Source organism: Talpa occidentalis, unplaced genomic scaffold (assembly GCF_014898055.3).
Source record: "Talpa occidentalis isolate TD23 unplaced genomic scaffold, MPIMG_talOcc4v2.1 talOcc4.7, whole genome shotgun sequence".
NCBI lineage: Eukaryota > Metazoa > Chordata > Mammalia > Eulipotyphla > Talpidae > Talpa > Talpa occidentalis.
The window spans coordinates 43,845,864-43,917,952 of record NW_023605083.1 but is presented as its reverse complement, the minus strand read 5'-3'; the positions used below and the strand labels follow the sequence as shown (position 1 = coordinate 43,917,952).

At 39.7% G+C, this 72,089-nt stretch overlaps 1 protein-coding gene and 1 long non-coding RNA gene across 3 annotated transcripts; both read left to right on the top strand.

Annotated features, from left to right (window-relative positions):
* Positions 1-11,788: 11,788 nt before the first annotated feature.
* LOC119232125 (uncharacterized) lies at positions 11,789-50,704 on the top strand. Its single transcript, XR_005122006.2, has 6 exons — positions 11,789-11,811; positions 12,060-12,241; positions 33,982-34,078; positions 42,342-42,392; positions 46,132-46,217; positions 49,102-50,704. It is a non-coding gene; the product is annotated as an uncharacterized LOC119232125 (long non-coding RNA).
* Positions 50,705-56,237: 5,533 nt separating this feature from the next.
* LOC119232079 (MAP/microtubule affinity-regulating kinase 3-like) lies at positions 56,238-60,255 on the top strand. 2 transcript variants are annotated; one of them, XM_054688964.1, is made up of 5 exons: positions 56,238-58,449; positions 58,646-58,751; positions 58,966-59,031; positions 59,109-59,225; positions 59,411-60,255. In XM_054688964.1, the coding sequence occupies exon 1, from the start codon at positions 56,592-56,594 to the stop codon at positions 58,230-58,232; it is 1,641 nt and encodes a 546-aa protein (XP_054544939.1). In that variant the 5' UTR covers positions 56,238-56,591; the 3' UTR covers positions 58,233-58,449; positions 58,646-58,751; positions 58,966-59,031; positions 59,109-59,225; positions 59,411-60,255. The 2 variants fall into 2 exon arrangements, with proteins under 2 accessions (XP_054544939.1, XP_054544940.1); XM_054688965.1 differs by lacking the exon at positions 58,646-58,751.
* The last annotated feature ends 11,834 nt before the right edge of the window (positions 60,256-72,089 follow it).

Genomic DNA, 72,089 nt, shown 5'->3' with positions numbered 1-72,089 from the left:
AAAATAAAACAAACACAAAAGTGAATGAGCTACCATCTTTTTTATATCAGAAAATAATAATCAAGTATTCATGTTCATATGCTCACGTTCAGTATCGTACAATTATGAAATACTTGAAAATATTTTGAAATCTCACGGGTTATGTCTTAAAATTATTTTTTTTACCCAAAGTCACCAAGTGATCTTTGCCCTCCCCTAGCTACAATAACAGTCTCCCTTCAACACCTTTTAACACATTACTGCTTCTGAACCCTTTCCTCTTAACAAAAACACTATCGAAATTTAGCATTAACTTTCATATTTCCTGCTTCCTTGCCCACACATAAATTAATTGGAAGTATTCTCTTTGTCCCCCTGGAATGGACTAACAATATTTGATGTTCTTATTTGTTTGCTTATTCAAGTCTTTCCCCCCCTCAGATTACCAAATAACCTACTTTGTACAAAACCAAAGAATGCAGAACTGTAAAAATTAGAATGTGATCATGCCTTAGAGTCTCACCATATTAATCATATTGGTGACTACTATTCCAAAAGTCTAAAAAAATATATTTTATGAGCATACAGTAGTGTTTTTATTTATTTTTAAATATGTATATATATGTTATTCTAATACCATCCTTCTTTGATAACTTTAGCTTTGTACTATAATTTTAAGTTGGGAAGTATCATACCTCCATTCATTTTTTTCTAAGAATTGCTTTGGTTATTTGGGATCTTTTGTGGCTCCAAATAAATTTCGGTAATGTTTACTCTATTTCTTTGAGGAATGTCAAAGGAATTTTGATAGTGCTTGCACTAAACCTGTATATTTCTTTGGGTAAGATTATCATTTTGACAAAGAACTTGTATAAAACTTGGTTAGCAGCTGTAGAGAACTGTTGGCTGGATAAGCTCAATATGACTCCATTTTATGTTGGTGGCATTGAACAGGGTACATAAATACAATGACAGGAAGAAAGCCACAGAATATAAGATTTATACAAAACAGGGGTCAACAAACTTTTTTAAAAAGGGACTAGACAAAAAAGATAAACACATGCAATTTACAGCAACATGGATGGAGCTGGAAGGGATCATGCTCAGCGAAATAAGCCAGAAAGAAAAATAAAAATACCAGATGGTCTCACTCATAGCAGGAATCTAGAAAACTTAAATAAGGGACCAGGAAAAAGAATAACTATAAGAAAAAAAAAATCAAAATCAATAAACAACTATGAACCAGAGACACTCTATGGGGAGTGGGGGGTGGGGAAAGGAGGGATTGGGGTCAAAATAAAGGGGTTGTAATTGTATGGGGAATATAAAAATAAAATGTAAATAAAAAATTTACAATTAAAAAAATAAGAAAATGGATAAACTGTTATCTTCATACAATGGAATATTACTCAGTAATAAAAATGAATCAGCTACTGAAAAAAAAAAAGGGACTAGACAGTAAATATTTTAGGTTTTGTGTACCAGTCATATCAGTTACAACTGCTTCACCCTGCTATTACGGTGCTAATAGTCATTGGCAATAACTAATTGAATGGCTATGGTATGTTCCAATAAAACTATAGAATTGGTGGGTCACATTTGCTTCATGGGCCATAATTTGTCAGTCCTAATATAAATCATTGATTTTCCTGCTGTGTTAGTCCATTTAGAGCCTTCTTTGATTGGGCATGCAGGAGTTACCCTCTCTCTGGTCTCCTGTCTTTTCTTCCTCCCTTTAATTCCTCAGACTCTTTTGCTTTGTGACCAGGGCCCTCAGCTCTAACTTAGAAAGGCAGATTCAGATCTACAGTAGATAGCTGTAAAAATTCTTAAGATTTTTCAGAGTGAACCATTCAAAGACAAGTAGATTCTATTGCTAATACTGTTTCTCCAAGCATAATTTACATATTTACTATCTGGCCAGCCTGTTTTATGCTACCTTTGAACTCAGAACTCTTATGTCAGTACCAAGTTGCTCCATGTGCTAGCCATTCATAGTGGCATGCACCCCCTCACTCTCATCCCTGGCAACCTCTAATGTACTCTCCATCTCTATAGCTCATGATTCTTTTTTCACCGTTGCTTCCATATTACTTAACCAGCACACAAACATCTGAGTTCCAAGCACACAAACATTTAACAAGTATTTCCTAAATGAAGGAATGGAAACAATGTCAAATGTCCCTTTTTGCAGTTGAAAACTTAAAAAAAAAAAGTTTCATATTCATTAACAAAATTCTGATTGTCTGAAAATCATGGTTAAGGTTATAATTAAACTATTCATGCTACCATTTAAAAAAATAATGTTTCCTGTGGGTATAAATGAAGTCCACAGAATAGTGAACAACATGCCAGTGAGAGGTCAGACCGACCCCCTTGGAGTACTGGTTAATTGTGTTGCACAGGAAGTGTTAATCTGGCACTTCACAATGGGTGATTTTTTAGTTCATGCGCTAATCAGGGGGTGACTATGACCAAAGGAGTTTAAGATACCCCACCCTTTCCTGTATCACACCAGAGATGACTGGAACAGGTCTCTGAAGACTGTGAACAGACTAAATCTGAAAGTCATAGCCATTCACTGTCATTTCTGGAGTCAAACTTTTAAGGGATCCTCAGAAATAGAGGACACCTTGGGCAGGTTATAAGTGAAAGCAACTCTATAAGTCATATCCTATACAGACAACAACAACTATACAGAGAACCATTAGTTGAACCTAATAACTCAAGGGAAAAGTGGGTGAGGCCAGTGGCCCTCGAATTGGGACACACAAAGATTTTGCATGGACTGTGGAGGCATAGATTAATCTATTCAATTTTAGGCCTTCAAAACTTCTATATATACTCTTTCCTAAAATTTGAGTTGCCAAAATTAAGTCTGCATTCATAATAGCTCTTCTTACAATTGATAAAACAAATGCATTTCTTTGCAACCACCCACAGTCTTTCCTAGTACATGGAAACATGTACTAGTGCCAACTGAGGGAGGAGGCTGTATTAGCCATCATTTAAGTCAGCATTACCTCATGGGAGTTCCTATCATATATATATTGCCCTGGGGAGCTGTGATGAGGTCCAGGTCTGCCAATCTCAGTCTGATAGGAACTCTGCGGGAAGAGTGCCAAGTTCAGGTGACAGGGCTGCTTTGGGCAGCAGAGCTTCCGCAGGTGGTAGATACATGCTTCCAGCAGCACAGTAGCATAGTTGATGGTGACCAATCCTATGCCCAGCTTTTGAGACCAATAGGGCCACTCTGGTCAGGTGAGGGATAAATCCATGATGTCATCTGAAAACAGGAGGAAAGCCTGGAGCAGTTTCATGCACCAGCCCACAGTCAGGGTCCACAATAGACTATCAGTGTCTGCTTCCTCAGCTCCAGCAGCTCCTGGAATACTCTAAGCACATCAAACCCCAATGGCTCTTGCCTCCCAATGGGTTGACCAGCACCTCCATGAGCACATCTCCTGTCTCTGGTACCCCAGCTCATTCCCTGTCAGCACCTTGACAAGCTCAGAGAAGTACTGGATGAAATCCTATTTTTCTTGTTCATAAATGTTCAATTTCTTGTCTCTTCATTCTGAGAGGAGTAATGTAGTCTGTTCTAGGTGGCAATATTGGGTTTTTTAAATGTAACTGGAAAAATTCCCAGTACTACCCCAAAATTCAAGACACAGTGGGAAAAACTTGGATGAAATTTTCATGAGAATTCTTTAAAATTCAATGTTATTGAATAGTAGTTATTATCAAAAATGTAATTTGAAGGGCCTCCCTGGTGGCGCAAGAGGTTAAGATGCAATCTATGAAGCTATCAGCAGCCACTGCAGCATGAGTTCTATCCCTGCCCAGGGAGCTACCCACATGGCGCAGCAGACCTTTCCTGACTGACCAGCTGCTCCCCTCAGCAGTGTATTTCAGTAGATCCGCCTGTTCTGCTCCTCACTCTGGTGAATCCTCTCACTATCCCCCACCTCTGACCTGTACCCCAGTTCTTATATGCATAACTAAATAAATCTTTTAAAAAATGTGGTTTGAAATGCTATTTTAGATATAGCAAATATTTTATCCCATAGATTTTTCTGATTAGAAAAAAATTATTCTTATTTATTCCTAAAAGCCAAACAACAAATATATGTACTGAATTCCATGCTTTTTAAAAAAATGATACTTCTTTCTTCATAATGACATAATTTTAGCAACATATTACTTTCTTTGTAGGTAGAAAATGAGTAATGAAATATCGGCTTATCTTAAAAACTTACAGTAGAATGATATATTAATTATATTAGACATATAATAATTTAATTCTAAATAATTTTAGTAACATTTTGCAAAATGTGGTCTATTACTTTATGTGTTTTTAAAAAAAAATTCCCTGAAGTACATAACAAGTACTATATGGCTGACGTGTAGAAAATAAGAGTCAGCCTTCCTAAGTTATATGGCAGAAGATCCCATATCCTGAATAGGCAAAATCTAGAGCTATAGGGTGTTAATAGAATATTTAAAGCTCCTGATTAAATAAAAATATTTTCTCAAAAAAAAAAAACCCAAATGCAAGAATGTATGAGGTTCATAATTTTTTTTTAGCATTTCTTTCTAAAGCTCAACAAAATGCCTTCAAATTGAAGAGTAACAAGTATAATTAATTAATAATTAATAATTTTCTGAGTTTGACAAAAGACTAAATTTCTTGAAATACAGAAAGTGAATGATTCAAATGTCTCATTTTTTATTCAAATCTGACAGTTTCCAATTTTTTACATTAAAACAAATCAAAGTATGCTCCAATTACATTGTCAACTGATATATGGTTTAAAAAAAAAACTGTTGATGAGGAGTATATGTGAATTTTGATTATAACATAAAGAATTTTTAAAAAACAAATGCCTTTAAAAGACAAAATAATGTCCATGTCATATATGATATGAATATGGCTTCTCAGTGCTTACATTTATAGAAGTAAAAATTGATAGAATCAATGGTGACCCTTATTTCACTTTGGTAATAAGTTATTTTCATCCATAAACAACTGAGCTAATTGAGAAAGAAAAACAAATTTATCTCATTAGAGAGTACTTGGACTACAGTTTAATTCTTATATTTTTGCTGTTCATTAAAATTTTTTAAATATATTGTTTAAATCATGTATTTACAAGTAATAATTGTACTGACAACTCAGTCCAGAAAAAGTTCGATCACATTAAGACTTGCGATCACAGGAAATTAAACCAATTTTAAATTGATGATTAATGAAGACTTTCAACCTTTCTACCCCCACCCACCCAAATGTTTATTAAAGTAAAGTATCTGTTCAGGGGTTTATAGCTTCAAAACTCTACAAATGTACTTTTTCACGCCCTACCTACCACCAGTGCCCTAACAATTCTCATATGAAACTGTGAAGGAAGTAATGAAATTTGAAAAACCCAGAGGAAATAAAAGAATGATTAAAATTTCAGATTCTTAAAGTAAAATTAGTTGATGGATTTTTATTTTAAAGGATGATGGTAGTATGGAATCATTAATGATTTAGGATCTATAAGATGAGTGTTGGAGTTATGAAAGGAGGCACAAGTCTGGCCTGGGGAGGGGAGCAGGGATCATGAAGAAGCAGTAGGACTGTCTGAGATATTTCTGGATGCACAGAAAAGTGGACAGTGGATGCAGTAGCTTCTTTCTTCCTGCCTCTGTCTTCTATTATTAAATCTAGCCCAAAGCTAGCTTAGCAAGGGTGTTTGGGGAATACAGTTTGCAGGAGAAGGGTATCAAATAGATCAAGAGCCATTAAGCAAATTATTACACAAGCTGAAAAGTTTGGAGCTATCTGATGAAAGCCAAACCTCTCACTATGGAAAATTAAGAATTACTTTCTTTTATATGTGCCACTCATGTATTTTTCTTTTTCCCCTTTCTCCAACATAGTTATATCATAATTAGGGTCATAGCAAGAATTACTGCTGATATTGCTAAGTTTAGTAAATGTTTTACATCAGGTAGTATACTGTGATTGTGTTCTTTCCTGAACACATTTTTATTTTCTGTGTACCTAATAAAAAAAATTCAAAAATACACAATAATGAACTTCCTGGTACCCACAGTCCAGCTGCATAATCATGATCTCATGATTGCTCTAATTTTATCTGTGTTCCATTTCACATCACATTTGGGGGGAAGTTACCAGAAATTGTCCCTTGTCTGATCATTGAACCCTTCTTTGATGGCTATTTTTTTTTCTTATTTCTCATTAATACATTCTCAAACCTCTCCCAGTTGTTCAAAGCCCTTCTCATGATAGTCAACTGTATTGATTATTGTATCAATTTCATCTTGAAAAAGGCACCCCTGGGTCTACCACACCTGCTCCCAAACTGTGCAAGTTTTTCTCTCTGGCACACATCTCTTCCGGGACCTTTATATTCTCCTTGCCAGTGCTCTCTGAATCTCAAGCTTTCCCTTTGTTTGTTTGTATGTTTGTATTTGATTTTCCTGTGCACAATTTGGCAAGGGGAGTGGTGTAGTGTTAAATACTATGGCATCCCCTTGGGACATAGAAAAATGTTTGATTCACTTAGAGTTGAAATTCAGACATAAGTAGATCTTCCAGATGCTGTGAGAGAAGATTAATGAGTGCCAGATTACAGACTGTTCCAGAGTCAGCAATAGGGTGTGAGTTGAGGAGGGTACTGGCTCAAGGTGTGCTGGTGTTACATTTGAACCAAGCAGATTCTGCATGCAGGGGTACATGCCTATCTAGGACAAGAAAAGGATGCAAAATGAAACAACTAGAAATTCAACACAAGGCTGCTCAAGTAACTGTACTGAAAGATAATCCTCCTCCTGTCTAAACAGTAGGACAGTAGGCAATAAGTACTTTCCCCATCAGCTAGACATGTGAGTACCAGAGGTCAAAAGAGGATCAGGGAGTCCACATGAGCAGCCTCATAGTTTTGACAGCAGAGAGAATTGTGGCAGGTAGCATTTGGACATGGAGATTCACAGCCAGTCAGTTGCAGGGTTCCAGCTGGCAACAGTAGGGAGAATGAATGTTGCAAGGGCACTGGAATAAAGGTTAGGTCAGTGATTCCTCATAAGTATCCCCTGGACAGTCCAGGAAGCACTCCAAGCCAATTGATTAGAGAGCAGATTGGAGGGATGGCAAGAGCTCGGCTGGAACGTAAGGACAGCAGAGGTACGGGCAGTAAGAGAAATTACATGTGAACTCAACACGCCCTCTTTTGGGACACTCTGCTGAACAAAAGGAGAGGAGGTGGTGCTCTGGGTAATTACCTCTTGGAAAAAAGGTTATAATCCAAGAGGACCTAGGGGTAAATTGTTACTACGGTCTTAACCTATGGTTCATAAGCTTATAAGAGCTAGGGTTATACGCACGTATCTGGGAAACAACATGCAGTGTGCCAAATGCTTCAAGAGAAATGTAATATTTATGACTCATTGTGGAACTCTTAATCACTTGCTGACTGGCTTTCCTATTTATAACAAATACAATTGTACACTTCCTTCAGAATGTGAAAGGAAAATGCCATGCCCACACATACACAGAAATGCCGTGTTAAAAGACTGGAGGGCAATAGGGTAGAAGAGTGTTTTAAAAAATTGCAAATGACCACAGTGGCGCACATTCTAAAGTGTGCTGTCTGTCTGCAGGGCTGCTCTCACCTCTGTTGTTCTGGGAGTAGTGACCCTTTGGCAAATTAAGTTATTGGACAAGATAATAGCCTTGCATTTATATTGCAACTTATTGGTAAAGATTTAAAATACGTGTCTGTGGTTGTAGAACTGTGAATGCATTTTCAAGATATCTTTGTGGGGAACACAGCTTCCCAGTTTTTTGTTGAATGAATGAATCCAAAACAACTTGCCCATTTGGATGGTTTTCACAGCTCACAGATGGTTGCTGTCAGTGCAACCTGGAGTTGGGGAGGTGGGGGAGGGTTATTGTACACTCCTTAGAGAGAGAGAATTGGTTCAGACTTTTGGTAAAGGAGGGTTCAGTGTTACCCAAAGCAACAAGCAGATGAATTTAGCAGGATACCAGGTCAAAGAGCTCAACTTCAAGAGGACTAAGACCAGATCCAGGGGGAGGTACAAAATTGGGATCATCAGAAGAGAGTTGGGGGAAAGAGTCAGTCAGGGAGTGAGGGACAAGTATAAAGAGGTGACAGGAAGAGGCACAATATGATAGAATGGGTCTTTGTGAGTTACTTGGAGTCTGTGTTATATGTAGTGGGACTTTCTGGGGACATGGGTTTGTGCAGGGAAGAGACATGGCCTCCTGAGAAAATCTACTAGCTTGGGAGAGTGTCCTGCAGCGGACACACAATTGTGTAATCAGGAAGACTGCTGAGCAGGCCATTGTGGGGTCCACATAATAGAAAATAATGGATTCAACTTGGATAGTAACAATGCAGAGAGAGAAGTAGAATTGATGTTTTGGAGTTAGAGCCAAAATGACTTGATGGGTTGGATATAGGAGGTGACAGAAAGGGAGAAATAAAATATCTTCTGGGTTTGTAGTTTAAGCAATTCAATCATTTGTGGTGCCATATACTGAGATGAAGAAAACCAGGGGAAGAACTAGTTTGAAAGGGTTAGAAATCAATGATTTTGTTTTAGAAATACTAAGTTGAAAATACTGATTTCATAGTTTTTAATTTTGATCTCAGTGAATTAAGTGGCAATTCACAGGCGAAGACTGTTAAATTTTTAGTGGAAAAAGTGGTTGGTGAGATTGAAAGAAAAGTCTTAAATCTCAAAGAGAATAGGGTACCCTCCATTCTAATATGTCCTGAGGCTCCCATAGGGGAAGCTGAAAAAGCAACTCCCAGAATTTTCTCTAACTCATTGTGGCTTTCTCAGAACCATTGTATTCAGGAAAAGAAATATGCTTACACCATATTGTATATTCCTTTCCTGGAAAAAAATCAATCAAAGCTGTGTTTGGCTTGCTGGCTTGCTGTATATAGAAATGAGAATTCTCAAGTAATATGAAAGATTAATGCTCATCTGCATTGGCAGAAGGGCATCCCGAATATTCACTTTACAAGATAGTTTAGTAATAGTTTCCACAGGCTTTGTGAGATGGATGATTTCTTAATCTCTTGTATATATAGCCTTTCCAAGTGGATGATAGTCTTTTTCCTCTACCTCATATGGATTTTTCCCCTTAAAAGGCATATTCAGACCAGCATTGTCAAACTTGAAGATTCTGAAGAACTGTGAAGTTCTTCTTAGGCAGAAGAATGATATGGACCATAGAAAAAAAGACTTTTTATTCATTGAATGGCAAATATTTTATCTTTGTCTTTTTAAATTTAGCAAATTTTCATTTTATAGTTTAAATTTATTCTGGAATTATTTCATTTATGATTGCAGATAGCAATTTAACATACAGGTGCTAGATATTTTAAGAGCCCTTTTTTATTTTTTAGATTTTAGTAATGGGTTAAAATCAATAAAGACTAAGAGAAGAATGTGAATATTTATGCCAATCCCAGGAACTTTCCAATTCATTGCAAGAATGTGGACATAATTGAGTTATAATGGGCATGTAATATTGTGTTAGCTTTAGGTATACAAAATAATGATGTTAATGTGTACATATTGTAAAACACCACATAACTTCAGCTAACATCTATCATCACACATACTTTTCTTGTGATGAAAACTTTCAACATCTACCCTTTTAGAACCAAGTTTATATTTGTTTACTAATCACAGATTTTAGTGAGCTTTCTTTGTCAAACAGCATATTTTTCTTTTCTTCATTTTTTGTTATAGTCCAGGGAGGCTCTTCCAGTACCAAGCTCTGGATTTTTTTTTCCATAAAATTCATAAAAGTATGGCTGTGAATCTCCTGTAATCTGCTTCCTCTGTTCTCTTCTTCCATTTTTATCTGGGACTTCTATTTCATTTATCTCTATTATTTCCATGGGGCATAGTTTGACTCTAAATTTCTTTTTTGCAGCAGAGAGCCTGGTCTTCCCAGCATTTATTCCTGAATGGGATCACATTGTTTCCAACACAAAAAGAGAGCTGCTGATCTGCATGTCAGCAGCAAAGGCTCTGTCTTGGAAGGGAACTTGAGGCTCCAGACTGCTCCAGACCTTTCTCATGGCAGCGTTTTATACTTTAAGTTGGGGCCTGAGAACTCCTTCCTTATTCAGTTCCTTTTATTTGATTGGCTAGCTGAAATTTCCAATTAGTATGTTATGATTTTAAGGTTCTTCTTTTTTCAGAATTGTTAAGAGACCAGTAGCTTTCCATTTTCTCCCAGCAGATGCACTTGCAGATGTTGAGTCTTATAGCTGTATTGGTTTCTTTTGATAAATTTGGGTATATCACGTTACCAAGTTTTGTTTCCCATGAGTCTTTGAATTGTTATCTTAGCATATTTTTTCCATTTTTCTGAGAAGTTTCGAGGAAATTAAAAAGCAGTGCTACTATCACTGTCACCTCTTTAAAAAAGAGATAAATTCACACACAGAATTCTGAATTTAATGAATTCATTCCTCAAACTTACACAATTTGGAAATCTTCTGCTATCTTTTCTCATCTGTGTCACTAGCTAAATCTGTTGACCTTCTTTTGCTAAACTCAAAACTATATCAATATTATATTTAAAGGTTAGTTTGGAAAAAGAATAGCTAACATAAGTCCCATCTGGTTTTACTATTGTTAGGGGGAAAGGATGCACTGAACAAACTCCATACAGGTTTTGTGGACTCCACCCCTAAGACACTGGGAACTACAAATCCCATGATCACCAAAGGGAAGGTTGCAAGGACCTGAGGGCAGAGTTAAACAACTAGGCTCTCAGTTTGAGTATTTAACTTCCCATGTGGCCGGGGGTCGCCCTCCTGGCTAAGCAGTGTGGTGGTTTTTTGCCAACTAGGCTGGTCATTGGGATTCCAGGTCAGCGGAACACTAGGACGCATTTACGAACTTATCTCCCTCTTTTCTCCCTGAGTTACTCATTTCCCCATTTCCCTTCCCTTGTAAAGAAACCTTTTATCAACCTTTTGTGTGTGTCTGCAGTTTAGCTTTAGTAAGTCCCCTTTAAGCGCGCGGGTGAGGACCCACGGTCAGGCAACCCCATTTTATATAGGGATTTGCCCTGTAACACTATCTCCGGGGCTATATTTTTTTCCCTTAGAATTTAAATCAGCTTAGGGACCTCCCAGGTGGCTCAGTGGGTTGAGTACAGCGTTTTGAAGCTGTCCACATCCTCTGCTGTGCAGGTTTAATTCCCGGCCGGCCAGGGAGATACACACATGGCTCAGCAGACCTCTCCTGCCTTGCCCGCTGCTCCCCTCAGCAGTGTATTTCAGTCGATCTGCCTGTTCTGCTCCCCTCTGTGTCTCTGGTGAATTCTTCCACCCTCCCATGTCTCTGGCCTGTACCCCTGTACTTGTATAAATAAATAAATCTTTAAAAAAAGAAGTTCAAAGAATTTAAATTGGCTTAAACGAGAAATCAATTGGAAAATTTCAGTTTATGAATAATTTGTTTTTCTATAGTTTTTACTAAAATACAACTATTGAATTATGTGGTGGTTATGGAGCATTCCTCTTTTTGCATTTTGTAAGGACAGTCTGGTAAACTGATTAAATTGCTCTTCACAGCAATTCTTTTCTGTGCACTAAGTTATATTGGGAAACAGGTTTTAACACAGACTAGTCATAATAGTAGCAATATTAGTTTTGTGATAATATTAATAAAAACAAATAAGTATCATTATTCAGCACTTATCTTTCTGGGCAGGCTTGGGCAGACTTGAATTCTAAAATGACTCGAAGACTCCTGACACCTATGGTATACCCCTACCCTTGACCGTGATGCTACCTGTGAATATGAAGGGATTTGGTTCCCATGATTAAGTTACATAACATGGCAAAGATTAAGGGATTTTGTGGATGAAATTAATGTCTCAAATCAGTTGAGTTGAAGTTAAACAAAAGGGAGATTATCCTGGATAAACCTGACTTAATCAGTTGAAAGTACTTAGAAGGGGATTGAACACTTCTTGAACAGAAAGAGACTTGTTTTCTGGTTTTGAAAAGGTAAACTGCCACCTTGCAGAAAGCCATGTGGCTGTGAGCTGAGGGAGCCCTTCACCGGATGAGAACAGCCCAGGCCCAACGACAGTTAACGGCAGTTAATTCCTCTCACAAACAGAAGGAAATCAGAAAACCTTTCCTCAGCTGAGCCACAATCGGACTTCTGATTTCAGCCTTGCGACACTGTAAGCATTGCCTAGATGTTGAATCACACCGAGAACTGTAACAGGGTGGTCCTCAGGGAAAGGGGAGGTTCTAGGTGCCCTGGCCCACCCAAGGAAGGGTGCAGCTGAGTAGGGAGGAGGAGAAGCTGGAGAGGTGACTGGGGAAGGAAAGATGGAGAGCCAGAAGGGGACCTAGGGGAGGCCCGTGGAGCAGAGTGACACGTGAAAAAGCTGTGCTTGCTTCTCGGCCTTGGACTTGTACAGGGGCTTGGGGGACATGAAAGCAGATGTTTAAAATAGACGTGGGTGAGAGGCCTGTGGGAAGGTTAACAATGGCAGCTTTTATCTTGATTTTGCTCCTTTCCTTCCAGACTTGCTTGTCCCCTTCTGCCCCTTTCCTATGGGTCCCACCAGCAGGTGCCTTAGATTTGTAGCATCTTTCAGGACTCAGTGGTTCTGATTTGGGCTAACCTGTTTGGCTGGGCATTTACCCACAAGGATGGGTAACTATGAGTGTTTCATGGGAATACTATCATATCTATTCTTTCCCTTCTCGTCTTTATTGCACACTAGTTGTATGAAAGTTACTTTCCATTAAAGGTCTTATGCACTAAAGTATGTTTTGTCTTGATGCAGCAGATGGCATAATCTATCTAAAGTGGGCAGGTTTGGGGGTTTTGGGGTGTCCATCTCCCTGCCAGGAACAGAAGTATAAAAAGTATGAGATAACATGTGTATTTTCAATGACATGTTTGTGGTAATTTATTATATGCAGCAACAGAAAATCAACACATATTTGTGCTATGCTTTTTCTTGTTCATCACCTGTTAAAATATTACAAACCCAAAATGATTATTATATCTCATATTTTCAGGTGGTTAAGGAATTTAGCCAGTATCACACAGGTAGGAACAGATCTGGGGTTTATATTCAGATGTGTCTTATTCTATTTGGTTAGCCTTTACATTGTAATACTTTCACTAATTTTCTTTGGAAATTTGCAACAGTATGCACTAGAAGAATGCACTAGAAGAATTCATAGAATACTGGTGTTTAAGTTGCTTTTAGCAGGATATCAAATTTGAAGGGCAGCCTCAGAAGTGGAGTAGAATTGTCATTTTTTTTCTGTATCAATTGAGATAATCAAGTGATTTTTGTATTTTATTAATATTGTGTATTACATGGATTTTTGTATGTTAAACAAACCATTTATACTAGGAATAAATGCCTCATGTTCCTGATGTATTATCATCCTTTTTATATATTGATGGATTTGGTTTGTTAGTATTTTGCTGAGGAGATCTGCTTCTATATTGGTCTATAGTTTTCTTGATTTGTTTGTCAGTATTGGTGTCAGAGTATTAGTGGGCAAAATGAAGGGCACCCTGAGATCCCCAAACTTTGCACTTTCTAAATGGGTTCTGCCATTCACCGCATAAAGACAAAAACATTCTCTATCGTGTAAGACCATCAATAGACAAGAACTTTAATAGAATTAGTGTGCAATTAGTAACAGAAGAAAGAATATAGAAGAATACAGTTTCCAAATGAAGCACCCAAAGTTACCCATTCACTCATAGGTAAATACCCAGCCAAACAGGGTTGGCCCAAAGCAGGGGCTACTGAGACGCAAAAGTTTCCCATAAACCTAAGACTCCTTCTAGTGGGGAATCACAGGAAAGGGGCAGAAGGGGCCAGGAAAGTCAGGAAGAAAAAGCAAAATCAAAATGTAAGTCAAGACAAAAGCTGCCATTTTCAGTTTCCCCACAGATCTCTCACCCACCTCTCTTTCTAGCGTCTCCTTCCATGTTCCCCTAGTCCCTGGTACAAGTCCAAGGCTGAGAAGCAAGCAGGCTTCTTCACACGTCTCTGTTCTACATTCCTCCTCCAGGTCTTCTCCAAGTTCTGAGTCTCTTCTTCCCAAGTCCTTTTAATGTATATACCATATTTTGTTTATCCATCTGTTGACAGACACAGGGATTATATCCAGCATTTGGTTACCATAAGTAATGCTGCAATGAATATTGCCCAACAAATATTTGAGTCACTATCTTCAATTTCTTTGGCTATATACATGGAATTTCTTAGTCATATGATAATTCTGTCTAGTTTTTTGAGGTACTGTTTTAGTTCTCTTTTTTTTCTTTAAGCACCATATATAAGTGAAATCATATGGTGTTTGTCTTCCTCCATCTGATACATTTCACTTAGCATAACGCCCTCAAGGTCCATCCATGTTGTTGCAAATGGCAGGATTTCCTTCTTTGTCATGGTTGAATAAATACAGGAGAGAAAATCAGCAATGCAAAAGTTGGTCTTTGAAAAGATAAACAAAATTAACTTTTACTTAGCCTTACCAAACAAAAAATAGCCAATGACACATTCCATCAGAAACCTCAGTAGAGGAGAGTCAATAATGTAATTCTAGTCTAAGAACCCACTGTCCAGAAATAGCTAATGTTTCAATTCAAGCTGGAAAGCAGGAAAAGGATCAGTGTCCCAGCAAAGGCAGTCAAGCAGGAGGAGCTCATATTCTCTATACATTTGCTCTCTAATCTTTATTATTTCCTTCTTTCTGGTTAATTTTAGTTTCCTCTTTCTTCTTTCTTAGAAAGTGATTGATTGAATAACTTAAAAAAAAAATCTGGGCATTTACTGCTACAAATTTCCCACTAAATGCAACTTTAATAGTGTCCTATAAATTTTGCTGAGTTTGTGAGGAAGCCAAATTTGCAACCCCAAAATACGTCTTTTTGGCAAAAGTTTGATTTCACAGAGGGGCTCTGAAGGCTGGGTGGAAATTACTATTGATGTTTATATCTAAATTTCTCTTTGCAAGGGTCTGTTTCCAGAAGACTAATTCTTTTATCTCCTTCTCTGGAGAAGGCAGAAGTACCTTTGTTTTCCCTAGTAAACACCCTAAACTGTTTTTTCCTCTCCCCCCCAAACACAACCTCCTTTGTCCTAGCTAATCTGTTTAAGATGGCAACTTAAATCACCTGGACAAGTTATTCAGACAAGCTGGAACTCTCCATTGCATACAGGAGTTAAACATGTTATTAAAACTTCTATATGGTATTTTTCTCTTATCAATCTGTTGATGCTTATTTTCTTATTTCTCTGCTTAGGAGAATGCAGAGGGCTATGCGATAATTTCCTTTGTGCCCTCTTAAGTTTTAGTTTTCATTTATCCCTAATTTTTTATTCATCTTAAATTTTCTAATTTCCCTTGTTATCCCTTTTTTTTTTTGTTTCTCAGACTGGAAAATCCTATTTACCACTACCAATTGACCCATACATTAATATTTAAGTTGCTGATACTTTTTTAAGGGGTAGGAAAGTGGGTTCAAATCTTCTGTTGAGTCCCTTAAGTGACCTTCAGAATTTCTACTTAGTTCTCTTTCTAAATTTATATCTAATTTATATCCATTTATTGATATTTTCTATTTGATGAGATATCATTCTCATACTTTAGGGTTATTTTGTGGGTTTTTTTTTTTTTTTTGGTAGTTTTCTTTGATCGTATGAACATATTTAAGATCACTAACTTAATGACTTTACTACTAAGTCCAATTTCTGGACCTCCTTAGGGATAGTTTCTATTGACTGCTCTTTCCCCATGAATGCACCATGCTTTTGTAGTTATTAGTATGTCTCAATTTTTTGTTGAAACTGGTTGTCTTAATATAATGAAATAATTCTGGATATTAGATTCTCCTACCTCTCCTCAAGATTTGTAGTCATCGTGCTGTTGCTGTTTGTTTAGTGACTTCTCTGAAATAGTTCTTTGACACCTATATTCTTTTTCCTCTGTGGCCACGTGAACTATCTCATTGTGTTATTAATCTTTGGACAGGCATTTTCTCATATTCCTATACCAATAAGTCTACCAGCCATTGTTGGCCTCATCAGCATGTAACAGAGTAGTCCCCAGGAAAAGGCAAGGTTCCAGGTTCCCTGCCCAACCCAAGGAAGGGTGGAGCTGAGTAGAGAGGTAGAGGAAGCTGGAGAGGAGACTGGGAAAGAAAGGCAGAAGTATGGAGAGCCAGAAGGAGATCCGGGGGAGGCACATGGAGCAGAGAGGCATGTGAAGAAGCTGCACTTGCTTTTTTGGTCCTGGACTGGTTGAAACAGATGTGGGTGAGAGACCCATGGGGAGGTTAACAATGGCAGCTTTTATCTTGATTTTGCTCTTTTCCTTCTAGACTTGTCTGGCTGTTTCTGTCCCTTTTCTATAGCTCCCCATAGGAAGGTGCCTTAGACTTGCAGAAGGTTTTTGGGCCTCAGTAGCCCTGCTTTAGGCCAACCCTGTTTGGGCATTTACCCACAAGGGGATGGGTAACTTCAGGTGCTTGATTTGAAAACCATATTCTTTGTTTATGTGTTGTTGCACACTAAATGTATAAAGTTCTTTTCCATCAAATATCTTAAATGTTTTGTCTTGATGTGGTGGATGGCAAGAACTTATTTGGAGCAGGCAGGTTTGGGGATTTTGGGGTACCCCTCTCCCTTCCCTGTAACAAGGACACGTGTGTGTGCACGCACACATGAATGTGCTAGGACACGCCTTTAATGGTCAGGCAGCTTACTATTCTGCTCTATCCTTCATGTACTGCTTGAGAATTTAAAGATCAGCCATACATGAATGGTAAAGGCCTTTTAAGGTGCTTCCTAAGTATGCACACTTACTGGGTTTGCATACAACCCTGTACATATGTGGTTTTCTAGATTCCTAAGACTATGTAGAGTTCATTTTTTTAAAAAGATTTATTTTATTTATATAAGAGCTGGGTTACAGACCAGACGCGTGAGAGGGTGAGAGGATTCACCAGAGACAGAGCGGGGAACGAACAGGCAGACTGACAAAGCATACTGCCGAGGCGAGCAGCGGATGAGGGGGAAAGGTCTGCTGTGCCATGTGGGATTCTCGCCAGCCGGCCGGGATCAAACCCATGCTACAGAGGCTGCGAACAGCCTCACAGTGCGGCACTCAACTGCCTGTGCCACCAGAGAGGCCCTGTAGAGTTTTTTTCAACATTTATTTATGCATATAAGAACTGGGGTGTAAGCCAGAAGTGAGAGAGGGGGAAGGGGGTGAGAGGATTCACCAGAGAGAGTGGGGAGCAGAACAGGCAAATGTACTGAAATACACTGCTGAGGGGAGCGGTGGGCAAGACAGGAGAGGTCTGCTGTGCCATGTGTATTGCTCCCTGGCTGGCCAAGGATCAAACTCTTGCTGCAGTGGCTGGTGATAGCTTGATAAGTGCTATCTTTAACCCCTTTGCCACCAGGGAGGCCCAGAAAATGTAGAGTTTTTTAAGCCTCTTTATAGACATAACATTCTCTAGCTTTTGGCTTTAATGTTTCTGTTTGCTTGAACTGTTCTCACTACTTCTGGCAACTGTACCATAAACAACTCACCTATTGTTTTCAACAAATATAACTGGGAAAAAGTCTGTTTTCTGTTGTTGATGGCCAGAGTTCTGAGTCAGGTAAAATAAAGAGAAGTCATAAAGTTGATTTTTCTAGCTAATCTAGACAACAAATAGTAACAATTCTCTGGAAATAGAGTTTTAGAAGATCCTCAAACTGTCACTTCCACAGGCTGCTAGTTTTCATATGATTATAGAATTGTTCTTTTCCAATGCTCGTGGGAGTAAGGATAAAAGCAAAGTTTATTGCTTTTACCAATATTCATATTTTTTTAATCAACTACCCCTGAGTTATTGCAATTCTTCCTATAATTTCTAGAATTGTGAAAAAGTTGACTTTGACATTTTTTTGGCTAGAGTTGGTAGAACAGTATAGAGATATTTTAAATAAATATTAATATGAAATAGAGGAAATTGATTGCCTTAGAAAGTACAAATTTCCTGGTCTCTTACTTTTTTTTTAAAGATTGATTTATTTATGCATACAAGAACTGGGGTACAGGCCAGAAGTGCAAGGGGTGAGAGGATTCACCAGAGACAGAGTGTGGAACAGAACAGATAGATCTACTGAAATACACTGCTGAGTGGAGCAGCAGGTGAGACAGGAGAGGTCTGCTGCACCATGTGGGAAGCTCCCTGGCCGGGGATTGAACTAGCTCCGCAGTGGCTGCAGACAGCTTCATAGGTTGTGTCTTAAGCCCTTGCACCACCAGGGAGGCCCTCTCTTAATTTTCAAACAGAAGTGCAACAACACATGGTCAGGGGTATGATGTCAGAAGAGTGGCTGAACTAAATCATGTAACTTATTAATGTATTACTATGAAGTATTTTGAATATCTACATAGGCAGAGAATATAACATACCCTGTATGCCTATATTTAGATCTTAGCACATTAGCTTCATTAATGTCTTTTTTTCTTGCTTTTCTCTGCTGAAGTATTTAAGGCAGACCTCAGATAACAAGCAATTTTACCTAGGAAAATTGACATACCAGTGTACGTAATCTCCAACTTCCAATGCAAATGTATGGTCTTTTTTTGGTTTCCTTAACAAATGATTTTTAAAAGCTACTCGGAGATGCTGAGAGACGGTCATAGGTGCTATGGGATATGGTGAGTTACAGAGAAAATGGAAAACTTGTCCATTCTGAATTGGTTTAGGGTAAAATCTGGAAAGAAGGGCCAATGACCCATAATTCCAAGAAATATAAAAACATTTTGAAAAATATCGTGGTGAAGGTTTTTATTCATTATGTCAACACATCAAAATGGAAAATGCCTTCAGGCTTTATCAACTGTTTTGTATATTCCCAAAGCATTCACTTAAGGGTATAACCCATGTTTTATTACACATTAAACCAACTTCAGCTCAGTTATATTAATGCTTTTAAAAATAAATAATACAAAGTTCTAGATAAAATTTTATCTTTGCCAATATTTACGTTTGAGTACAAAATCCCAAGAACTGCATAAAGAATTTTATTTAAAAAAAAAAAACAACTTTGCTGTTTGACCATTGGAAAGGAGAATCAGGAGACCCAGACACAAGTTGGTTTTATTAATGATTGCAGATCTGGCCTCTTTCATTACCTGTCTACATATCAAGTCTTAGGTGGGTTTAGAGTTGACCCTGGGGACTTCCTTCCTTACTATGATTTGGGAGCAATAAAAGAGCTGAAATTTTTTTTAGAATAAACATGATCTTTTAGAGCTATTTTTAATATCATTTTATGTTAGTGACGATAGCTGCTAAATCTCTTTTTTCTCTAAGAACTGCCCCTTAATGCCTCACAAAAATGGAGCTCAGATATCCATGCTTATATCATACCACCTTGTCCCCTAACGATGTACCACATGGACTGTTCTTAACTAGAGCACCAGACAACATATACACTGAGCTCAGCAAGGAGATAGGCTTCCGAGCAACTTGGAGTTGGGATTCAGAGATAACCCATTCATTTCTTCTATGGGACATGACCGAGTAGAGTGTATACAACTGAGGGAGGTGTAAGTCGGACACCTTTTGGTATATATAAGCATATGTTGAAAAATTATCCAGTAAAGGAAGAAGAGCAGAGGCAAGAAACTGAGAAAGACATTAAGATTCCTGTTTACTTTCCAGTTCTGATTGCAATTACCTCGTAGACACAGTTTCTACTGGATTCTGTAAAGTAACTCAGTAATTTTCCAGTAAATGCATTTTTCCCATCAAGTAATCTTGGGTTGTTGTCAATGACTTGCAACCAAAAGAATCTGGACTAAGACAGTTTACCTATACTTTGGGGGGAGATGGAATAATGCTGTGTCAATTGTATATAGTCGTGAGTAGTCTATAAACAGTTTTGGTTTTTTTTTAGGTTTTTTTTAAGGACAATTCATTTTTATTTCACAAACAAAACCACTAATCTTTGCCTATTTAAATGTTGTAAATAAATGCATTTACTTCCATTCCTTGGAGATGAAATTCTCAATATTGTCAGTAAATCAGTGGGAAGCAAGATGTTGATCCAAATCCCTTTAACCCATGATGATAGGAAATGATATAAGTTCAAAGTGATTGCCCAAACAAGGTCTTACTGAATTAGATCCTAGTCTTTCAAGGATAAAAGGGTTTTTATTAAGATGCCAAACCCAACAAAGCAAGACAGATCTTGGTGACAGGATGATGGACAGATCTCCCTTTATGTGAACTGGTAGTCATTTTTTCTTGCGCAAAGAGGGATGTTGATTCTCTTTTATCTGTGTATTTGTTTACATGGCCATTTTATCCCAATGGAAGAACACTAACTGAGACCTCAAACCAAACCTACAATTCTGAAGATTACAAGAGTTGGCAGGGGCAGAAGTGATTATTATAAGTTCTAGGGGATGGTGTTTTAGCCTTTATTTCAGCATTGATCATACTTTATATAATTTTTAAATTCCTTCCTCACTCTTTGCTGGGGGGAGGTTATTTTAAATTCTATTAGAAAAAAGTTATCGGTTGCAACAACAGTCTTTCAGGAAATCCTAAGGGAAACTGGATTCTGCCCAGTCTTGCAAGTTCAGTCTCCAAGGAGATGTTTGATTTATTCCTTTAAAGCACCAGGAGCCTGGAGCTGGGTCCCTGCAGCGGTACACAGCAGGCACAGCTTGCAATGTTATCACTTTAGCGCTAAAACAAGGTTGTTTGCTTCTCATTGAACAATAGTACTGACAAACATTAAATACTAACTTTTCAGATTTTGTTGAACATTATAGTCATCATTTTTACCCCTCATAATGTGTGATGGTGTCAATTGGTTCTTAGGAGACTTTAAGAGAAACGATGAAACCACTTTTACCATAGGCTAATTGATATAACAAATGTTAAGTTCCTACAGCATATTTCTGGTTGTGAAAACATTACCAGACTTTTATTTATTTTTTATTTTTTAAAAGATTTTATTTATACAAGAACTGGGGTACAGGCCAGAGGTGTGGGAGGGTGAGAGAATTCACCAGAGACAGAGTGGGGAACAAAACAGGCAGACTGACCGAAGACACTGATGAGGGGAGCAGCGGGTGAGTCAGGAGAGGTCTGCCGTGCCATTTGGTTATCTCCCTGGCTGGCCAGGAATCAAACCCGCACTGCAGAGGCTGCGGACAGCTTCTCAGCACTGTGCTCAACCCACTACGCCACTGGGGAGGCTCTACTAAACTTTTAAATAAAGACACAAAATACTTCTAATATTAAACAATAATCTGTATTCATTTTTTATCCAACCCGTTTAGCTCAGTTCAGGGTGACAGGTGGCTGAAGCTATCCCTGCGCTCAGGGTACAAGGTAGGAACTGACCCTGGGCAGGATGACCTTCCACTGCAGGACATATCTGTCACCACACGCATGCACACACTCAAACCTGCACAACCGAGACAGTGTCAATGAACCTAACTGCACACCTTTGGAAACTAGAGCACCCCCAGAAAACCCAATGACACAGGGAGAACATGCAAACTCCATATAGACAGAGCCCTGCAGGGAACTGAGGTTTTTTTTTTTTTTTTTAACATCAATGTTATAATGAAACTACATTGAATGAAACATTATTTAAGGACCTGCCATACAGGTAGGATTGTTATAATCCCATTATACCAGTGAGAAAGCTGAGGCACTTCAGGAGAGCTTCAGGAACCTGCCTGAGATGCTCTAGGACACACTGAGATTTGGACCCAGGATGTTCCTGAGCTTTTGCTCAGGATCACTATCATGGGGAGCTTAAGTACATGTTGTTTCCACTCCTTAACTCTAAAGAAAAAAAGCAAGATGGGTATTATACCCATTTTATAGATGAAAGAAAACAAAGAACAAGCCCATTTTCTACAATTTGACTTCTATACTACTTAGTACGTTTTCCTTTGTGCTTATCCTGCTTAGGGTTTATAGAGATTCTTGGACTGGTGGATTCAGTTCTCATTAAATTTGGAAACTGTAAATCTTTATTTCCTCAAATAATCTTTTCTATGACCTTCTCTCCTTCTGGAACACCAAATACAGATATAAATTAGACTTCTTGATATTGTCCCACATGCCACTGAAAAATCTGTCTATGTCTCTTTTCAGTCTTAAAACTTATAGCCTGGATATACATAAAAATTAAATTGTACATAGAAAACAGACTTGGGACATGGGCATATATTTTATTATCACAAAAAAATATTGTGCCTTACCCAATAATGATGATTTCTTTACTTTTAAAGCTATTTGCTGTAATTTAAAATTTATAAAAATTCAATGCATATACTTTTTTTCTCCCTGAATTCACCTATTTCATAGGCTAAGATATATTTGTAAATGTGTTGTATTATAGTTCTTCAGAAGTTCTGTTTATTTCTTCCTATAGTGAATTAAAATTGGTTAATAAGCAATCACGTATGATGCATCTGCCATATGCAAGACACTGTTTTGGCACTGGTAGGGAGATGAAGGGAAGAGAAGCATTAAGCCAAAGGATTAGACACAGTCCCAGCACTCAAACTGCTTACACTGGGAACCAGAGAGATGCAGTACGCACACTTGAAAAGCAAACCCACTGTGAGGTTGCATTGCTGTCCTATCGTTTTGGTCAATCCCTCAGAAGTCCCATCTCTATCCTTTATGACATTTCTACCCCTCCACCCCACACCTTTGCCTAGTATATTTTGTCCAGGATGCTTACTCTGACCAGGATGTTTACTCTGACCCTAATTAGGAAATTAGGGTCAGAATTCTTTTCCTAGATTACCATAAAATTCTGTGCATATCTGTGTATTGAATACTTCATTCAGATATTTATTGAGAATTGATGCAGTGCCAGAGCTATATCAGTAAAGTAGTTCACTGACCCCGTGGAGCTTATATTTCAGTGAATATACCACTGTCCTTGATTATTACTGTTATGGCAACTGCCTCTCCAACACGACTAAGTTTTTTAAAATCAATTTTTATGTAGGTCTAGAGCACAGAAGATATTCAGCAAATGGTTGGTTTTAAATGATGAATGAATAACTAGTAAAGGAGTCAGTGAATAATCTAGCCCAAGTTTTTCTCAATCTGTTTCTCAAGCTCTGCACTCTGGATATTTAGTATAATTCAGGGTGGTGGAGGGCTGTCCCTGTACATTGTAGGATATTAAGCAGCATCTCTGGCCAGAGAGCCTAAGATAAATTTTTTCTGGTATTGGTAGGCAGTGTGTGCTGTTAAGTTTAGCTGAGTGGGGTCAGATTAAATACAGTTTTGCAGAACTTGAACTTCATCCTGCTGGACTGGAACTCAAAAGAGTCGAGTAGTTAATGGCCTACTCAAATCAACTGCATATGAGCGATAAGGGAGAAAATTAAGAACACCAAAGTGAAAGGATCCGCCAGAAAGCCCTTCGGTTGCCATGTGTGGGTCAGAAAATAGGAAACCAAAAGTTTGTACTTTGCCACAAAGCCTCTGATCTAACGCAAACATTCATCAGATTGCTTTTTTCAAGAAAACTTAGAAACAATACTATGAATTTAGATATAACTTGTTATTGACAGCGCCTGCTGTAGAGATGGAGACATACATCAATGACAGAGAATGTTCAGTTATTTCCTAATTCTCTAAAATTTGGCTATAAGGTCAAATTAATATTTACTTTAATAGAATACACTTAGTTTTCTGGTTAGTGTTATAACAAAGTATCATTAATTTAGTGGCTTAAAATAATAAATTAACTTACAGTTCTGGAGATCAGAAGTCCGGAATGTCTCTCAGTAGAAATCAAGGTATCAGTAGGGATGTGTTCCTTTCTGGAGGCTGCAGGGTAGAATCCATTTCTATATCTTCCCTACTTTCTGGAAGCCATCCACATTTCCTAACATGTGGGCCTGTCAGACAAATGAAGATGGTCTGGCTTTTATGCCACTGGCCTCTGTAGCTTCACCCACAACCTTGAAGGCAGGAGGTTCTTGGGAGCGTGGGCGTGGGGCACGCGTGCCTGATGTGGACACCTGGGGTATGGTGTGGGCGTGTGAAAGTCGGCACACCTGAGCCTGGAGACTGAGGTTCCGAAGGCACCACCACTCAGAGACAGGAGATGGCTACACCGGAATGCTTGATAGGACAAGTGACAGTTGCAAAAGGAAGAGACCACAAGAGAATGCCAGAGAGAAGCCAAAGAGAAAGATTCACCCAGGTCCCTGGCCTCCCTGCCTTGCCAGCTTGTGGGTTTGCCCCACAACGGGCACAGAAAGAGTATTTAAGCCTGAAAAACCACTGAGGGCTCCAGGTCTCTCCTTTACCCATCTGCCCAAATTAATTGAGAACCTTCCTTTGCTTGCTGGCACAACAGGCCCCTTCCTCTTCCTTTGCAAAGGCAGCAGGCAATGTAGCATCTCCAAATCCCTCTCAGCCTCTGACACTGATTCTCCTGCTTCCTCCATATTTCACTTTTGAAAACCCTTTGATAACATTGAATCCACCTGGATTATCTAGTATAGTCTCTCTAAGGTCATCAGCTAATTAGCATCCTTAATTTCCTTTGCCACAACACCTGACATGTTCACAAGTTCTGGGGATTAGGATATGACCTATTTGTTACTCTGCCCATTACAATAATTTCAACTTTTCACCTTCACTTCATATCTCTTCATGTGCCATCTCAGAGATCTGGAGGAAAGCATCTCCATTTAATCAAAACTGCAAAATAAAGAGTGATGCAGGAGTCAAAGAAGTAGCAGCCAATCTGGCCTTCAACGGCAAGCCCCGTTGCAAGGTCACGCACCCCCAGGGTCGGTTATCACGCACTGAGCAGTAACCAGGCTGGAGTGCTCAGCTCTGCATGGAGTGCTGTGAGGACTGCAGGGCACTGTAGCAGCAGGAAGGGCCAGAGCAGGATCTCTACGATCCGAGCAGACGGGTGAAGAAGAATCCTGGAGCCCTCCGTGGCTTTTTAGGCTTTTATCGGTATTTTACTGTGTACACAGCAGGCAGGGATACCGGGGGGCCAGGAGGCTAGTAGGCCTCCCGGCCTCCAGCAAGTCTTCATTCTATATGGGCTCTCCAGCGTTCTCTGGTTCTCTCTGCTTCTGCTCTCTGCTCTTCTGTTCATTCTGCTCTCTGCTGGCGTCCCCATGATGCTGCCCTTATAAGCCCAGTCTTAACCCAGGTGAATACCATCTACATATGTCCACACCCTACTCCAGGTGCCCGCCATCAGGCAAGCATTCAGGACCTCAAGGATCCATCATCCTAATGGCGGGAGGGCAGAAAAGCCTGATACTTTCCCCCTTATCCTACAGACACAATCTCTATCCAGTAGGAGATATTATGCAAATGAGGGCTGCCAAGTCAAGGCCGAATACTGGGGTGTAACCAGCATTACAGAAACCTCCAGAAGGGGGGAAGGAAAGGAAACAGGAGGTCTCAATCAGGTGATCAGGACAAGTATCCTTCAGTGTGACAGGAGAGACAGAATTCATTCTATCAGTTCAGATGGAGGCTTTCATGAAAGGGCTGTTGTAGAGGCAGGACAGGACACTGAAGAGGTCTTCTAGGACCCAGCAGACCAGGTAAAGGAGGAGTCAGAATCCTTAGTGGCTTTTTGCAGGTCTTTTTATTGGGATTTACCCGGTACACGGCAGGCAGGGGTGCTGGGGGGCCGGGAGGCTGGCAGGCCTCCAAGCCCCCAGCAAGTCTTCACTCTATCTGGGCTCTCTGGTGATCTTGGCTTCTGCTTCTTTGCTTTTCTCTCAGCTTCTCTTTCGGCTTCCCCTACTCGTTCTCAGCTTCTTGGCTTCTGCAGTCGTCCCCATGATGCCGCCCTTAAAGGCACAGTCTTAGCCCAGGTGAATCCCATCTACCTATGCACACACCCTACTCCAGGTGCCCGCCATCAGGCATGCATTCAGGAGCACAAGGATCCATCATCTATCCTGATGGCAGGAGGGCAGAAAAGCCTGACATTTTCTTTACCCTATAGCTGTGGATGGGGGTCTGGACAAACAAGGGGATGAGGGATCAAGATTCTACCCATAGGACCAAAGAGAGGAGGTCAGGAAGTAAATTAACCAGAATTCAGCACAACAGGAAACATGCAGGCCCGGAGGAGGGCTCCCCAGCAGGAGCTTTAGTCAAGGAAGGAAGCAGTCACTGCGGAGGTGTGGTGCCCAAGTGCGGAGGAGAAGTGTGGTGACCAGCGTACTGCTGTGCCTACAACAAACAGGTTTCCAGAACGTGGAACTTCTCTGAAACCAGTCCTTAGGCACAATGGGACAAAATGAAGCCCTCCATTCTCTCCTCCCACACTCTTGGCCCTGCCCATCCTGCACCAGCTGAATCCAACTGAAAGCCAGTGGGCTGCCTGGGAGGCATTACAGCCCATAGAGGCACAGCAGAGAAGGGAGAAGGATGGATCTGGGGGAGTGGTGACACCTGGAGACTAATTAGTACATAGATTATAGTTAAATGTTGAAGAAGGGATGGAAGCTTATTGGGTAGGGTGGGGAAAGAGAGGGGTTCTTAATAGACCAGAAAAAACTTTAAGTGGGTTCCTGTTTCATCCCTGTGGTTGGTTGGTCCTTCCTTCATGTTTATTCAGCACTCCTCAACCCCACAATCCAAAACACAACTTTGATTGCCATGGAGGCTGTCCCTCACTACGTCTCTGTGCAGGTGAAATGGATAAAGAGCAAAAGCAGCAATTATGAAAAATTTGCCAGTGGCCCTTCATCCACAGGGTCTTCAATTGCTCCAATCAATTCAAATTAGTCCTAAATTGAAATACATTTTACTATCAGAACCCAAAATGGATAAAACACAACCTTGGCCGTCATATACTTTCGCATCTGTAACAGTTCCAAGTGCCATCAAATCTCTTTAGCTGAAATAATTACTACCCACAATCAGGCATTAGCTATTTTAAACAATTTTTATATTTTTTTGTGTCTGAGTCATTGATCAAAATACATCTTGTCTATTCTCTCGACACAGCTGCATAATACCATGTTTATGAACATGGTTTTGGAACCTGCCTGGGTCTAAATCCCAGTTCTGCTACTTACTGTGTGACTGTGGTCTGATTGCTGAGCTTGTCTATTTCTCACTCTCTTGAGGTGAACTATGGACAATAAAGTGTGTTCCTACTTCACAAGTTGTTCTCAGCATTCAGTGAAGTAACATATGAAGGGTCAGTTGTGGAACAAAATCTACAATTGCAGTCCTGGTGTGTGGGGAGGCAGATGTCTCCATTGCTACATAAGGAGCTCTGCATTTCAGCTAAGGATCCTGTCCACTAGGAGGTACTAGTCAGACATTAAGAGCTGTTACTGGGTATTTATCATAAGATTAAATCCAAGGACCTGGGAGAAAGTTGTGGGGAGATTCTTTGAGGGGAATGAGCGAATAAGAGAGGTTGATCTGAAAAGAATAAGTCAGAAGGAGAAAGACAAATGCAGGGCGATTTCATTCATATGTGGAATAAAGAGAAACTTATCAAAGGAACAGACAAAACTAAATCAAAACAAGTCCTAGAAATCTGACTAGATTTAAGGTTGCCAGAGAGAGAGGGCAAAGGTGAAAAGCAAATTCGGGAGGGGTACAATGGACTATGGTGGAGGATTATGGGTGCTAGGTGGTGGGTGTGGCGTGGTAACAAATGCCTGAAGATATGAGAACCTATACCCCTAAATTGTACACAATTGTGAACTAATGTTAAATACCTCAGTTAAAAAAAAATTAAAAATGGGGGCCTCCCCTAGTGGCACAGCGGTCGAGCGCTGCGCTGCGAGGCTGCACACAGCCTCCGCAGCGCCGGTTCGTTCCCCGACCTCCAGCAAGGGTCCCACAAAAAAAAAAAAAAAAAAAGGGATATAGAAAGAGACTGGCTCTGTGGGATAAACTATCATAAAGAGCACACTAAGTGGTAATTTGAAATCACAGTTGGGCATTTAATAAATCTTGAACACTTAAAATTACTTCTATTCCCATGTTGCTCTTTGGTAGAATTTTTTCCTGAAGAAAACTCCTTTGTGATCTTTGCTGTCCCTGTCTGAATTTCTAGTACTCTGTAACATCTTTGGCTGTGGTAGCCCAATTTTCCTAGTAACTTTGGTAATGTGCTGTGAAAGATTAAAAAATTTAATATAGAGTGTATGTGACCCTAAATTGTGAATTAATAGAATTTACGATATAACCGCTTATAAACATTTGAAGATACAGTACTTGCTAGCTTGTTCAAAAAAAATTGCCTGCAAATTTTTAGCTGGAAATTCACTGGGAAAAAAAAAAATTTAAAGATTTATTTATTATTTATACAAGCACTGGGTACAGTCAGAAGCGCGGGAGGGTGAGAGAATTCACCAGAGCCAGAGCGGGGAGCAGAGCAGGCAGAAGGACCAAAGCACACTGCTGAGGGGAGCAGCGGGCGGCAGGAGAGGTCTGCGCGCCATGTGGGACCCTCCTCCGGTGGCCAGGGAGCCCCTAGGGATCAAACCGGTGCTGCAGAGGCTGTGGGTAGCTTCGCAACCCAGCGGTCAACCACTGCGCCACCGGGGAGGCCCGGAAAATTGTTTAGAGAAGAATCACAGCCATATGAATTTTTAGATTTTTAGTATATGTGTTAAGAATTATGTACATATTGAAGTGTCTGTGTACTAATCTTTACACCAACCAATAACATGAAAGAAATAAAAGAACTTGAAACAGTTCCTGGCACATAGGCAAGCGTTACAGTTTTGTTTCCCCCATTGCTCTTCTTAAATAAAAAAAAGTCTTAAAGATGAGACGCATCATAAAGTTTTCCTATCACTTTCTTATTTTTATTCATTGAAATGAAAAAAAAAGAATAACTATGTCCATTATACAATTGATTTTTGCTATTTGTGGTCATTATACTCTATGAAGCTGTTGTGAACACTGAGTTAGTGAACACTGAATCATTGCTCAGAGGAGAAATATGGGGTGAGGTTCCCATGAGCCTGTGGTCACACATTTTTATCAACCTATACACAGCCTGGCTTTTTGTGTTTATATTTAAGAACACATTTCTTAAAATGTATTATTGATTCATTACCTTCATAAGCATTTAGCATGTAACTATATACTTATATCTTATATGTAGGCCAGTTACACTGTAATTTATATCTAAATGAAGCTTATCTGACACACTTGTTTCTCTATAAGGCACCTCATAGTCTTCCCCTTTAGGAACACTACATAGCACTTCAGCACTATACTTGGGGGTCATTTTACATAGCTGAATTGTGAACAAAAGAAGCACAAAAATGCGGGCCTCCTGGTGGCGCAGGCGGTTGAGTGCTGCACTGTGAAGCTGTCTGCAGCCTCTGAGAGTGGGTTCCGTCCTGGCCAGCCAGCTGAGAATCCCACATGGCACAGCAGACCTCTCTTGTCTCGCCCGCTGCTCCCCTCAGCAGTGTATTTTGTCAGTCTGCCTGTTCTGTTCCTACTCTGTCTCTGGTGAATCCTCTCACCCTCCTGTGCATCTGGCATGTATCCCGGTTCTTGAATAAATAAATAAATCTTAAAAAACACAAAAATGAAAAAAACAAGGACACTAAATGTAACTACATAAAGGACACCTGATAATGGGACAGGAGCTTGTTTCACTTCAGCTGGGAACATGTGCATTAAGTGAGAAACACTTTACCTCTTTGTGTACACCTGCAAATGACCACAAAAGAGTGGTGTTGATTTGGGGGTTACAAATAAATTTTAGTGAGTAGGCACACTCTCAAATCAAAACTGCAAATAACAAACATTGACTGTAATTGATTCAACATTCCTGCATTGTTAAAGGCCTTATGAGTGGGGGTGAGTATAGAGGAGGATTATAAAAGTGTTTATATAAGCACTAACCTGACAAGGCAAGCAGGTGATGTTTCTAATTTCTGTGTAGCCTAATATTTCCCCAGATTATAGTTAAATGTATATAATAATGCTAAATCTGTCTCAGTATTGCATACACCTTCAAAATCTTTAATATGTTAATGTACATTGTAAATGTCTAAAAATGTTGTATTTTCTAAGTTTGACTATTAGATCCTTTGGAACATGCTGCTCCAGGTGACAAAATCACCTGGAATTTAATCCTAGTGCTTAGAAAGTTTCTACTTGAGTAGAAGAGCTATTTGCATTGTAAAGGCTCTTTCGAATTATCAAATGCCCACTCTGTGGAATATTTCTCAGGCTTGGTAGATAGATTCAGCCTATTTCTATACCTTAGACATATTGTCCATTTTCCCCTTCCATGTTCTATTTGATAAAGCTACATCTGCCTGGTTGCTAAATTTGCTGGGGGCTTTCCTGAAAAAAAGACAGCTAGAAGAAAATTTGCATTCTTCTTGCTTTTCACAGTTGTACACTTCCACATTTAATAAGCAATTAAAACAATTTCTATCAAGAGGTGGAACCTAGGCATCTTCATATACAATTTTGCGAGGAGAGAAAAGATTGAGAATGTGATGGTTGAAGACAGACAACAAAGCCTCAGTTCTCCAGGCACCACTTTAGAACTACACCCATCATCTCAAAGATAGAGTTAGTCCTTGGAAATGAAAGATATGTTCACTCATTTGCAGTTTGTTTCTGCCAAACCCATTGAAAGATAGATGTGCAGCCATTAGTTTATGATTTTGTTGAAAGCTTTCATGTGTTTCTTAGAAATATCATGAATAATTTTTTAATGAAATAGTTTTTTGCTGTCTTAATACCGAATGCTGTAAAGCCTATTGTGAACATTGAGAATTTGTTTTTCTCTATGTTGTAAGTAGAGACCCAGGATGACCGGAACAGGGTTGGAAGAATGAGCGAAGGCTCTGAGCATCCATAGAAGCCAAACTGAGAGTGCTCAGCCCAGGATGCTGGAAGCAAGGGTCCAGGAGCCACTGCCCAGGGCTCCTATTCTCTCTGTCCACTTCCTATCTTAGAGATCATGACTAAGTCACTGCATTTCTTTGTGCCTCATTTCCTCACTAGAAAAATAAGGATTTATTTAGTACTTATCTCTATCACTAGGGATTTGAGTTCGTGCACATGACTGTGAGTTTAGTGGCTTATTCAAATAGTGTGCATTTTTCTAGAGTAAGGGAAAGTCAGGAGCAGACAGTGTGGGGCTGAAGCAATGGCTCCAGGAAACTACTCTTGTTCCAGATTTTTCCCTTAGGTTTGTGTCACCATCCTTAATGTAAAGAACAGATAAGTAGTTTTTATTCTCGAGGTCTCAAGATGGTTTCTGCACCTACAGATATTCATATTCCAGAATGAGTTAGAGGGAATGAGGTAAAGCATAAAAGCCTCCTTGAAAGTTCTGCATTATTATTTGGTGATGCAAGTCTGTCCCTAAAATTTGTCTTTCTGTTGTTGAAATGAAATGCATCACGTGAATATGTGAGGGAAGCGGGAAATTTGACAAATTTTGCTGGCCACATGGTCACCCCTAAACAATGTCATGGTATGATTTATGTGAAAGAATGGGGGGAAATGGATGTTGGCTAAGCAGATGACACAATCATCTGTCAGTTGTAATGATCAAATTGGTTAATTCTTATAAAAAACTAAGAACCACAGGGAAATATAGAAAGTAGTCGATGTGCTTATAACTAATTTAAAAATGAAGCAAAGACTGAATATGCACAGCTTTGAAAGGAAAACAAGTAAACTCTCCACCTATCTCCACCTCTGACCTTGACTTTCTGATTTTCAAGCAAGTGAATCCTGCTTTCTAAATATTCCTTATCTCCTGACATTCAAATACTTGCAGACCTATCATTTTATGAAATGGTGGCTTCTGGCCCAAGGCTCTTTTGGACAACAATAACTGGCCGTTGTCTGTGCCTGGCATGCTCTTTGAATCTGAGGAATATGCACTAGGAGAGAACACTAGACAGATGAAAACAAAATGGCCTGAAGCAGCAAACACCTGGATGCAACAAATGGCGTTTCTCAACAACATCTGAGCAGTTTTGGACTGCCAAACATAATCTGGGCCTTGCAGAGCACTCCACAGTCAAATATTTTATTTAGACATATCTGTGAATATTTTGGTATAAGGCACCATCATTTCCGAAACCAGTGTCAAATGCATTGTATTCTTTTTTTTTTTTTAAAGATTTATTTATTTATTTATAAGAACCAGGGTACCGGCCAGATGCTCAGGAGGGTAAGAGAATTCACCAGAGACAGAGCAGGGAACAGACAGGCAGACTGACGAAATACACTGCTGAGGGGAGCAGCGGGTGTGACAGGAGAGGTCTGCAGCGCCATGTGGGACCCTTGCTGGCCGGGATCGAACCGGTGCTGCAGAGACTGCGGGAGAGCTTCACAGTGCAGCATTCAACCGCCTGCGCCACCAGGGAGGCCCTGCATTGTATTCTTAAAATAGCAAACACTCTAGCGGTTGTTGATGTCTGTGATTTCCTTCTGAGCAGCACTCCTCTCCTGGATGTCTTGAAGAACTTTTCTATTCATTTCAGAGTGCTGCTAGAGGTTTTATTTCCCTCTTTGCTTCCCTTTCTCTTCACCAAAAAATTTACTAAGTGCCTGCTATGAACTCAATAATAGCATCCATGCAGGGATGACAGACTCTTAGTATGTCATAAATCATTAACTCATTCCACAAATACCTATCTGTGTGGCACTTCACATTGTGAAGTGGCCAGGATGCAATGATGTGCAAAATAGGGGAACAGGATAAGGTCTGAATCCTGGGCTGTACGCGGGAGACAAATGCACACAGGAGCACAATACACTGAGATAAGTGATTTGAATGAATGAATAGGATGCTGAGGTCAATTGTAGGTTGCATGGATTTGGTTTGAGCTGAGAGGTCCTGGCCTGCTCTCTCCTTTAGAAGAGGGAAATGTTTAATTGAAATGGCGCTTAAAAGTAAAAGGGAAATTGAGAAATTCTTTCTCTCATTTAGACTTGCTTGATAGAATGTGCCAAAAATTGTATTATTAGGGTTATATACTTTCCTGGCTGAGAGGCTTTGAAGCTCTGCAGGTGTGAGCTATAATAATTTGCCTTCAGGTTATTCATAAAAATCTTGGTTTTTCTATCAAGTTTTGCCCTAAGAAAGTACACCTTTTAGTGGAGGGAAAAAAGGTACAATATGCAAGCTATTATTTGTTGCCTTAGGAATGTTTCAATTTTGTCTTGTCTTACAAAAATAAATGAGATTTCTAAAGTATTCATCAGGGGGATAGTAGAACAATGATTGGAGAAGTGATGGGCTATTTTTTGCGAATGAAGTCTATAACTTCAGAGAATCACAGAATCATAGCATTTCCAGGCTGGAAGGGGCCTTCAAGTAGCTGACATACAATGTGTAGTGTGGTATGTGGAAATGATGAAAAAGTCAACTGGGATTACAGAATCCAGGATTCTCAATATTTTTTTATAGGCTTTGATGTGAATACTGATGAAGCCAAATGAGGTCATCTCACATCATGTTGAATGCATCACTCAAAATACCATGTTCCAGTGATGGGAAAGGAGGACACAGTAAATAAACCATACCCAGGATTTCAAATTTTAGCATGAATTTAGGAAGTCTTTTAGTATGTGAACTATAGCAAAATATGTAAACAGAAAAGGAACTTGTTTTGTTTTCATATAAATGCATGTGTTAATAGGTATCATGCACCATGTACCATTGAAATATATGTTATAATGTGTAATATAAAAGACTAGAGAGTAATGAGTCTCAAGAAATATACTCTGCATACTGTGGTTTTGCGAATTACTATGACAACCATAATTTTTGCATTTCCTAATTTTTTTTTCAGTTTGAATTTGCAACTTAAATGTCACATTACCATAGGTTTTGGCTTTCTCTTTTCTATCTAGTTCAAAAAGAAAGTCACACCAGTGCCCCTGTTAAATCCTCATTTAATTAAGAGTACCTCCTGAACACATCGCAGTTCTTCAGGGATCAAGCGAATGGGTGAGTACCATTGCAGTTAAGAAAAAGACAAGGAAGACTACAGTGCAGTCTTAGAATAGAATTTGCAAAAGATAGTTTCAATGTACCAAATTCTCCTATTATTACATATTTCTTTCTTCCAAGTTATTCACTGGTAAAACAACATAAGAAAAAGAGGACCTAATTTAGCTTATAGGACATGAACTCTATCTCTATATGAAACCCAGAGAAATTTTATTTCTAGATTATTCACAAAACATGAATAGAGGATTTTTTTTTCATAATGTTGTTGCTTGGCATAACCATATCTTACATTAGGTTTATGGAGTGATCATTTTTCCAATATCTGATTCACCCTGTGTTTTTATTTAAATCTATAGAATTTAGTCTTTTTATTTTTCCTTGAAGCTCAACTGGGCCACATAAAAGTCTGCAAGCCATGGTCACTTATCTCTTTTATCTCTTTATCAGGGTTGATCACTTCTGGTTCATCTATCTGCCATTTTGAAAATTAACAAATACAAATTTAAGACTGTAAAAGAATTGAATATATTTTTAGACCCAGTCTTTGATCTTATGGGTCAAACAATCTTATAGGGGAACTAAATTATATACATTTATATTTATTATCATTAATCTAACAAATATTTATCAGGCAACTACTCTATGCCAGGCATCACGCAAACACGCACACTCACACACACACACACACAAAGCAAGCAAAAGAGATACTTCATATGTATTTAGCCTTTGTTCAAATGTGGGAGGAACTGGAGAAGCAAAGGTCTGGAAAGGGGCAGATGGAACATTAAAGATTGAGTCACTAACCAGTTCACCTAGAGATTGGCATATAGGGACAAATTGGAGCTTTCAAAGAAATCCAAGAATATGAGCACATCCTGTTGCTGAAGACAGCTGGAAAAAGGGAGCTTTATTTCTGCTGTGTCAAGCACCTAAGGTCTGCTGTTCTGGTCTGCCATTCAAAGTATGGCCAGTATAGCCAGGAAATGACTGGATGTTCAGCAGAGAAGAGCTGGAACAAGCTAGAACCTGTTAGGTTTCTGTGCATTCTTCCAAAAGACTTTCTGAGAATGATGACTGTTGCTTCATTTTGTCCCCAAATCTCATGTAAGTTTCCACTTTTGGCCAATTCTAACCAGCTGCCAAGAAGAAAAGAGACACTAGTCCCTTCCCTCATCAAGATGACAATAGCATAGTCCAGCACAACTGCAGAAATAGCTGCTGCTCCTGAGAGGCACACAGACTTACAGCACATATAATGAAGTTACAAGAGAAAGAGCTGAAAAAGTGAATGTAAGTTTGTTCTCACAAGACAGAACTGTATAGAACTGAGAGAGAAAGATTGTTGACATGACTCATGGACTTGTAGTTTAGGGAAAGAGAAGAGAGATGAAGAATACAATAATTCTTCTGAGAGGCAGTTAAAAGCACTTGAGAAAATCCAAGGTAGGTATAGAAAGGCACATCCTTAACCCAAAAAGGAACATAAAGACCATATATGAAAAATATCACATCACATTTAATAGTGAAAAACTGAATGCTTCCCCTTTAAGATCAGGAACAAGAAGACAAGGGAATTCACTCATACCACATTCATTCAACATTGTATTGGAAGTTCCAGTCAGAACAATTAAGAAAGTAAAAAAAATAGAATCTTTCAGATTGTCAAGGAAGAAGTAAAATGATCTCTATTTGCAGATATGAAAAAAACTTTTTCAATTAGAAATTCTCAAGAAATCCACTAAAAAACTATTAGGACTAACAAACAAGCAAGATTACAGGCTATCAAGATAATAAAAAAATCAACTGTATAGCTATTTAGAGTAATACAAAATCTGAAAATGAAATTGACTACAATTCCATTTATAATGTCATCACAACTAAGATACTACATTTAATATTTTATTTACTACATATAATAACAATAGTACATTTAAAATAATAATTTAGTGAATAGTAAATAAGTTTAATAACTTTTTTTTACACTGAACTATTAATGAACATTTCATAAATATACTATGTCATGGATTCATAAATATACTATGAACATGAATATACTATGTTCATGAAGGAACATTTCATAAATATACTATGTTCAAGATTTAATATTCTTAAGAAAACAATACCCCTAAAATTGATCTACAATTCAATGTAATCCCAATCAGAAACTGAAAGCTGGGCCTAAAATTCATGTGGAAATATAAAAGAACAAAACAGCTTAAAAAAGGTTTAAAAAAATAAAATTAAAGAACTCACACTTTCCAAATTCAAAATTTACTGCAAAGAAGTAGTAATTAAGACAATGTGATATTGACATAAGAGTAAATATATTATTAATGGGATATAATTAAGAGCCCAGAAATAAGCTCTTACTCTTATGGTAAGTTTTCTTTTTTTCTGTGTAAATTTTTTTTTTTTATTGCAGTAACATTGGTTCATAACACTGTAGTTGATTCAGAGGTATCAGTTCAGACCCCATTTAGCAGAGTACGTTACCACAGCACACCCACTGCTAGTGCACACACAGTCCTCTACCATCCACTTTTGTTCCTCTTACATCACTTAAGACAGTTACATGAAGGAAAAGAATAGTCTTCTCAACAAATGGGACAACTGGACAGCCAGAGAATGAAACTGGAATAGGATTATAACTGAAGGGGAATCTGAGTCAAATGAGTATGATATGTGTGTGTGTGTGTATGTTTAAATGTGGGAGGTAGTATAGCCTTTTTGCAAACTAATGAGAATCTCTAGATGACAAGGAGATATGATAATGCAGGAGATATGGGGGATAATTGCAATAGGGATTGGAATCCACTACACATTCATAGAAACAAAAGTGAATATTGGGGACGGATGCCTGTAGGCTGCGAGATGTGTTGGTGGAAGTATTATAGAAATTCTGTGTTTATTACTTTTATCTTCTCAGTGAAATTGGAATCAAATCTTCAGCTGAGAATAAAAAGTCAGAGGTGGTGTTTAAAGGGAAACTGGGAGCAGATGTGATGTAATTGTATAAAGCGAGAGTAAATGGACTAGAGAAACACAGTGAGATTGCAAGAGTGGTAGAAACCCTCTTAAGGTTGATGGATACAAAGTGAAAGTGAAGTGGGAGAACATGATTGTATATTTTTCACCAGCCACATTTATTTATCTAAGTGCTGGTGGGAATGTATACCGAGAACAGTAATCAGGATTAGTATGTGTCAGGGTAGTACAACGGAGTGGTAAGGGAACTGGAGCTATTTATACAGGTGAATTTATGCAGTTGTTGAAATGAGTACAGCAGAGGAAATGAACGGTAAAGAGAGAATGGTGGTTGGTAAGTAGGATGTTTGAAAATGAATTCTTGGAGGAGATAAATTTGTTAATCATATGTTCTAGATTTTGAAAGTAAATGCCTGAGGTAGTATGAACGACATACTACTTGGGGAAACAGGGACCAAAAAATTGAGAGCATTGCTATGGTAATTACCATCTATATCTGTACTGTCCAAAATGGTAGCCACTAGGCCACATGGCTAATGAAATTAATTAAAATTAAATAAAAGTAAAATTTCAGTTCCTCAGTTCCAACTGGTCATATTTCCAGCACTCAGTAGCCACTTTTGTCTAGTGGTTATTTTATAACTTTGTGTGTATGTGTGTGTGTGTGTGTATACGTGTACTAGATACAGTAGATGCTGGTGAAATAGAACATTTCTATCATTGAAGAAAAGTCTATTGGATTGGGCTACATGAATATGGATTCTGATATCATTAACAATTGTGACAAGAGTAATTTTGGAGAGAGGGACAGTGAAACAGGTGTAAAATCTTTGAAGAATGAATATCAAAGTTGTTATCTACCCTAATTCCAGTGATCCAGAGAGGTGTGGGAGAGAAGATAGTTATTCTTTGGGAGAATTGATAGGGAACTGTGTCCTCATGAAAGAATCTGGTCTTAAATAGAATAAAAAGGTAAAAAATCATTTGGAAAACAACTGGTGAGACGTGTGTGTGTGTGTGTGTTTACACATATTTACACACACATCCATATGGATAGGTAGATAGTGGAAGGTTTTGTGGAGTGAGAACAGGAGATTAGGTCAGTGTAAGGAATTTATAGGGCTATATGGGAATGAGTGTCCAGGTGAAGAAAGCTAAAGTCTTGAGCTTCTTATAGTGACTTAAGAGAAGAGAATATGAAAATGTCATTTCTGATGGGTCTCTTAGGTTATGTGTACTGGTAGGAAGAGAATAGTAGAGTTCCAGTAAATAATGGTATCAGGGAGTCTTACAAGGAGTCATTGATATGATCAGGGAGTCTTACAAGGAGTCATTGATATGCTTGGTTAACATACAGATCTTATATTTTGGTTTTAAGATCTTGACAATGATTGTAAAATATTTTTATGTATTATATAATTTTTCTTGAAATAATTACCTTTTGTATTTGCACTCACTTTTTAAAACATCTTAAAATATTATTTAGGACATTTTAAATATGAGTATTACCCAGTCTTTCTGTATTATGACTTCCACAATTTGGGGACTAGTTTTGCTTCACTTCAGTTGATTGGAGTATAACTTAACTTTTTTCCCCAAGATAGATATGTGGGCAGTCTATTTTCTTAGTTTTATTTTTTAACATCTAAGAATGTCTTTCTGTTGTTTTTATATAAGAATCACATTTTTTAATATATCATTTTGTACCATAGCACTTCTCCTAGAACTCAGGTATTATTCCATTATTTTCTGGAATGTAATGTTACTGAAAAGAAGTTTGTGGTAAATTGATTATTATTTCTTTGTTAGAAATGTCTTTTCTTATTTGACCTAAATAGCAGGAAGGTATTTTGTCTCTATCTTTTTACCTCAAAAAAATTTTTAGTCTGTATCTGGACATAGGCCTGTTAATTAGTTTTGCCTGGAGTGAGTTTGTTTAACACATAACTCTTTCCTCAACACAGGAAAGTTTTTTTTCTCTATTACATTCATTCTAGGCTACAGCCTTTATTTCCTATATGTAAAATTTTTCATGTCTTTTCTTCTTGTTTTCACTTCTTCACAGAAATGTGGTAAATTTTTGCTTCAACAGTATAAGATTTGGTTTTCAATTGTTTTTATTTTGGTATCATTTTAAAGTGCTTATTGAGCAATAACATAAAATAATGGTAAAGATTATATATTATTGAACATGAAAAACTGAATGTTTTTCATACATCAATATCCATCTTAAGAGCTGTACACCCCCAATTTTTTGAAGGCAGGCTCATTACATTCCCATTCTCTATACTTCCTACCAGACGTTAGTGTAAACTTGAATTTTGTGTTTACTTTCCCCTGAAATTTTTTAGAGCTAAGATTTTAATTTTGGAATAACATTGCATTTACAAGAAATTTTAAAGCTAGTGCAGAGTTCCCTAGTCTTTTGCCATTTTATTTAACATGCTGAAATTTGGATTCTCTTGAAATTCTTCTGAATTTAGTCCATCTAATGGACTAAATGTTTATTTAAAAAAATTATTAGAGACCATATCTTCTCACATCTTATAAATGATGCGAGACGGTTTTTCAAAAATTTCACCTGTGTCTTTCAGCAAATTCTTCTTAGAAAGTGCTTTTCTTGTGACCCCACTGGCTGGTGACTATCTCCATGAATATTAGGGCAATACTTTCTAGTAGGCCTTACGCTAATTTCCCAGGGTTGCCAAAACAGAGCAACATAAACTGGGTGTTGAAACAACAAATCTATTCCCTCAGTTCTGGAGGTTAGCATTCCAAAATCAAGAGGTCAAGAGGGCCATATTCTTCCCACGAAGACTTTGAGGGGAACATTTTGGTCCCTTTGGACAGCTATAACAAAAAGCCATGGAGTCAATGGCTCAAGCAGCGACATTTATTTCTCACAGTTTTGGAGGCTGGGAAGTCCAAGATCAAAATGCTGCAGCTCTGATATCTCTTGAAGACCTGACTTCTGGTTGATTGATGGTCTTCTTACTGTGTCTCCATAGAGTGGAAGAGGCACCAGAGCTCTTTGGGGTCTCTCTTTTTTTTTTAAGGTTTATTTTATTTACTTATGCATACAAGAACTGGGTTATAGGTCAGAGGTACGGGGGTGGGAAGTGTGAGAGGATTCACCTGAGACAGAGCGGGGAGCAGAACAGGCAGACTGACTGAAATATACTGCTGAGGGGAGCAGCGGGTGAGACAGGAGAGGTCTGCTGCACCATGTGGGTAGCTTCCTTGCTGGGAATCGAACTCATGCTGCAGCGGCTTCCAATAGCTTCAAACAGTGCTGAGACTTAACTCTTTGCGCCACCAGGGAAGCGCTGATGTCTCTTTTATAAGGACACTAATTCTACTTATGATATCATCTTTCAAACACCCCACCTCCCAATACCTTTCACATTGAGCATTAGATTTCAGCATATGAATTTTGGGGAGACAAGCATCTAGTCTATAGCAGACAGCATCTTTCCTTTTCTCTCCTCGATTCTGGTAGCACAGATGTTGCTTGGCTTGTGGTGGTATCACTCCAATCTCCACTTCTATCTTCCCAGGGCTCTTTTCCTTTTATGTCTCTGCCTTCATGTGGCATTCTTCTCTCTGTACCTGTCTCCAAATTGCCCTCTTCATATAAGGGCACCATTCATACCCTACTCCAGTATGACTTTCATATACAGAGATGATAATCTTTAAATATGTTGGGTTAAATAAAATCTATTAGTAAAATAAATCCATGTTTTTGCTTACTTTTTAAAATAGAGCTATCAGAAAATTTAAAATATGTAACATGTGATTAGCATTTGTGACTTGCATTCTACTTTTATTGAACAGTAGTGACCTAAACTATGATAAATCTGATAAGCAGTTACTAGGTACGTCAGCTCTCAGCCACTCACTTTTTTCACACATGCAGAACTTGGACAGGACTGATTAGGTGTGACCCTATGATGGCAAGATTAAAATGACAGCAAATTGGCAGCAAGTTATTATAACTGAACTATATAATATAAACTAGCAACAAATCAATAAAAATTGAGAAAAAAGTACAACTAAACTATTATTATAATTGAACTATTATCTCTGAGATTTCATGTCTATGGGAAACATAATTGTTATCAACAATGAGCTCAAAAGACAAGCATTAATGTTTATCTGGTGTTTCAATGATCTTTTAACAGACCCAGCACATAGTACACTGTAAGTAGCTCTTGGGAAGAAGGTGGTATGATAGAGTGAGCTGAGAACATTCACTGGAGTCAGATAATCTTGAATTCCAGCAGAAAGTCTATTACTTGTAGGCTGAGCGGTCTGTTTCATGACATAATTTCTCTGGACCTCAGTTTCTACAGCTGTAAAATGGGCTCATTATCATCCACCTATATAGGTGTTAGGTTTGAAAAAATAGATAAAGTTTATAGAGCATAAATGACAACAAAATATGGTATTGCTATTGTTTTTGAGTTCATTAAAAATATAAAGAAAACAGCGAACATTTTATGGATCTTTATGGGAAAAATTCTAAAGGTTTTCCCTGGTAAGGATACTCCAGGCCAATCCTGGACATTCCAAACTTTGGTTTCTCTAGCAAATAATAAAGATGAGCTCATATACATGGAAAGTCAAGACATAGGATGTCTCTTCTTTCTCATTGTGTACATTAGCTCCAAGTAATTAATGCCTGGATCACAAAGAATTAGTCGGCATTCAAAACACTCAGCAATAGCAATTCACTCTGTCTGTTCCCAGATGCTGGCAGGCCACCCCATCAATCATTCTCACAGTCACCCATCAGCGTGTCATCACGGTGTCAGAGATCTGTTTTGGCAGGCACGCTGCAGGGTACACGTAATCAACAGAGATGCCACACTTAACCGTGATTGATGCCAGTCTTTTGACAATTTCTCCTGCCAGACCCCTCCATCATTCTGTGGCATTGTTTTCCTGAGTGGTAAATAATTTCTTTGAATTATCACAGTCACTTTACAGACTGACTTGCAGAGATGTCTTTCTGTCACAGCTGCATTTGGAAGGACCTTTATCTTGCATGTCCCTTTTTTTTAAATCTCTGATGGTATTTTCCATGTTTCACTCACTTTCTTCATTTATCACAGGACTTTTTTTGAAGGTAAATAAAAGGGATATTATAACAGTCTAGTTAGGTAGATGTCTGAAATCCATTTCTAATTCTTCTTTTGACTGGCAGCATGACCTTGAAAACAGAATTATTACTCTGCCTTTGCATATTATAACTATGGCTTTGTTATTACTATAGCTCTCCTTTTATACATGATTCTTCTGAATCTGAGACTTCAGACAAGTCCAAGTAAGTATCACCCTCCTCCTTCTAATCTGGCATTTGATTTTGGCCAGGGGCCTTCTGTATTTGCACTTGTGTGAGATGGTCTTATTCCTCTCTTTCCCTCTCCTCGTTCCCCCTCCCCACTAAGGCCCAGGTCTAACCCAGAACTGTCATGGAACTATTAGCAGATGACAATTTCAGATGGTCTTAGTACCTCTTTTTTTTTTTTTTAATAAGATACCTGTAACTGAAAGATAGAGATATGCCAAATAAGACACTTACTTGATTCTCTTTTTTGAAAAAAAATGAATTGCCCTCTCTTCTGATGATATTCAAAGTAATTGAAGAAGAAGGATAACATAACATTCCAATTACTCTTTAGTGCATTATTTCAAAACACCCCTTTCCTTAGTTGTTTCTGTAAGTCGGAAGTTTTCCAAAAGTAAGAATTTTAAGTCCTAAAATGCAGATGGCAGGAAATCAGTCTCCACTGTCCCCAGCAAACCCCAGGGAACCAAGCTCTCCATTAGTAGCCTAAACAGAAGTAAAATCCCTTCTAGCTAGAGCCAGATTCTCTTGACTCTCTCAATCTTCAAATGTAATAGAAATAGCTAGCACAGAATGACCCAGGTCCTCCCTATTAAATGTACTAAAACTGTAATTCTAATTCTGCAAATCAGGCTTGTAAGAGAAATACTGTCTAGTACATGAAATATTTCTCTAACCATGATACCATCTCTTTTAAAATAACTTGAATTCCAAAGACTTAGATGTTTTAATGAACTGGGTCCAGGCAAGAAGATTTTTCTAAAACTGTTCAGTCCATCATCAAACTCTACATTTAGACAGCACCATGCTGCATGATTCTTGAGGGACCTCAATATCTGAGTGAGCCTCCCAAACTGTCTTGTTAAATAACAAGGTGGGATTCAGGCCTGGGAGGTTGAGAGGGGTGAGCACCCAATTATTCCAAGTCTGCACAATCACACCTTTTCAAATCTGTACAACCACATGTTTTGTTAAACCTTTGGTCCCCAGGCTCTACCTTGTGAAAGGAAAAGTCAATTTACCATTAAACATTTAATGAAGAAAAGACAACAAAGAAAATTCCATAATTTTTCTCAAGATACCTTTTATGGTGAGAATTGATAAACCACAGAAAACTTTTTTAATGGAAACAAGCAATTTGTCCATTTTTCCCATTAAACATCTAATAAGTGTTCCTTTACCATGTAATGGGTGGGACTCTGGAGTTACATTAAGAAAAGAGTCTTATTTTCTCTAAGAACGAGTATACACTGTCCTGGAGAGAAAACATGTGTAACTCCCTCCAGTATCAGGCAGAATAAGACAAACATCAAATTAAAAGCACAAGCCAAATACTGGTAGCTCCTAGGAGATAATAATGCTGTGAGGAATGATGAAATACTAGGAATGTGATAACTACATTTTTAAAGCACAGACATTCTAAGTGATTTATATGCATTTTAGTTTTTTTTTTTTTAAAGATTTATTTATTTATCTATACAAGCACTGGGCACAGTCAGAAGCGCGGGAGGGTGAGAGAATTCACCAGAGCCAGAGCGGGGAACAGAACAGGCAGACTAAAGAAGTACACTGCTGAGGGGAGCAGCGGGCGGCAGGAGAGGTCTGCGCACCCTGTGGGACCCTCGCTGGTGGCCGGGGATCGAACCAGCGCTGCAGAGGCTGCGGGCAGCTTTGCAACCCAGTGCTCAACTGCTGAGCCACCCAGGAGGCCCTACATTTTAGTTTTGAGAATTCATGTCTACCCTATGTGACAGGGGCTATTGTCATCTCCATTTCACAAATTTGGAAACGGAGGCAGATGGAAGAAGAAATGGCCAAGTGGGTTAGAAGCAGGCAAGAAGACTTCACAGAAGACACTATTTAAGCCATAGTCTGGGAGAACAAATGGGATTTAAATAGCTGGAGGAGGAAGAGGGGAGAAAAGAAAAGGAGTTTAGGTCAACGAAACAGTACAAGAATTAAAATAAATAAATAAATAAATGGAGTATTAAGCAAAATTAATGGGGCGAGACTGTGTCAAACAAGGAGGAAGGGTAGTGTTTAAAATGACAGCCAGTATTTAAAAACCTATGAAATGGCATCATGTGCCCAGCAGAGGTTCACAACGTAGGGAGGTGAAGAGCATGCAGAAACTTTTCAGTGCCAGCCTCGCACTTTCTGTTCTACTGGGCTGCATTAATTGATATTTACTTCATGCCCACACTGCAGGCGCTTTTATTATTTTTGATCCTTTAACCTGTTTCATAATTCCTTTCCTTTCCTCCGAAAACAGAAAGGAAAAGCAATCACAGCTGAACAATAGACTGGTATACCAAACAAAAGCTTGCAATGTGAAAGAGGGAAAAAATCTATATTGTCAGACCAGCAGCAGAACCAAATAAAGGTTGCCATATAGTGACGGGTGGAAAAGTTAGAGGGTAAATGAAAGGCATGAAACATTAGCACCAGTGGTAGAAGAAGTAAACTAATATTTTGTGAACACCTACTTTGAGCCTGAACTTTACCTGTATTGTCTCTCCGAACTCTACCAACAAAGTGCTATTGTTCCTATTCTATAGATGGGAAAACTGACATTTATGGATGTGAAATTCTTGCCTGACACCACTGAAGTTAGTAATGGCAGACTGAATTTTGAAAACTTTTCTCTTTGACTTCAAATCCTTTGTTATTTTCACTCTGATATACTACCTCCATAAGAACTAGTAATCATTGGGGTTCTTAATTATATACTCCAATAAATCTGTTGCTATTTCTATTAATCTGTCCTTCTCATCCTCAACATATCTTTTTATATGCACTATATGTTATGGTTAATATTTAATGTTTTACTCAAAATTATGAATAAATATTTGATCAGCCCAGTTTTGTAATCCCTTAGCAAATTTTCATGCATAAATGTTGGAGAAACGGAGTGAGTAAAGCAGAAATTGGCTTTATGGGTAATCTGATAAATGAAGATAATCGTAAACACTACTTGAAGCATTAAGTACTTTTACTACTATTAGTATTTTAAAATATTATATTCAAGTTGAAATGGTTAGTTTCCCCCAAAACAATACAAACTCTTTTGACAAGTTGGGAAAGAACCAGATCAAAGCTGGGAAGCACAAAATTTCCTCACTGCACACAAGCCTGCTCTGACCTTGTTATATAACCCCTGCCTTCTGAGTGTCAGTCTTCCTGAGATTCTGCAAATAGTCATTTTCAGAAAACAGAGAAAACTGAGATTTTATCTAAATAGAAAGTTTTCCCCAGAGTGAATGTTCTTACCACTGCTGGACTTAAAATTTTACTCAAAAGCATTTAGAGTTGGTTTAACTTTGTAACTAAAAAAGGACCAAGAGTGCAATGTTATTGATTAAGCCATTCAAACAGATATATATGTGCTGTTTATCTGATACTAATCATGCCTTACGCTGGTGTAGGTAGGGATCTGTAAATTTCAAAGTAGTTATATACATTTATTTTTCATATTGGATTTGATCAACATTCCCGTAGAGTGGAGAGTGCAGAAAATAAAATCAACAGTTTATCGTAAGTAAACTTGAGTCCTGGAGACATTCAGAAGCTTTCCTGTCTCACAATGAGGGAAGAGAAGTGAGGGCTATTCAGCATGTTTCCAGAACTCCTAGACTGTGTTCTTTCTATTGCTTTAGCATCTCCTGAGACAAGTAAAGGCAAAACAGCTCCCGCTTCTCTCTCCTGTTCATTCCAGAGCAACAGATATAGGTGGGGCCTGAGATTCCTGATCTCCTAAGAAGCACAGAAGGATTCTTAGAGCAGCAATTTTGGGAAACACTGGTAAATATACCAAATGAGAGCAACATATTACAGAATAGTTTTCTTTGGAAATTTAGGTTCATATTCTTTGCAGTTAAAATGTCTTTAATGTTCCTAGAAATAGTTTAAATGAAAAAAAAAATCAAAAGACCAATGATCTCAGTTCATGGTTCCAGTGCAAACTAATAGAATAACACACCCACTAAAATGCTATTTGTGAATAACGATTGTGAAAAAACAGTGTAGCATGATCACACCTGCAATAGATGAAGAAACAAACCTGAGAAAAGTATTGATTTGGGCGAATGGATTATAATTTTCTTCATTACCAATAGCTATACATATAGTTTAAAAATACACTGTTACTTTTCATTTAAAAACCACCAAGCAAACTTATGCATTTCTATAAATCAGTGTTACCTCAATTAAAAAAAAGCGAGAGAAAAAAGAAAGATTGCTACAGAACTCTCCCCTGAAACTCAGTTCCCACAACCCACACCTCTTGACTTGATTTTATTGTTTATTGCCTGGATATTTATTTGGTGATGACTCAAATAAGGGAGTCATGAGTTGTGGATAATTTATTTGGTGATGATTCAAATAAGGGAGTCATGAGTTGTGGATAATGGCTTTTCACAATTAATTTATTATTAATTCATCCAGTAAATATTTGTTGGGCTTTTACACATAATAAGCACTATACTAGAAGCCCTATTTCCCAATATGATGCAAACTCAGGCTCTCTCTCCCAGGGCCTATCATCTTATAGGGGTTAAAAATTAAAATGATACTGGAAGTAGAGGAACTACAAGTATGTAGAAAGGGACTCTACTCAAATCTGGGGCCAGGTTTCAACTACCATCTAAATCAGGAAAAATGAGGAATGGGATTTGCTCAGGGGAAGAGTCATTAAGAATGCTCCAGGTAGAGGAAATATTTGTGCAATATCCTGTAAGTGAAACATGGAACTGAAAGAAATTTCATGTAGCTGAATGGTAGGTAGGTTGTCAGAGAGAAAATGAGATGAAATGAGGCTTAAAAGATGAGTGATACCAGATCATTAGAACCCCAGACTTTATTTTTTAAAAAGGTTTATTTGTTTATGCATACAAGAGCTGGGGTACAGGCCAGAGGTGTGGGGGGTGAGAGAATTCACCAGAGACAGAGTGGGGAACAGAACAGGCAGATTGACCGAAGTACACTGCTGAGGGGAGCAGCGGGCAAGACAGGAGAGGTCTGCTGCACCATGTGGGTTGCTCCCTGGCTGGCCGGGGATTGAACTCATGCTGCAGAGGCTGCAGATTGCTTCATAGTGTGGTGCTTAACCCTTTGCGCCACCAGGGAGGCCCCCAAACCCCATACTTTAAAGGATTGTAAACAGTAGAGAGATGATCAAGTTTTTGTGTGAAACATAATACATTGGCTACTATATGACAAAGACTGAAGAAGGGAATGTCTAAAGCAAAAGTTTCATTGGGAAGTTTTTTTCATATTCAGATGAGACATGAACTAGAATAGTGGCAGTGGGGAGGGAGAGAAATAGATGTGTTTACTGGAAATAGCAGGACCTTGTAAATGACAGAACATAGGAGTAAGAGAAAGTGGGGTTGTAAAGATAATGTTGAAGATTTCATCTTAATAATTTGAGTCAATGATTGTTCCATTTCCAATCTCCTGAGTATGGAACACAGAAGAAAAGCATGTTTTAGGAGGTTGAGTGATTTTGAGAAGCTTGTGACAAAGTAACTTAAAATATTTTAAAAAGGATAAATTCCAAATGGTGTCACTCGCATGTAGAATATAGAGGAAACAGAACAGAGTCAGTAAAATCAAATCAATAATAAATCCAAGAGATTTGACTGTAGAATGGAGGCTACCAGAGGGATAAAGGAGAAAGGAGAGAGCAGAGTTAGGGCAAAGAATACTAGATTATGTTGGAGGATTATGGGTTCCTTGATGGAGGTGTGGTAATGTATACCACATACACTGTTGTAAACCAATGCTATCTCAATTAAAAAAAAAATGACAGAAAAAGGCAATCATATTTTCTACCTCCACCTGCTCATAGTATACACTGTAGTATATTCCAGGGGAGACTAGGTTATTCCCACTGTGGCAAACTTCAGCTGATGAGGAATGATTTATCTAGGCTTCCTTACTCCTCAAACCTCAGTGGAACAAGAGTCCAGCAGATTCCATATACTCCCAGCATGTCCCAGGCTGGAATGAACTGCAGCTTCCCACAGCAGTAACCCTCACATTAATTAGCTGAGCACTAGAACATGCTTAACAGCTTTCTGAAAAAAATTTTCATGATTCATCATATTTGCCAACTTCCCTCATGACTAATTTCAAGCAATCGATGCGATGTCACTAAACATGAGGTGAAGAAGAGATAAGCAGAACAGGACGTTGTAATTCTACCACATGGACACAAAAGAAGTCAAAGGTCTCAAGTGGATAGATATCAGTAAAATACTTAAAAGTGATGACTACTTTTGTAAACATAATTGATATAATTGAAAATTTATACCATTTTTTACTGATGGCTAGTTTAATGACTAGCTTCCGAAAGTCCTAAAAATTTAATATTTAACTTCCTTGAGTCCCACAATGTGGAGACCATGTGAGACCTGGCTTCTGCATATGGTGTTCCACATCTCCTTGCCTCACTTCCCCTCTTTCTTGCCATGGTTATCACCTCCCAGGTAAGCCACTTACATCTAAATCTTGGCTTCAGGGTCTACTTTGGGTAAACCCCAAACTCAGCAGAGACCAGCAAATCTTTAGTACATACCAGAATTTTCAATTTTATGTCAAGTGCTGAGCCAAATTCCTCACATGAATTTGGTTCCCAGACAAGTCACATGAGATAAGAGAATCACTACTCGTATCTATTCTTCAGGTTAAGAAGCTGAGATTTAGAGTCATCAAATCAAGTGTCCAAAGTCCAGAAATTATCAAGTGGCAAAGCAGATCTATATCCAGGCAAGCTCACTCCAGAGCTCTCTCTTAAGCACAGAAGTAAGATTAGCATCCATTTAAGAAACTCAAGGAGTCCTGCTGGCACCTGGGATGGGGTTGCAAGCAAACCCACTGACTTGACAGTTGTGTGACTGAGCCGTTAGGTCTGCAGAGGGAAGATGTACTACTTTGGGTTTGGCCATTCTTGCCTGCAGTGTGAGCTGGAGGCAACACTCCTCTCAGGGAGTCTGTGTTTAATGTCTAAATAAATAATCCAAATGTAAATTGCAATCCTGCGGTGCCCTCCTCCCTTTTCCGTTTCGGGATATAAAAAGCATCCACAAACATATGCTCCTGCCGGATTTTTCTTTGTGGTGCCCTCTCTACGAAGACACTTAGAAAAAACAACAACCCACGGTCTCCTTTGGAGCCTGCCTCTCTGGTTTGTCATTTGCAAAGACAGAAATATTCCATGCGTGGTTGAAGGTGGTACCAGGAGGTGGGGGGAGATTTTTCTTTGGCTGCCCAGTTTATATATTAATGAGGGCCTGGGGTTGAAAGAAGAGCTCAGAGCTTTGCACATCAGAGCTGTCCACTTCCACTCAGTAGTGAATTACACGAACTGCTCCCACAGGGGTGGAGAGTGACAGGTTGTTTTTAACTAGTGTCCTAAGGATGGACCATTGTGCTTCCTCCCACACCATCTCCTGCCTCTGGGGTTATTGCCATTATAATTAATACTGATTATAATGCTGTGGAATTTTAAGTGCCAATTTCAGTTGTGGCTTAAGTAAAAAGTAAACAATAAAAGCAACATGTTAAAGCTATCAGAAGATTTTTAATTTGGTAAAGGAGCAAACTTTCTCTTTACTGAGGTTCCAGATCTGTGTGGAAATTGCTACTATAGCAAGAAACAAGCAAACAGATAAATAAAAATATAGCATGTTCCTTTTTCTTCTTGGAATTAGAGAGTAGCATTGTCAATTATGGTCGAGGTACCAGAACACACAATGAATCCTTCTGGGATTTTTTTGAATTTAATATAAAAAGTTATGCAAACAGCAATATTATGATCTGAATACAAAAGACTGTGTCAGCTGGAAGTTCAGCACAGGATTTCTGATTGTATGAATGACATATCTGTGTATGCTGTCTCCCAGCTAGTCTTTGAATATTAACTCTTGAAGCCGAGTAAGTGCTTCCCAGATAACTAAATGACCTTTGCTTATTTGAAATGGAAATGAACTGAACTGAACTGAAATAAATATTAAGTCTAACTGGTAGCCAGTAAATAATTACATTCCAATGTTTTCCACAAATTTATACTTTCACAACTTTTTCTAAGATGGACTTAATCTTAAAAAAAAGTGTATTAATGATGGTTCTCTTCTTGAAGATGCCTGTATCTTACAGAAAAAAATGGTTTCTTTCCCTATTTCTGTACTGATCAGTAGAGCACTTGATGAAAAAAATAAAGAAAAAATTGTGTGCCAGGATTTATGGGGGATAACATTTAAAATTCACTCAGATACCCAATGCTGTTTTTTTTTTTTTCATCTTTCCTGTTTTTAGGTAAGTGTAGGGGCAGGATGGGCACAGAGCAGGTTTTCTTTGTGATTCGAGCAGACTGGTAAAGGTGGCGTGCTGGAGCCTTTCTCAGGCTTTTATTGAGCTTTTACATGCAGTGCAGCAACCAGGTACAAGGCAGGCAGGGATGGCAGGGGGCCAGGAGGCCAGCAGGCCTCCAAGCCCCCTCCACAAGTCTTCACTCTGGGCTTCCCTGGCATTCTTTCTGCCCTTCTCTCTCCTGCCTCTCTCCTGCCTCTATTTCTCTTGGCGAATATCTCAATACTGAGCTATGGCACACAGAAGTAAACAACGTAACTTATAAAAAAGTAAAAAAATGCAGGTGCCCCATCAGGCAGGACCATCCTAATGGCAGGAGGGCAGAAAAGCTTGAAAACAGTTTAGCCTATAGTAAGGAATAAGCTTCATCACTTTTGACTGGGGCTGGGTCTTGAGGAAGTCAGACAAATAAGGTACAAAATTAAAGGAAGTGCTCACTTTCAGTGTCATGCAGGTGCTTGACCAAACCACAGGGACCCACCTCACTACTGTATAGGTCAGTCAAACTAGAGAGTGGAAGCTTTTGTTCTGGCTTGTGACCACTAATACACTGTATTGAACTTCATTCATTCATTAATTCATCCAACAAGTAATTTAGTGAGCATCTGTTGTGTACCATAATGACTATAGGAATGTGCAAAAGTGAAAGCAGGGAGACCATTAATATCTTAAGCCAAAGATGAAGATTGGTAAATTGGCCCACCATGCAGGTGATGAGAAGTGACTGGATTGTCATCAGAATTTCCTGATGGATTGCATAGTAGGTAAAAAACAGGGGAATTAAAGGGAGAATTTTAGATACTAGGTATGAGCAACTGGAAGGAGGATTTCTCCAGTTTTGAGATGGGAAAGAATATGGGTGTAGCAATTTATGGGTAAAGACCTGAATTCTGATTTTGGATAAGCCTGAGATGTGTAGAAGATCAAGATCTATAGAAGATCTAGAGAACATGGTTATGTGTGGAGCCAGGGAGAATCCAGGCAGGCTAAAAATAAGTATTTTGAAGTTATCAGTACAATTAGGTTATCTAGGAATCTATAACACTGGATGAGGTCACCAAAAAGGTAGAAAAGCAAAGCATAGAGAACAGAAGAGATCCAAGGACTGGGCTCTGCCGCAGTCCAAGAGCAAAGATGAGGAGAAGTAAAAGAGTTTCCAGGGGGAGTGATCAGACATCAAGTGATGCTAATGGTCAAGTTAGATGAGGGTTGAGAGTTTATTAGTAAACAATGTGGAGACCATGAGTGACTTTTGGTTAGAGCAGTTTGAGTTGGGTGAAAAGTAAAAGCCTTATGAGAATGGAATTAAGAAGTGAAAGAATGGAAAACAGTAGAATTAAAAAAAAATTAAAGGAATTTTGATATAAAGGAAAATTATAGAAACGGTACAGTGGCTTTTAGTGGAGCAGGGTCAAAAGGTATGTCAAATAAAGTCAGAGAAATAAAAGATGGAAAAAATAATTGCTTATTCCTGTGCTGGTGGTAACTAGCTCTTGTCAATGTGATTACCCTGTGGTGGTACTTGGCTATTAACATCCTATTTTTTTCAGGAATAGCTTTGAATACACAGCAAATAGTTTAATGTTTTCTTCAGAATAAATGATTTGGGGATTATTTCAATAGTAAAAGAACCTGGTGGGTATGAAATGCAAGTTGAAAAGTTAAAAAGAAATTCTCTTGGCTGGGAAAGGTGAACAATTCAATAAATTCCAAAGAAAGTGGAGGAGATAAAGATATCAATCAAGAAACAATAATTGCATATTAATCAAAAGTTATAAATTGCCATGTAAGAAACTCATCACCAAGGAGAATATGCTATAATAATCCCTAACTCAGTTATCATTTCAATAGTCAGGAAATATATCATGTTTTTCAAAAGAAGCTCCTAAAAAAGAAGTGCTGTCTCTGGAATCAAGTTAGGAATGAACCACGACCACCACAATTGCAGACAAACTATAACATACTCACTCATTCTCTTAACTCAAATTTCTAATCCTGATAGGATGGTGAGAAGGTCAATCTCGGTTATTCCTGAGGTTCCCAATTCTGTTAGGGTTTGGTGTGTCCTAGACTTGGAGACTTACACAGTCCAGATCTTTTAGGGAAACCTCAACAGCTTTTGATGCATGGTGGACCTTGTGATACACTCTTACAGATTATTCAACATGGTCAGTACCTCGATTATGGGAGAACCTTTGGAAGGGTAGAAGCTCAACTGCCTAAAATGTTTTCCATTCAAATGCCTTAAACTATTTGTTTTTCTCAGGGCAGACCTCTAATATAGGAAAAGAAATGCCATGGTAGAAGGAATTACCTGTGGTTCCCTTAAAAGACACTGTTGTCCAGTCTTAAACAATTTCTCTTTCCCCTAGATTGACAGTTTCTGCCTTTACCCAAACACACACTCTTTTCAATCCCCTTGTATCAGTCAGTTTATATGTTATGCTGTAGTAACAAATGACTTCAAAATCTCAGGGGGCTTACATCACAAAGACTTATTTCTTGCCCACATTTCATATCAGCTGCAGATCAGAGGTGACTCTAATTCATGTCTTATTCATTGGTGGATCTAGGTTGTTGGAGCTACTCCTAAGTTGTCTCATGGCAGCAGGAAAAACATACATCACACCATGCCATGACCTTGAAAGTTTCTACTTGGAAACTGCATAAATCACTTTGGCTAACTGTGTATTGTCCAAGAGACATCACATGGCTTAGCTGTTGAGGAGGGAAGTAAAAAGACATCACATGGCTTAGCTGATGAGGAGGGAAGTAAATTACTCATTGGGAGAAGCATCCAAGATTTTGGAACAATAATATGATCTACCATACTTTTCCTCTGGGACATTTTAGAAAAACAAATATCAAATCCCTTTCCTGGAGGTAAAGTAGCAATTAAAAATTAAGCTGGATAGCACTTTATTTCTTATTAGTTCATTTTGCTGTTTCACTTTAGCACATACTTGAAGGTTGAATAGATGCTAAAGGAAATTTTGGAGAGTGGGGTCTAACAATTCAATATTACCAATCACACTCTCAGCAAACATTTAACACATTTCAACTCATCTAACCCTTGGAAGAATTACAAGAGGTGAATACTATTTTCACTCCCCATTTATACAGATAAAGAAACTAGGCATAGAGACAGTCACTTGTTAAGGAAAAGCAAGCAATAAATTGTGGGTGCAGGATTGAGACCCTATGTGTTTAGCTTCAGGTTCTGAGCTCTAAACAATTATTCTACAGGATTATTGAGAATTAGACCCAGTCACAGTATTTAGGGGGTCCAAATAAGAGAAGCAGTGGCAATTACCCTACTTCATTCTACATAACATCCTTCTATAGGTGTCTAGAAAGAGGATTTTTTGTTTGTTTCCTTTGAAACATAGTCTTGCTGTGCCATTTTCAGATTAAAGCCTCATTAAGGTAATAAAATACTCATGGTATTGATCTTTCAGTAGGGAGGTTACAGCTATAATCATTTACTCTTAGCAGGTAGATGTCTTCATAGATGCCCAGCTGTGACCTTTCATTCATCTGTATGGATTCCTGAGTGTATAGTCCAAGCCAGTTATAGACTGCTGTGTACCAAGAAACACAAATTAAGGCTACACATGCAGATCCCACATTAGAAATTTCTGCCAACTTCCCACTTCCTTCTATCTTTCCCTCTGATATGAATAACTTGATACACCTGATATGAAGAACGATGCATGAGGGCCTCCCCTGGTGGTGCAGTGGTTGAGCGCTGGGTTGAGAAGCTGCCCGAAGCCTCTGCAGAGCCAGTTCGATCCCTGGCCACGGGCGAGGGTCCCACATGGCACAAGGGACCTCTCCTGCCGCGCCCGCTGCTCCCCTCAGCAGTGTGTTTCAGTACATCTGCCTGTTCTGTTCCCCGCTCTGGCTCTGGTGAATTCTCTCACCCTCCGCGCTTCTGACTGTACCCAGTGCTTGCATAAATAAATAGGTGGATTTTTATTTTTTATTTATTTATTTTTTAATAGTCTTTTTTTTAAAAAGATATATTTATACAAGAACTGGGGTACAGGCCAGAGGTGTGAGGGTGAGAGGATTCACCAGAGACAGAGTGGGGAGCAGAACAGGCAGACTGATGAAATACACTGCTGAGGGGTGCAGCCGGCGAGACAGGAGAGGTCTGCTCGCCTCCCTGGAGGGCCGGGAATCGACCCGGTGCTGCAGAGGTGCGGACAGCTCCACAGCGCTGCGCTCAACCCGCTGCGCCAACGGGAGTCCCAGACGCAGATATTTCCAAGCCAGAAATCTCGGGGGGAGTTGACCAGCCCCAGCTGCCCCCAGCCCCGGCTGAGTCAGGTCAGGGGGTGTCCCCACAGCGCGGGGGGCCGGGGCAGACACCACCTCCAGGGCCCGCTTTACAGCATCTGCCGCCCTGGGAGCCGCCCCGGCCTCCTGCCTGCGAGGACACCGAGGGGCACACGCAGCTCGTGGGCCAAACGGGGGGAACCATGTCCCAGAGAGTTTACAGTGTCGGGGTGTGAAGAGGGGACTCTGTCGCGTCTCATGCTCCCAACATGGTGTCGTTTATTGTGCCCGTGGATGTGTTGTGCCATGTGAGACGCATCAGGGTTTGAGGGGGACTGTGCGGAGAGACCCTAAAAGCCAAAACCTGGGACAGGTAGGTAGCTCACGACAGAGGACACGGCCTCGCCAGCGCCCTGCGGGCTTCTGGAACGGGGTGGCTTCCAGTCTCCAGGGAGTCTGTCAACACACCTCTTGGCGGTTGCTGTCCCATGAAGGCTGAAAAGCCCCCCGGGGTGCCCTCTGCCGGGGGCGTGGCCTCTGCTCTGACGCCACAAAGAGCTCTGTGACGTCACCCGTGGAGCCTATTTAAGCCCCCCGCGCGGCCCGCAGCGGTGTAGGTAGAGCGAGGAGTGTTGGGATAGTGACGGTGGACTTGGAGGGAGAGAGAGCGCGAGTTGGTGGATTGGATTGCTTTTGCTTTGTTTGTTTATTTCTTATTCAGTTGTTTATTTTAGCTATTTATTTTAGTTATTTTATTTTAGTTATTTTATTTTATTTATTTTATTTTAGTTATTTTATTTTAGTTATTTTATTTTAGTTATTTTATTTTTATTTTATTTTTTTGTTTTTTTTCTTTATTGTTTTATTATTTGCTTATTTTTTCTTTTAATTTTTATTTGTTTTTGTTTTTCATTTTTTCTTTTTTTTTTTGATTTCCCCCATTTTCCCTCGTGTTGTTATTTTTGTGTGTGTTTTGTTTTCCCCTTTGTTGTTTGTCTGTTTTTTTTTTTTTATTTTAGTTGTTAGTTTGTAATTGTTGTTTGTTCCCTTGTGGTTTGTTCGTTTTGTCTGTGTTCTTGTTAACTTTAGTGGTTAGTTTGTTATTGGTTTTTTATTATATTTATTATATTTATTATATTATATTTATTATATTATATTTATTATATTATATTTATTATATTATATTTATTATATTATATTTATTATATTGGTTTTATTTATTATATTTATCTTTGTTAATTTTTTGGTTGTGTGTTTTCGAGTGCGTAGTTACTTAGTAAGTTAGTATTAGTATTTTAGTTAGGTTAGCATAGTTAGTATTTTGGGTAGAGATAAGTTAGCGTCCTTAGTGTTTCAGTAGAGTAGTCAGCGCGGGTAGCATTTAGTTAGTTCGGGGGATTTTTTAAGGTACTACTAGCTCTAGGCTAGTAGTACACTTGTTAATCGGATAAGAGGAGCTAGTGCCGAGGGCTCTAGACAGCCAGGGCCCGCGAGCGTAGGAGCCAGTCCGCCCTCACTGCCACAATGCGCCCGTCTGCCAAGGAAATGGCCCTCAGAAAATACGTGATGCTCGGCAGGCTGGGGGAGGGCGCCCACGCCAAGGTCAAGCTGGCGCGGCACCTGCCGACGGGCACGGAGGTGGCCATAAAGATCATCCCCAAGTCTGGCATCCCTCAGAGGTTCCTGGACCGCGAGGTGGCCTGCATGAAAGTCCTTCGCCACCCAAATGTTCTCCAGCTGTTTCAGGTGGTGGACACCGAGAAGGAGGTGGTGCTGGTCCTGGAGCGTGCGCATGGGGGTGACCTGCAGGACCACCTGTTGAAGAGCGGGCGCCTGGGGGAGGTGGAGGCGCGCCGCCTCTTCCAACAGATGCTCGCTGCGCTCAGCCACTGCCACGCCCGGGGCGTGGCGCACCGAGACCTGAAGCCGGAGAACCTGCTCCTGGACAAGCACCAAAACTTAAAACTGTCAGACTTCGGGCTCAGCGCCCAGTTCTCCGGGGCGGCGCTGCTCCAGACTGCCTGTGGCAGCCCGCAGTTCATGGCGCCTGAGATCCTCCTACACAAGTTGTACAGTGGCCCCGCGGCGGACGTCTGGAGCCTGGGGGTGGTCCTCTACAACATGGTAACGGGGGAGCTGCCCTTCAAGGGCACCAGCCTCGGGGAGCTGCGGACCAGGGTGCTGAGCGGCGTCTACCAGGAGCCGCGCTACCTCTCCCAGGATTGCCGGGACCTGCTTAAGAACATGATGACACTTGACCCCCAGAGCCGCAGCACCCTGGACGACATCATCCAGCACCCCTGGGTGGGGCTGACGAACGGACTCCCGACCTGCCACGAGCCGTCCCCGGGCCAGCACAAGGCCGCGACAAAAGCCATGGTCCGCCGCGGGTATCGTAAAGAAGTCATAGACAGGGCACTTTCGGAGGGCAGGTATGACCCAATAATGGCAACCTACCTTATGCTGCTCGCCAGGCAGCGGCCGGTCGAGGAAGGGCCGGACCCCGCCATCTCTCCCAAGCTCCCCTGTCCCGATGGGGCCCACTGCGCCTCAATACCAGAGGACCACCGGCAGCCTGAGGTCTCAGGGCGCGAGAACTTGCAGGTGGGACTGGCCCACAAGCAGGACTCCCAGAAGCCCACCACCACCTCCGGGCCAGGCATCCCACAGGAGGACCCGGGCGTGCAGAGCTATGTCTCGGGCTCAGGACCCCTGCTGCCGGACGCATGTAAGCCCAGCATGGCCTCCAGGTCAGGGCCCGTGCTGCGGGAGGCCTGGGGGCCCAACACCACATCACTGTCAGGGCCCGTGCTGCGGGAGGCCTGGGGGCCCAACACCACATCACTGCCAGGCCCCCTGCAGGAGGAAGCCCTGCCGCCCAGCACCACCTCACTAGGCCCCCAGCTGGAGGGGGGCCAGGAAAACATTAAGAACACCTCCAGCCCAGCCCCCCAGCTCTCCAGCACCACCCAACCACCACCAAGAAGCCACCTCCTATTCAGCCCACCGGTGCCCCCTGCAGAGACACTGGGCCATTCCCATTCCACCCAATCCAGCAGAGGCTGCAAGGCCAGAGCTCATCGTATCTTTCTTAGGATTTTGAAATGTTGTATTTTTTGTTCTCCTTTTGGAACCAAAAACAAAAGAGTTCACCCTGCTGATTAAATCAACAACACCTCCCTATTCACTTCCCTGCTCCAGGGGAATTAATTCCCCGCTCCAGGACAGCCACTCAGTGGCCATAGTGAAAGGAACACACCAGCGGAGGCCGAGGCCCTGGAGAGGGGCCAGGGGCTGTGCCCAGCCAGAGGGGCCAGGAGCAGCAGAACATAGGCGTGGAGCACAGATGTCCACAAGCACAGCAGTCCCAGGAGCAGAGCAGGTGAAGGGCCGGGAGGGCTATGGAACTGGTGAAGCACCTGGAGGAGAGCAGGGGGGTGGGGGGAGGGGAGTAGAGGAGGGCTTGGGGCAGCTGAGCAGATGCAGGGCCCGGGATGGGAGTGGAGCTGTGCGGGCTGAGCCTCCAGAGGCCCCAGGGCCAGAGGCTGGGACCCCAGGGCCTTGCTTCCCCATCTTAGGCTCTATCCCGTGAGGGCCCTGCTGGTGGCCCCTGGGCACCCGGACGGCGCAGACGATGCAGGAGCTCTTCGGGCTGACTGGCGCTATCAGGAACTGACATCCATGGTAGGAAGTCCCCCTCTACTGAGCCCCTTTTCACAACGGAGATTCCAAGTTGGAGAATTGCTCACCCGCCAGTGAGTGGCGACTCAGTAGGGCCTCCCGGTTTCCATCTGCACTTTGTTGCATCTGAGTCCGTGCAGCACTCCCCTGGGGGGTGTCACTGAGGAAAGAGCCTCCTCTGTGCTTGGGCTTCACTGGCTCTGCTCTTTCCATGCAGGTCCAATAGGGCACGAGGAGGCGGCTACCGTGGCTACACTAGTTCCCACTGCAGGGGCACCTCCAGGTGAGGCGGGGCCCTGGGGCGTGGAGGCATCTGGATGCTCTTTCTCCGCTTGGCATTGAATGGAATACTCTATGCAGTGAAAACACCAGCTTCTGGCCACAGCCAAGCCTGTGGATCGCCTCAACCACGTACTGTTGGGTGAAAGAGCCTCCCTCTTGCTCCGGGTGGTTTCTGAAGAAACTGGGTTCCCGCAGGTAAGAGCTTCACCCCAAGTCTGGAGCAGCGAGTGCCAAGGAGACCCCAGCAGCTGGGGAGGCAGGAGCAGGCACAGGGGGCGCGGCTGCAGGGGCGGGTGTTTGGGGGGGGGACCCAGGGCTGGGGCCAGTGGGAGAGCCCCGGGTGCTCACTGGGCGCCCCCGCCCATCCTGCTGCTCTGAAGCTCAGAAAATCAAACTAAACGGAGGCGAACACCCTGCATCTGCGACGACACCTTGAACACAGAATTTCCACAGCAGTTAAACAGCAACTCGTGCCCACGTAACTGAAAACACGCGAGGATTGTTCACCCGCGACCACACAGGGTCCGAACCCTGCTGCCCCCGCACAGGGAGAGTGGGGGGGGCGTCCTGCCCCCTCATTATTCCCTGCCTCTCCCCGCTCCCCGCCTGAGCGCTGCCCCCAGGGCTGCTCCCTCCTCAGCCTGCAGGCTGCTCCGCCCAGGCAGGCGCTCCAGGCCCCACATCTCTTAGGTGGATCTTTAAAAGAAAAAAATAAAAGAACTACACATGATATGAATGAACGTGTTGACCTGCTGAACAGAGTTTATAAAAGCAACAATCCTAGCATGCATTGCTCCTAGGACTCTTCCTCACTCTGTGACTTTTGACTGTGCTGTCCTGAAGAAGGGTACATTTTTCAGGATGAAATACCACACTGCCATTTCTGTTTCTCCCCTTACTTCATACACAGGAAATGCACAAATCCCAACATAAACACAGAAAGACATGTGTGTATGCATGCACATGTACAATCTTTCTTCAAGGATCTTTTGTTTTCTAGAAGTTTTGCAATGTTAAGTAGCAAGTTGTTAAACATAGGGCTCTGTAGAACTGCTGGAAGAAGTAGCATTTCAAACATAGAGGGTGGACTGCCAATCCCAAAAATTCCTTTTCTTCCGTTTTAAGGAATTTAAAACTCGGGCACTTAACTAAAATTGACCAGTTGTAATTTCTTAAGAAAATATTTAGTGTAAATATTTAGTGTACTTTTTTCATTCCTTTCTACCACAACTCATGACATGTTCTTCAGAGAGCATCAGAATCTTCTTCATGTATTGAGTACCTATAGTCTATAAAAATACAATATTCTGTAATTAAATTATCCTAAAATAAAAGGACTTTAAAGGAATGTTTCAGGTTTTCCAACAATAGAATGTAACACCCATGAGGTTTCTGCTGAGATAAAATACATTATCTTGACAGGCCTGTAGTTATTTAGCTCACGGATATGAATAGATGATGCTAATCTCTGGTAAAAACAAAGAATGAAATGGCGATGGTAGCCCAACATTTTATGGCTCCAACCCTCAAACTCTGTACCTTCCAGAACACAAGACTCAAGCTTTTAATTGGTGTCTTATATTGAGTTCTCAGGGATACCAGAAAAGGGTAGGGGAAATGAGACAAGAAAGGAAAGAAAATCTGTGTTATGAAGTAGTTTCCACTGTGCACAACTGGGACTTGGTCCCAGTGGGACATTCTGAGTGTTACTAAAGAAGATGCTTTCCACACAAAAGTTATCTCATCCAAGAAACAAGGAAGCTAGGTTATTTATTCTCTTATTCATCAATGATTAAGGGATCTTAAATTCTTAGCTCTTCTAGTCTTCTTCTCACCAATGATCAAGGGAAAGATTTCAACTACTTGCAATTAGAGACATGTGTCAGAATTTTTGAGTTTTAAGGGCACTCGGGCAGGGCACCAATAGTGTCAAATGCAATGGTGCAACATTACAAAAGGACATACCGTTAAATAACTTTAAGAAGTAGCTAGGTTTAAATAACTTTAAGAAGTAGCTAGGTTAAATAACATTAAGAAGTAGCTAGATTCTTAAAGTGGGATACACTTTTAAGAAGTAGCTAGGTTTCTTGACATCTTTTCATGCCCTCTTACATGTTAATATATATAGTGAAGCTCTAAGAGGAGGTACTAGAGTTTGCAATACATTACAAGGTTACTTTACTCAAGAACTGTATTTTTCACATATTTATTACACATTCGAGTTTATCAACTTTATAGATGCATCATGATCTGAAATCTGGTTTCGATCTTATTTTTCATAGCTTGTATATTCTCTAGCACATCCCACTGGAATATGATTCATGAAGTAGGGATTTTGCTTCTTTCACTATATGTAATTTATGTCACAATGTAAAATGTAACAGTGAAAACCACAGTCAAATATTTGAAAATTAAAATTCTCATTTTTCAAAAGAAGAATCTTAAAGGAAATTAGAATGTTTTAAAGTAACTATAATGAAAACACTGCATATCAATTCTAAGAGGTAGCTGTACTTAGAGGGAAGTTTATAGCATATAAATAAATACATATTCAAAGGCAGAAAGTCCGAATGTTGAAAATTAATGAGCTAAACATATGTCAAGAATGTAAGTTGAGAAAAGAATTATAAAGCAATCCATTTCTACTCTTTGTGTTGTATACAAATTGAGAAGTATTTATAGTTCAGAAAAATTGATGAGGAAACTGTGCTAGTTAGTCTTTCCTAGCTATTCCACACAGGGCCCTCGGCCTTAGGCCATGGCCCACTTGAAGGCATGCAGCAGTGGCATTAGCATCATTCCCTATAATAATGTGTATACAGTATTTGCTTAGTATATCTTTTTCATTCTTTTTTTTTTTGTCACCTTATGTTTTCAGCATGACTTCTCTAAATAAAACACAGTGGCTTTTTTTTTTTTTTTAATAGTGAGACTATTTGTCTTTGCACTGGCAAAGCCCACTGACATTTACTGTGATGAATGGTACATTTGGATTTATTTCTTAGCCATTACCTTGTATTTTCTTTGAATAATATTTACTCTTAGATTTCTTTCCTACTTTCTATTGGTTTGAATTTTCTTCCCTCCCATTTCTACCTGACTCATTAAGAAGTTGTAAAATCTGTGGCTACTTTTGGGTCTGTTGGATTTTCTAAGATATGTGTGGTCCTGATGGAGGAAGAAATAGCTAAATTGTGTCCACAGAGTCTCACCACAAACTTCTTCTGGTTTGTCACTCCTAATACGGTGATGTGGAAGTAGGTATCTTTCAGATCTGCATGGATGTATGTAAGAAAAGACTAAAGGAGACAAATCTCAACAGCAGAAGGCTATGAGATAATGAAAATAATATTTTGAAACAACAATAATATCTGATGATTAGTTGTTATTTTGAGTTGAGGATAAATGGACTTGTTGAAAAACCATTTTGACTAATGATGTTTTCCTGAATTTCTGAGTCTTTCCTTTATTGCCTTATAAAAATAATCCTTTAATTGACTTGGCATAGAATAGAGAATCTGTCCAGACTGTGGCCAAAAAATTCCTTCCAACAGTGTTCACTGCAGCACTATTTACAATAGCCAAGTTATAATATCAAGTTAAGGCCTGAGGACAGAAGAGTAGATTAAGATGTGGTATATATACAAAATGGTATACTACTCAGCTATTAAAAAAAGATAAAATCTTTCTATTTGCAACAAGATAATGGAACTAAGGGGACTATGCAAAGCAAAATAAGTGAAAGGAGAAAGACAATACCAGATGATTTCACTCATTTGTGAAATACAAAGAAACAAAACAACAGAATAGACAAAACTAAACAAAATAAACCCTTGAAATCTGATGCAGAATTGAGGCTATCAGAGGCGGAAGATGGGGGCTGGGGAACAAAGAGGAGAGGGGCACCCACCAATATTAATCCTGCTATTTGTTGTGCCTGAGAGCTCTGACTCAAGGTGGATATTTTCCATGTGTTTTGTCATTTCAACTGAGAATTAATTTTCCCCAAAGTTTGTTTTCCATCTTTGCTGTAGCTATATCTCTCCTGTGCATGTGTTTTGGTGACCACACATACATGTATACATGTGATTTCTTGTTAAATGCTTCCGGAATATCATGTTAAAACTAAACTCATGCAATTCTCCAAGCAGTTGCTACACGGGATTTTCTGATTTAGCTTAGTTTGCCAAGTCACCAGAATTGGAAGTTGAATTAAACTACCAGTCTTTGCATTTTTCAGTTCAACATTCTCAGTATCAACAAATCTGTATTTCATGACATGCATTACTTGGAACTATTCTGTGGACGCTTCAATTCTTTGACTTAGCCAATAAAAATACTTGGTTACAGCATAGTGGTTACAAAACAAATAAGCTTTGGAGTTAGTGTCCCCAGTTGGAATTCTTTTACTCGCTAGCTTGGTTACTTTGGCCAGGTTATTTAATCTTCCTGAATCTTGGCTTCTTCATGTGAAGAAACAAAAAAGATAAAATATATACCTGACTGAACTGTTTAAAATATGTATTTTAAACACTTAGCATAATGCTTGGCACATCGAATAAAATTCAGGAAGTGTTAGTTCTTTTCTTGAACAGAGACTTTCTGTGCCATCGCAAGCATCCGTAAAGTGATATCATCTTGTTGCTTTCTAAGCTTGGACTCAAAAGAATATATTCCAATTCAATTAAATTGAGCTGAAACTGATTGAGCATCTATTTCACATCATAAATTGGGTTCAGTTGCAATGCAGGATTCCCTACTACCTAAATGTCAAATGTAACCCCCCTGTAGCCAAAGTTTCCTGAAAATAAAATAAAGATGATCTTTCAGGTCTCTTCTAACTTAAACATTTTACGATTCAATATATTGTCATAAAAGTATAATATTCACATTCTATTTGTAATGGTCAAAGCTATTTCATAAGTAGATTAGAACGGTAAAAAAAAAAAAAAATCCAGGTCTTTTCTGTTTTGGTAAGGTCCAGTCTTGGATGGAATTTGTGGTGAGAGCAGGAGAGAGACTGGGGAGCAACGTTGCAGTTGAGTGATTGCAGACTGTCTAGTGCAATCTGACAATGACATTTCAAAAATCAATTCAATGATTCCCATCCATCTTTTCTCTCCAGGGAGGTGAAGTTGTTGTCAGTTGTAGCTTTTCAAGAAGGTATTGCCCAGATTTTTATAAAAAGAATGAGATACATTTGAATTGTCATGACTGAAAGAGCTTGGATCAACTAGCACTTCACTGTAACAGGAGTTAATTCAAAATAGACATTCATCACCTTTATCACTTTGCTCAAGAGAATTGCAAAGCTACAAAACATGCTGGCAAAATCCCTACCGAAAGAAACCACTGAATTCAGCAAGCACTGAATTATTTGCTGATGTTTTATGTATAGAACACAGAAATATAATTCTATTTTCAATATCCCCTCAACTGAAATATATATTATTTGATTTTAATGTAGCAAACGTAATCTATAGGCTTCTGACAAGACAAACCTCCCAAGGGTACAGCAGTCTTTGTTTTCTTTGAAACATTTGTGTTATTTTTACACTAGTATGTCTGCACAGCAGAATAACATTTGCTCTCCTCCTATTCCCAAGAAAAATTTAATTGTTTTTTTAAGCCTTTCAGGAGGAAAGTAATAATAATACAGGTAATCAAAACATGAAACAAGGTTCAATTTCACTCTCATTCCCGAAGATTGCTCCCAACGTAATATATACCAAGAGGGACTAATTCAGTAGATAAACCCAGCAACTATATCATATATTGGACACATCAAAACAGCATTAGTTTTCAAATCATTCCTGAACCTTAATGAAATTATTTCTAGTAACAGAGCACAGAACTTAAGGTGTCTTCTTAAGAGGATGGTTTTCTATGTAGATTAAAATACTTCCCTTGTTAGTTGTCAGGGAGAATTAAATTATAATAAATGTTATATATATATTTTTTTAAGAAGCTGAAATGGCTCCTTAGAGAAGACTATTTTATGGATATGTAACCAGATCGCAACAATTCAAGGCCTTTGCTAGTGCATCAGATTTGTAATATAAGGCAAATGGCGGTCTTTGGGTTTGCAGTATTTCTCAGCTTTGATTAGAAACAGATTTATGTGAAGATACTTTTAACTCTGCAAGCACTTTTGTTCCTTTCCACATCAGGGTTGCAAATTTAATTTTTTGCGTGAGTCTTCCCTGCCTTATTTAGCAGTGACCAAATTAAACAAGGACAAATTGCTAGTTAGCTACACAAATGAATGAGAGTAGGCAGCTTACCAATAATCCTAGGGTCACATGGTCTCACTCCAAATTTCTGTTCACCTAAGGATGACAGCATAGTGTGTCAGGGTGTGTGTGTGTGTGCGTGTGCGCGCGTGCGTGTGCGCGCTTGTGTGCTGTGGAGGGAGGAGCTAGAAATGCTTTAAAAAGATGCAATGACAAATGCAAAGGTTTGGAGTCAAGAAAACTCATGGTGTGCTTGAAAAATTAAGTTTTAACTAAAGTAGATTTAGGTAAAATGCAGTTTGATAAATGGATAGAGAAAAACTGGAAGAGGTAAATTTGTACCAGGACAGTGGAGATGTCAGAAAAACCATATTTCTATGTTTCTAAATTTTAAATAGTGGGTTAGTTCTTATCTGCTAAGAATTGAGAAATATCACTTCTCAGTCACATTTTTCTGATTTTTTTTCCTTTTTCTGTATATGAATTCTAAACTATTCACATTCCAGAAAAGTAGATGAAGCATCAGATGTTTCATCTATCCTTACTGCTGATTCTTTTTTTTTCCCCAATAATGTTTATTGAGGTAAAATTGGTTTACTATATTGTATTTGTTTTAGGCGTTGTAGGTTCAAATTCTACAAGTGTATGTTTTCATTCCATGCCGACTACCAAAGCCCAAATCATCCTCTACTATGCTTCACTGCGCCTCTTTTCTCCCCTCCCCATCATCTTCTCTTCTGGTTGCCTCAGTTTTCCAGTCAGACATCAAGGGTTTGTTATTGGTTTGTTTTTTTCTGACCCTTTGGCCTTGGGAGTCTCTCCATCCACGATGAATACTGCATAGATAGGCACAGTTTTCGAGGATCCCAAGATGCTGGGGTTAGCATTCTGAGGTCTTGCCACCCACTCTGTCCATGAATATAAACAGAATCCTAGTCCCTGACACTCATGGAGCCCATAGCTCATCTCTAACTCCAGTTTCACAGAAACTAAGAGTTGGTTCTCCCTCTAGGATTTCTTATAAAAGTACCTATTTAAGGGCCTCCCCGGTGGCGCAGCGGTTGAGCGCTGGGTTGCGAAGCTGCCCGCGGCCTCTGCGGCGCCGGTTCAATCCCCGGCTGCTCCCGGCCACCGGAGGAGGGTCCCACATGGCGCGCAGACCTCTCCCGCCGCCCGCTGCTCCCCTCAGCAGTGTACTTCGCTTCTGCCTGCTCTGCTCCTCGCTCTGGCTCTGGTGAATTCTCTCACCCTCCCGCGCTTCTGACTGTACCCAGTGCATGTATAAACAAGCAAACAAATAAATAAATAAATAAAAACATGCCTCTATAAAAAAATAAAAAAAAATGTTAAAAAAAAAAAAGTACCTATTTAATAAAACCATATCACCCAAATAAAGGTGATGAAAGGTACTTTAGTGAAATTTAAGTGAAAAAATTAAATTATTGATTTCATCTATTACTAGAGAAATGAGTTTAGAAGACAAATGCTTGGTTGTCTTTCCAGAAGAGAAATAGAAGTCATGTCAAGCTTTTCATTATTTTGAGTCTCCTACAGTAGACTTAATGCAAGACAATAAAGTGATATCTAAATAAACTTTGCTGGGGGCCTCCCTGGTGGCACAGGGGTTATAGACAGCACTATCAAGCTATCTGCAGCCACTGCAGAATGAGTTCGATCCCTGGCTGGCCAGGGGGCAGTCCATAAGGCGCAGCAGACCTCTCCTGTCTCACCCGCTGCTCCCCTCAGCAGTGTATTTCAGTCAGTCTGCCTGTTCTGCTCCCCAATCTGTCTCTGGTGAATCCTCTCAAACCTCACACCTCTGCTTTGTACACCAGTTCTTGTAAGCATAAACAAATCTTAAAAAAAAAAAAAAAAACTTTCCCACTATAGAAGTCATATAAAGGAATTTGAGTTTTATCTTTAGGGTCGATATCATTTGTTTACTTTAGAATGAGATGAGAGGAAGGAACAGGTATTGACACTAGATCCAAATTTTGCAGGGCCATATTCAAGCACTCCCAGAAAGCTTCTCTGGAAACTGAAGGACTATCCAAGGCAAGGAAAATGGAAACTCAGGCAAGGACAGTCCCTCGGGATTCAGGACAAAGGAGGCAACAGAGGACCATGCACAGGAAGAAGTGATATAGGAAAGGCCACTGTGGGGCTCATGAGCAAGGAGAGGAGAATTAGAGAATTCTAGTCCTGGAGCTAACAATGGAAGAGTTACTTGGTAATAAGCATTACCTTTAGAACCTGGATTAGTTGAAGCAGCATCACAGCAGAGGCAGTTAGTGCCCTAACCCAGAGATGGGCAAGTGCTGGTAGCTATTTCTATACTTTTTCTGCTAAAAGACAGGGATGCTAACCCTGCCTACAGCAAAGGGGATGGCAAAGCCTACAGTACTGTGTATTTGCCAAAATAAAATCTATGTCTCTAAAAAGCCTAGCATTGTTCTGAGCACATAATAAGCACTTAATAAATACAGATCCTTGTATTTTGCTGTGTCAGCAACTCCCCAAATCCCACATATATAGTTACCTCCAAATACCACATATACACAATTATCTTCTTATTTTTCTTTATTGCTATAATAACATGTCTTTCATTTACATAGATTAACTAGTAATGTTTCTTTACATTAAATATACATTCCCCATCAACTTCCACTATGGAGAACAGGTGTTTTCACCCTTAAGTTATAAGAGAATTTTGTATCCTAACGGGGACATCCAATTTCATATTCCACATGAACATGAAGAATTACTGTGGGTTTTTAAACTCTTCCATTAATGTGTCATGATTAGATCAAAAAAACTGAGTTGAATTTACTTCCCTTGACACTTGCTTCGATGGTTTCCTACATGCTTTCTTTTGTCCACTTATCTTTGTCAGGCACTAAAATTTTCTTATCTGAGATAATCCCAGTGAAATTACCCAAAGAATCTTGGAACCCAATTAGGAGAGGGGTAGTTTCCAATGCCTGTCTCTTTGTGGGTGTCCTATGATCCAAATGTGTGCTTTGGGGCAGAAAATGGTGTTCCACTTGGCTTTGGGAACTGCTGAACTACTGCTGCTTCCAAGGAGCAACTGAACTCTACTTTGCCTGATTAATTGCATGTTGCAAAAGAACAAAAGTTGTACTTATTTGGAAAGCCTTCATGTGCTCAATAACTGAACACAATAAATATTAATTACAGATTCCAGAAACAATCAGTGACATCTGCCCTGAACATCTTTCTTAGGCATACACAGACGCTTTAGGCTCTCTTTCAAAGATGCAAATATTTTAATGAAAATAAAATTCCAGTAAAACATATCATACATATAAAAAGAATATATAAAAGGGCCTCCCTGGTGGCGCAGCAGTTGAGTGCTGGGTTGCGAAGCTGCCCACAGCCTCTGCAGCGCCGGTTCAATCCCCCGCCACCGGGTGAGGGTCCCACATGGTGCGCAGACCTCTCCTGCCGCCTGCTGCTCCCCTCAGCAGTGTACTTCATCAGTCTGCCTGCTCTGCTCTCTGCTCTGACTCTGGTGAATTCTCTAACCCTCCCGCGCTTCTGACTGTACCCAGTGCTTGTATAAATAAATAAATCTTTAAAAAAAAAGAACATAAAAGTACATTTTAAAGGGGGCCTCCCTGGTGGTGCATCAGGTTGAGTGCAGTGCTGTGAATCTGTCTGCAGCCTCCGGTTTGATTCCCGGCTGGCCAGGGAGATTCCCACATGGGGCAGCAGACCTCGCCTGTCTCGCCCACTGCTCCCCTCAGCAGTGCTTTTGGTCTGTCTGCCTGTTCTACACCCCACTCCGTCTCTGGTGAATTGGCTCACCCTCCCACACCTCTAGCCTGTACCCCAGCTATTGTATAAATAAAATATAATTTTTTTTTAAAAAGGACATTTTAAGACTAGCAATAATGTGAACAATCATGAAGCTCAATACCCAAGTGATTAGATAGAGAATTATCATGAACTTTGGAATCCCCCATGTATTTACTCCTCAATGGGTACTCCTCTCTACCCCTAACAGATGCTACCATTTTCTTTAATTTTTTATTAATCATTCTTGCTTAATATTCCTTAATGATTTGTATAAGTCAGGGATCCCCAAAGAAACTGAATCAATAGAATGTATGTACATTTAGAAAAAAGATTTATTACAAGGAATTAGTTTATGTGATTATGGAGCTGGGAATGTTCCAAGATCTGCAACAATGAATCAGCAAGTCAGAGACCAGAGAATATACAATATATTGATAGTTTTAGTCTAAAGACCAGCAGGCTTGGGGCACAGAAAGAGCTGATATTTTAGCTTAGTTTGAAGCTGGAAAAAGCCAATATCCCAGTTCAAAATTCACCAGACAGAATCTCCTTTTATTAGAGGGAGAGTGAACCCTTTTGTCTTATTCAGTTTTTGAACTCATCAGAATAGGCCCACCCACATTAGGCAGGGCAACCTACTTTCCTCAGGCTACCGATTCAAATTCAGTCTTATCCAGAAACACCTTCACAGACACACTTGGAATAATGTCTGACCAAATATCTGGGTGCTCTTTGACTCAGCTAAGTTGACACATAAAATTTACTTCCAAATGGATATCCAAAATATAAATGTGCATCTAAAAGACAAGTATTTTCTTTTCTGTCATTAAAAATTTTATGTCAGCGGAATAATTCTCCATGTACTGTTCTGTGATTTTCTTTCATTTGATACAATCCTTTTAGCATGATAGATTCATGCAGTTTATTCTTGTTTTTTCCCCACTATTTTATATTCCACTGACTAACATTATATTTATTGATTTATTCTTGATGGGTATTTGAGTTATTTACAGTTTTTCACAATTCTAAACCTAGCTGTTATGACTAGTATACATGTCTCATGGTGCTTTTTGGTTGTGTTATATAAATCTGCTGTATCCCTATAGTGGTTAAGATAAAAGGCCTTTCTACTATAATAAAGGTCCAATACATCTGTAACTTAAACTGGTATAAGTATTTCTCTTTCCCCAAATATTATGCACATAAGCATTCCTGGGTTGATAGGATAGATGCCTGGTGAAACTACCCAAATATACCCACGCACACACATTAACATACATAACACAACCTTCTCTCCCCAAGAATAGCTATTCTTTCCTGAAATCTCATTCAGAAGCGTGAAGGGAAGGGAAAGGGATGGAGGTGAAGGGAAGAAAGAAGGAAGGAAGGGAAAGAGGGAGGGAGAGGAATAAAGACTTAATTAAGAAGAAAGAACTTCAGTGATACCCAAGACACATTCCATCGGAAAATTTGAAACTACTGGGCAGGCCCTTTGGAAATTGCCTTTCTGTACAGTAGGGAAATATTCTTGCTTAGTCATATAGCAGTTATTGTTTTATATGTCCAGCAGGAACTCGTTTTTCCTTTGTCCTCTGGCTTTACCATTGAAAAGTGCATGCCTGCTCATTACCTGTCCCCATGGCCACACTGAAGTGGTTACTGGAGAGTGTGCCACCTATTGTAGACATTACTGTTTGTCCAGACTTGGGGACTTGAAAATGACTTTAAGGAATCAATAAACACAGACTTTTGTAGGTTAAACTTTCAGGTTTTTGGACAAAATTCCCTTACACATTTTAGGACACATTTAGGACAGTTCCATGTTGGAATGATCCCAACCAAAGATCTTATTCAAAACAGAGCTTCCAAGCAGTAGGCTGGGTCTGCTATCTAGCCATAAATAGGCTTCAAATATATCCAAGATGTTCTTCCTTTTTGCCTCTATTTGGGGTGGCTGGAGCACGTAGGCTGATCACCATTGACTGTGAACAGCATTGTTTACACTACCCCATAGATTCCAAAAATATTATATTAAATTTTGAGTGCATGAGGTAAAAAAATTGAAAAATAATTAAGCAGAATTTATTAATGATCTCTGTGCTTTGCCCTTCCTGTTTTGCTTTAACTTACTGGCAGTTACCTGGTATTATTAACAATAAGGGACTGAGTGGGAATGCTGAATGGAAAACTTGCTAGTGTTTCCAAGGGGACAAATATACCAAATGATTTGCCACAGAACTCCAGATTTCAGCCTGCTGTGCTTGCCAGCTCAGTCTGCTGTGCAGCTTTCCAGTAAATGTCCCCTGGATCACTTCCATGGACTAAATTTGTTCTCTTTATGATATATATTGTATGACACACTCAAAACAACAGTGACTTAAGCCAGTAGGTGTTTACTTTACTTGCACAGCATAGTCGTTACTGCAGCAATCTAAAATGTTATAGTTTTTAGGATCTCACTCCTAATTTTTGCTCTTGCTCTCAAAAATGGCCTGCATCTCATGGTCCATCTCTAGTTCTTATCTTCACATTTCTATTCCTATCAGCTGAAAAGGAGAAGAGAGGAACCTGAATGACTCCCCTCTTCCTTCTAAGGTCATGATCCAAAGGTCTACTCCCCACATCTGGACCCTCTCCTTAATAAGAACTTAAGTCACCTGACGATTCCTAGGTGTCAGGGAAGTTGGGAAATGCAGCCTTTACTCAGGACAGCCAAATACCAATTTAAAGAAAGAAAAAGAATCACAGACATTGGGGAGAAAGTGGCAATTTCTACCATAATCCTCATGATTTTTCTCTGCTTGATCTAGCACTTGCTGAGTATGCTGCTAACAATCTACTATGCTGGTAGATTTGTTTCTTTCTCTTAGGCTCTGTTAAGTTGTGATTTATATATTTCTTTTTTTTAAAAATATTTATTTATTTATGCATATAAGAGCTGGGATACAGGCCAGACGTGTTGGGGGTGAGAGGATTCACCAGAGACAGAGTGCGGAACAGAACAGGC

What these genes read in the sequence shown, in the direction of transcription:
- LOC119232079 (XM_054688965.1), top strand. Translation starts at nt 56,592, where the DNA reads ATGCGCCCGTCTGCCAAGGAAATGGCCCTCAGAAAATACGTGATGCTC.